This window comes from Anomaloglossus baeobatrachus, chromosome 9, assembly GCF_048569485.1.
Source record: "Anomaloglossus baeobatrachus isolate aAnoBae1 chromosome 9, aAnoBae1.hap1, whole genome shotgun sequence".
NCBI classification, from domain to species: domain Eukaryota; kingdom Metazoa; phylum Chordata; class Amphibia; order Anura; family Aromobatidae; genus Anomaloglossus; species Anomaloglossus baeobatrachus.
In genome coordinates, this window is record NC_134361.1 from 176,892,835 (window position 1) to 176,964,673 (window position 71,839).

Below are 71,839 nucleotides of genomic sequence, written 5' to 3' on the forward strand. Positions count from 1 at the left end.
CTCACCTCAGCTCCTGTGGAGATGGCAGTCTGATGCCTGGTCACACTTGGTGCAGAACGTGTATCAACTCAGAGCCTGCAAGAGGGGCTGAGGAAGTTTTCATCTGCTCTGGGCTCTGGAAAATCAGTGCCATGAGACCTGTCGTCCAGTGAGTAACATCCCAGGATCCAGCGTCGCAGGAGGGGTACAGGGAGGCAACACTCCGCGTTCCCGCCTGTTGATGGTTTTGGGAAATCGGTCCCCGAAGGAACAGTCGCCCTCTAAAAACAAAAATTTCTTGCTGCAGTAGTCTGCAGAGATGTGCCTCCTATAGACACTAAGCTAAAACTGAAGTAGCCTGGCTGGGCCAGGGGGTGTATACTGCAGAGGAGGAGCTAACATCTTTGCATCTACTTAGTGTCCTCCTATGGATAAGCAGCATAACACCCATGGTCCTGTGTCCCCCAATGAGGCGTCAGAGAAAAAGGGGCTAAAATACATAACAGGAAATTAATAAGGCCGTAGGATTTATTCAATATACTTTATTGTTTACATCCAAGTCAATAGCAATAAACTCTTAATATCTTCCTTGAGATAAAATGGATGTTACCAGCGACAATGCACATGATTCTGAACTTTAATAGCCGTACAAATATAATTCACTACTAGGAGATTCTGGGTGAGGTTGTTGGCACCTTCACATATAGATACTTGTATACTTCGGAGACCACCTGATGTCAGGAAAAAGAAGAAGATGCAGACGACATCTCACAAAGCCTTAGAGAGTAGACGTGGGAGGTCATGGGGGTTTTCTACTATTTAGCAAACATGTCAAGATTCTAAAGGCAAGCACAACAGCTTTATGGCCATTTATGAGAAGTGTGGGTTTATGGTCTGACCTATGTTCTTACGATTCTAGTTCACCAAAGTACAAGAAGTGTCCCGTACTATAACGGAGGGTGGGGTCACCGTACTTTTGCCCTGTTTGCACACAGTTAAATGGGAAAGAAGACATGAAATTAAAAAAGGGAATGAATATTGGGGGAAGTTAAAAAGTTAAAATGAACACTTTTGCACAGTGACAGCACTGGAGTCATTGGACAGAAGAGGGACCTGTCGGCTGCAGAGTTACTTTACTCGTTGCACGTGTACAAACACTGCAGGATGTTGGATACTGAGCGGTAAAATCTTTAAGGACTTGCATCAAACTTGGCGAAGATGAAAATAGATCATTTCTTTTATGTCGTGCAGCAAATACCCTACACTGGAGTGGATGCGGACGTCTGGGGACCTGGTCAATACACCCAGGTGACTGGGACCCACTGGGAGGAGGCACATGCTGCATCAAGAGCCCCCAGTAGATCTTGGACGGTTTGCTCCACGTCGTTGTTAACCAGAGTTAGGTCGAAGAATTGCGCGTAGCGAGCCCGGAGAGCCTCTGAATCGGCACGCAGCTTTTCCAGTGCATCAGACTGTAGAGAAAAGAACGTAAACAGAAAAGGGTCAATGCAAAAAGAAAAGTACAACACGTGCATTCAAAAGGTAAGCGAAAGTCAGAGAGCCTACACCCAAGTCCAGGTCCATATTCTGTGACCATCAGATGGGAACCAGAGCACCGCCTCTTACCTCCTGGCATCTCTAGCTCTTCTTTTTATTACGACGTCACATTGATGATAGGTTTCCAGGCTTGCTAATCAAAAGGGGAGCTAGGGATGCCATCCAATAACTGGCAGTTCACAGACCTCATTCCAATGGCCACAGATTAGTGACCTGGCCACTGGCCTGGATCCTGCAAATCGATTCCCACCCTCTCTACAGCTGAGCCATTGAACTCACTCTATACAATGTGCGGAGCGGTGTTCTGGCTTTGTACAATGCAATTGCCGAGTCATGTAAGACTGCCAGGCTATCCCAAGTATAGGTTATTAACCACCTTCAACCCCAGGCAATGTTTTGGTGATGATGTCACGGGGCCTCCGATGGTAGCGTGGAACAGCACGATCTCCACCGTAGGCATTTAAATTGCGCTGTCACATTTTGAAAGCACAATCTAAGTGGCAAGAAGGCGCAGGTGGATCGCGGATCCACCAGTGTCTAATAGCCCCACACGTCTGCTGATCAAATCAGACATAAGCGGGATCACCGCTACATGACCAATGACATACCAGTAAGTCAATAGTCGTGAAGGGGTTAATAGACATTGTCCAGGATTGGAAAAACATGGCTGCTTGAAAGAAGAAAGAAGAATGGGGTGGGGAAGAAAAAGGGGAAAAAGGGGAAGGGTAGCATAACTAATAAGTCATCAAAATGGCAAACATAATGGGCCAAGTAACTTTGCCTCTAAAATGATTTTGTTTCACGTCCCTACGGCACGGTCTGTTCTATGGTTGGGGTGTCTGAAACTCTGGTCTAAGTAACTCTCAAAACGTGCATCCAAACAAGTGAAAGATGGAGCAGCCATCACTGGGAAGTGCACGATGCATCTAATATGTTGGTTTTCTGATTGAGTTAATAGTAAAACAAAAACCTTTTTCTTAGAAATATGTCAAGATCAGAATGAGAGCTGTATAGGGCTGTGGTCAGGATGACCATCTTGGCATGTTCTCCTGGCTTCTTGTGCACTGGGCCTCTATTCTCAGTGTTCTCTATGCAGTGTGAATATTTCAATAGATAAATATTATGAACCATTAGTGTTACATTGGTTTATAAAAGAAAAAAGAAAAAAAAGAAGTCACCTTGTCAGTGTCAGTGGGAGATATGAAGACAATGAATGGTGCTAGTTCTGCCGTACGAACCATCTTTAGAGTCTAAAAAATAAGAATAACTGTGATTATTAGATCAGTTGAAAACCAGGATATTAATATAGATGATAGAAATTCAATTCAAAATTGGATTGTACAACCCAGCACTGTATATACGATCACACGATCAAGGCTCGGAGCTGAGGAACCATTTCATTTTTTTGCCATTTAATCAGAGAGCATAATGTAGGGACAGAGACCCCGATTCCATGGATTGGTCACTTAGCAGCTTGCTGTAGGTTCAATATAATCAGTGTTTTATCAGCAAGAGATCATCACAGCAGGACTAGGTGTCATATGCAAGACCGTCCCGCTAATTTGTGTAACCCCGCCTTAACCACTGATTGGCAGTTTTGCCTTTGCAGAGTGTGCACAGGAAGCAGCCAATCAGTGGCGTGGGCGGGGTTATACACAACTCAACATTATGAGCGCTGATACAGAGAAATCACGGATTCTATTAAAACTGCACTAAGCAGTCCAGTAAGTAGTGTAATCAGTTTACCCTGCCTTTCTGCAACTTCTCTATCACACTCTTTGCTCTGCTCAAAGGGGAGACCAGCGATAAGGAAAAAAAAAAAAAAAATTGGGTGATTTTTGACAATAGGTGCACCTTAATCTCCTGCCAAGTCCCTTGTAATATATACATGGGGACTTTGTAGATTTACGGCTTAGTGCTCACCTGTGGCTCTATGTCAAGTACGGATACTTTTCCATCATTATGAATATCCTTTATAGTCTGGATCTTTGTCCCAAACATGTATCCACTAAAGCTACCAAACTCCAAAAACTGATTTTCGGAGATTCCTTGGCTCATTTCTTCCACAGAGACAAAATGATATGAGGCTCCACTTTCTTCTCCACGTTTTGGAGGACGTGATGTATCTTGAAAATGAAGAAAAAAAAAAAAATAAAATACAAATTTAGCTCAGTCAGTCAGTCAGTCAGGTCATGTGAAGGCTTGTTTTTTTTTTTGTGTGAAACGGCAAACAAACAAAACAAAAAAAAAAAAAACAAACATCGCTCAGACCGGGAGAAATGTTCATCTCTTGTAACCTGCAGTACTCTGCTACTTGTTACACGACCTGAGTCATCTGAACTACAGGCGTTATCACATCATGTGACTTCCGGTAGCAGCCGGTGAGTAAAGTTTCACCACAACTTAAAATGTGAAAGCGCCATTTGACAGCTTCATTTAAGGGATTAACAGGCACGGGCAAATCGCAGATCCAGTCGTGCCTGCCAGGCACACGTCAGCTATACAAACCAGCTGACATGTGCGCGGATCGCTGCAGGCTGCCTGCAGCAGCTGGCGGGGATAAACAGTATTACTGTTAGGACGTAATATTACTGCCCGCAGTTGTTAAGGGGTTAAATTTGCAGCATTTTATTGTTTTGTTTACAGCTTGTTGACTTGGAGACCGACCACCACTGCTATACAGTATGGCCACCCATATCCTGTCCACCGCCATTAACTTGAGAACGGCGGCAGCTATAGTATAGACGTGGTGTCTAGGTATAGTAAATTAGCCATGTGCTATGTAATGAAACCACCTATAGCGCCACCTGGTGGAAAACAACGGAGTTAGCATTTTTATCTCGAAAACGGAACCAGATAGAGAAAAAAAGTGAATTACAAAGTTGTAGGGCATCATCAATTCAATATGAATCGACACCTTGCATACAGAAATGCTATGATTAGAACGTGTAAAACTCACAAGGCTGCAGACGTGAAGCGATACCTCATGGAGACCTTCCTACAAGTCATTGGGTATGGTGGTTGTGTGGAGTGGCCTCCACACTCACCTGACCTGACCCCATTGGACTTCTTTCTGTGAGGTCACATCAAACAGCAGGTGTATGCGACCCCTCCACCAACATTGCAGGACCTACGACGACGCATCACAGATGCTTGTGCAAACGGGTCACCTACCATATTGCACAACGTGCAGCAAGATACAGTATGCTGTCCAGAGTCCAGATGTGCATTGCAGCTGATGGCCACTTTGCGCATCAAAGTTACATGGAGCGCCGTATGCGTGACCAACATTCAATGTTTTGGGGGGGGGGGGGTCCTGGGTTTCATATCATAGCATTTCTGTATGCAAGGTGTTGATTTGTATTGAATTGATGATGCCCTACAACCTTGTAATTCACTTTTTTTCCTCTATCTGGTTCCATTTTCGAGATAAAAATGCTAACTCCGATGTTCTCCACCAGGTGGCGCTATAGGTGGTTTCATTGCGTACCACATGGCTACTTTACTATACCTAGACACCACTTCTATGCCTATAGCTGCCGCTGTTCTCAAGTTAATGGCTAGGATATGGGTGGACACACTGTATAGCAGAACAAGCACAGTGATTCCATGCTGCAAAGCGGTTTAGCCAGGATCACTGGATCGCAGCATTACTGGCCAGCTTCAGCGCAGTGCTTCAAGCTAAATCACAGCGATGGTCGGTTTCCTCGACAATGAGCTGTAAACAAAAATATTCATATCTTGACAGTGATTTGCAAAAGTGATTGTTTTTACACTTTCCAGCACTTGTTTTTGCTTCCATTTTTCATGAGCTGAACTCAAGGATCTAAGGCAGGGGTCTCAAACACGCGGCCCGCGGGCCGCATGCGGCCCTTCAGGTGGCTTCTTGCGGCCCGCTGACCCGTGGACCCGGTAAAGATGGCGACCGGTGCAAGAGGCCGCAGCCTCCAGCTATCTATTTCAGTTTACAGTTTTGCCTTTGCCGGGCACAGTAAAGTTCTCGCTGCAGAGCACAATAACAGCCGCCTGCCAATCAGAGGCAAGCACCTGCTCCATATGACCTCAGATGCTTACCTGTGATTGGCCAGTGGCTGTTGTGCAGTGAGAACTGCTCTGAGTGCTCTGCACGCGCCGGCAGAAAGTTCAGCAGTGACAGGCAGGAGCTGTGATCATTATCGGGTCCACATGCCTGCGTGCTGCTGAGCCAACGGAGGATAGGTGAGCAGAATGTTTTTGTGTGTTTCTGTGTGTTTCTGCCGCTGGCTGAGCCTGCACAGGGTGTGTGTGTGTGTGTGTCAGCTGAGGCTGCACAGGGGGTGTGTGTGTGTATGAGTGTGTGTGTTTCTGCTGCTGGCTGAGGCTGCACAGTGTGTGTGTGTGTGTGTGTGTGTGTGTGTGTGTGTGCGCGACGCCCTGGGCAAGCCAGGGGTCACAGGTCACAACACCACCACACGCCACATCCCAGGTAGGCACACCTAAGCTAAACTACAAATCCTTGTTGCCTTCCTCCAGAGGCTGATGATTCACACCAGGGGGTGGGCCAGGCGGTTGGCTCCGCCCACCAAGGAGATCACAGCTCTGGAGGCGGGAGGTACCAGGCAGAAGAGTCCAGTGAGGGACATGAAGGAGTTAGCTCAGGGAAGAGCTAGAGAGTAGCCCGGGGAGGGCAAGAGTAAACAAGTAGTGAAAGTGAGGAGAGAAAGAGGAGTAAAGGAGGAAAGCAAGTGAGGTGACAAGAAGGAAGGAAAGCCTGAAGGGTCCAGCTTTGTGTAGGGCCAGACCAGCAAGGTCAGCGACGGCGGTGACTGCCTGGAGGGGGACCGTTTGGAAGTTCCTGGAAGGACCCCGTTGGCTGTGTGCCCAGTGGTCTGGAGCAGTGTTCCGAAAGACAGTCAGCACCAGGGCAGGGGCCTCTCGGACCCCGGCAAGGCTAGGAGTCGCCAAATTTGCCGAATCCGTCAGTGAAGGGGACGTAGATCCCCCAGCAACCAAGTCCCGATTGAAGGCAACAGTCCAACCTGAAGCAGAAAGACACTGCCACCGCCAAGGCACCAGTTTTTCAGGGCCAGCGCCTGCGGGCAAAGAGTAGAGCTCCTCCGGCCCAGATTGTAGTCGGGGAGCGGGTAACCGGAGGGAATCCACCGCTACCACAAGTCAACCATAGGTGAAAGGAAGAGGGGCATCACCGTCACCTACCGGGAGTGCAGGTGCAGCCGTCTGTGGGACCGTCCTACCAGCCGTATGGTTTACCGTACAAACTGTGTCCGTGTCTCAGGCTGAGTGAGTACCACAGTGCCGCAAGGCACAGCGCTGCGCCCCCCGCGTCCCTGCGCCCACCAGGCCCCGCACCTCACAAACCATCACCGGGCCCCGGGATCACCAACCCCTGCCCACGGAGGGGCAACACAACACCTGGCTGCTCCGCACCACCATCCCCGGGATCCCTGCATTGAGCAGCGGTGGTGAAATCACCACAACCGTGGGTGGCGTCACGAACTATAACAATCCCCGCACCCAACAAACCCCTTTCACTCACGGGCGAGGAGTGTCGCTCGAGGAAACCCCCGGGATCCGGCCTACGGCTCGAGCCACCACTGAGCAGTCGGACCCGAGCAGAAGGGGTGAGCGCGGTGTGCTGACACCCTCCTCCCCGCCCGCGACATGTGTGTTTCTGCTGCTGGCTGAGGCTGCACAGGGTGTGTGTGTGTGTGTGTGTTAGCTGAGGCTGCACAGGGTGTGTGTGTGTGTGTGTGTTAGCTGAGGCTGCACAGGGTTTGTGTGTGTGTGTGTGTTAGCTGAGGCTGCACAGGGTTTGTGTGTGTGTGTGTGTGTGTGTGTGTGTGTTAGCTGAGGCTGCACAGGGTGTGTGTGTGTGTTAGCTGAGGCTGCACAGGGTGTGTGTGTGTGTGTGTGTTAGCTGAGGCTGCACGTGTGTGTGTGTGTGTTAGCTGAGGCTGCACAGGGTGTGTGTGTGTGTGTGTGTGTGTGTGTTAGCTGAGGCTGCACAGGGTTTGTGTGTGTGTGTGTGTGTGTGTGTTAGCTGAGGCTGCACAGGGTTTGTGTGTGTGTGTGTGTGTGTGTGTGTGTGTGTGTGTTAGCTGAGGCTGCACATGGTTTGTGTGTGTGTGTGTGTGTGTGTTAGCTGAGGCTGCACAGGATTTGTGTGTGTGTGTGTGTTAGCTGAGGCTGCACAGGATTTGTGTGTGTGTGTGTGTGTGTGTGTGTGTGTGTGTGTTAGCTGAGGCTGCACTGGGTTTGTGTGTGTGTGTGTGTGTGTGTGTGTTAGCTGAGGCTGCACAGGGTTTGTGTGTGTGTGTGTGTGTGTGTGTGTGTATTAGCTGAGGCTGCACAGGGTTTGTGTGTGTGTGTTAGCTGAGGCTGCACGGGTGTGTGTGTGTGTGTGTGTGTGTTAGCTGAGGCTGCACAGTGTGTGTGTGTGTGTGTGTGTTAGCTGAGGCTGCACAGTGTGTGTGTGTGTGTGTTAGCTGAGGCTGCACAGGGTTTGTGTGTGTGTGTGTTAGCTGAGGCTGCACAGGGTGTGTGTGTGTGTGTGTGTGTTAGCTGAGGCTGCACAGGGTTTGTGTGTGTGTGTGTGATTACTACAAGAAGACATGCATGGTGCACATTAATACAAGAAACGGACCTGCATGAAGCACATTACTATAGGAAGGGGACCTGCATGGGGGCACATTGCTACAAGGGGGCAAGGATGCGCACATTTTTACAGAATGGGGAACAGGATGGGGCACATTACTACAAGATGTTGGCCAAAATTACTATGCAGTGCTTATTGTAAATAAAACTGTATTACTTACAAAAAAAATGTATATATTATATATATATATATATATATATTATTATATATATATTATATATATATATATATATATTACCACTACCAATGTCACTTTGTCCTGAAAAGAATGCGGCCCCTCAAATTATTTTTTTTTCTGTGTGCGGCCCATACACCCAGCTGCGTTTGAGACCCCTGATCTGAGGGTTGCTTTAGGTCATCTATACTATAGCTGCAGAGACCTAACAAAGAGGGGACAAGTGGGATTTTTGGGTACGATGGAACTTTGGACCAATTTTCTGAGCTTCCAAACACACTCACTTTCTACAACCCACTGCATCCGCTGTTAGGCTGTGTGCACATGTTGCGTTTGTCGCTTTTTTTTCCCTGCGCAGTTTTGTCAGAGACCCTGAAGGGTTTCCTGATGTCAGATAAGTGATGGGAATCCTGAAGTCTAATGCACACGATGCTTACTTAAATCTGCAAAAATGGCAATCTTTTTTATGCAGATTTCACTAATGAGTGGGGGAAAATCTGCACCAAAAAAAAAAAAAAAAAAAAAAAAAAAAAAAAAAAAAAAAAAAAAAATGCAGAAAACACACCCGTCTTTCAAGCTACGGTTTTTCTACACGAGATGCAGAAATTCCTGCACCAAATACTTACTGTGTGCACATACCCTTAGGGAAACAAATACAGACTGGCCTACAGGATACAAGCCCAGATTCTCTATATTTGATGTATGTAGTGGTAACGGGCACTTACGTGGTAGAGGGTAGCTGAACCTCTCCGGATACTTAGTAAGCAACACATTTTTTATGTGACTTCGCCCCACTCCACTGACACCTGTGAGAGAAGCAGAAGATACAGGTATAATTAGATGCGTCCTTTAGTTAGAAAATTACAATACAAATACATCATATGTGCAACACAACTGGAAGCTATCCTACATTAAAGGGAATGTGTCAGCAGGATTACACACTTCAAACTATTTATATGTGTACGTAGCTCTTTCAAACACAAGTCCAGCAATACATTTACATGGCCAGTCCATTCCTCCATTACTGACAAATCAGCATGTTAATAAATATGTAAATGAGGTCGAAGACCTACTTGTAGATCTGAAACCACCGTCACTCCAGCTCTACTCATCATCCAGCTCCGCCTCCTCTTGCTGTGGGTGGTTGTGCCCACAGTGTGTTTTTTTCTAGCATTTTTCCTTGTTTTTATTTAAAAAAAATAAATAAATAAAAAAAATAATATATACATACCTGCTAGGCTCTGCTCCCAAAATTTAGAGTAAAAAGCACCATTCACTTAGTGGTCAGAAAATTAGTGAACCTATAATAAGTTATAGCTGCCGTCCTGCTACTGATTGTGCTGTACTAGAGCATAGTACTCTCTATGCTGTGTGACTTTAGGCAAACCCCCCTCCCCCCCCCCAAAAAAAAACAAAAAAAAAAACACAGGAATAGAGCTAAAGTGATGCAGGCTTCAAATCTACCATAGACTTTCAGCCTCATTTGCTTATCCATTCAAATGCTGATTTCCCAGCGGCGGCTCTTCCTGACTGACACAGATTATACACTGTGCAACTTCATGCAAAGGAGCCATCAGTCAAGTAGGGGAAGTGGCACTTGGGCGGCAATAGAGCTGGAGTGACAGGGGCTTCAGCCTCATTTGCATATCCATTCAAATGCGGATTTCTAAGTAATGGAGGAACACACTGACTATGTAAAGATATTACTGGACTTGTCTTTTAAAAGAGCTACATGTGCATATAAATAGTTTGGAGGTGTTAAGTCCTCCGGCTGATGGATTCCCTTTAATTCCCTCAATAAATCCTCAGTATTTCAAAGTGTTCGCCTTCTCAACTAAGTTGCAACAAAGTAATTTTATTTATGTGATTTATGGAACATGCAAGATAAGCCTTATTAAAAAGGTCATTATTATACAGGCAATCCCCCAAAAAATGTAAAATATAACGTTTCGCCCCTATATTTGGGTTTTCATCAGTATTGTGTCCCATGAAGACCCAAACATAGGGGCGAAACGTTACATTTTAAATTGCCTGTATAATAAAGTCCTTATAATCAATTTTGGTTTGGTTAGAGTCCTTCTTGATCACCCCACATTTCCAAGTGCCACAAACCTTATTTCCATAGTTATGGCACAATGTGATCAAGCTATAGTCATGGCACCAAAAGTGGAATCAATTATCACCACACTTCTATCAGGTTTTTATAGCCACCAGTATAAAGCTTAGATGTACATGTATCCTTTATTACCAATGAGCACAAGGGTTCTTCTCTTAAAAGCCGGAAGAGACACCACTTCTTCATAAGACACCACATCCAGTTGATCAAAAACTGTAAAGAGAATGTAGTTGAATAGGACAGATCCGGATTAAGTACGGCAGCACACGTGACCCCATCTAATACAATGTATACTCACTAGAAACTATGTTTTGCCAGGTATTTATCCTTGCATTTTTTCTTTTTGCTGAAGGGACTACACGTTTGAGGTATCTGGTTGCTTGTGTTGGTGCTTGCTACACGCCTGAAAGAATCCAGAGTGAAACCATTACTCGTATTTTGGTCCCCCGCCCCCCCCCCCAAAAAAAAAACCCCAAAAAAACAAACAAACCACAGCACATGGTGCCGGACCAGCCCTTAAAATGGGACTGAAAAGAGAAGCCTCACCACTCCTGCAGCTCAGGTGAGGGGACGAGCCCGGCCTTTTCTTCTCCTTGCTTCTTTCCCTGCCACCAGTTGGAGTCGTCCTTGTTTATGATCTGCAGAATGTTTCCAGTGTTGAAGCGCAGACCGGCCTCTCTACATGGAATGAGGGGGTCCGCAAGGGGGTCGTAGTCAAAGAGCGCCCGCACAAACATCTAGGGGAAAGAAGGGAATTTTGTTTACTTACCGTAAAATCCTTTTCTTCTAGCTCCTATTGGGAGACCCAGACAATTGGTGTATAGCTTCTGCCTCCGGAGGCCACACAAAGTATTACACTTTAAAAAGTGTAACCCCTCCCCTCTGCCTATACACCCTCCGTGCATCACGGGCTCCTCAGTTTTGGTGCAAAAGCAGGAAGGAGAAAACTTATAAATTGGTCTAGGGTAAATTCAATCCGAAGGATGTTCGGAGAACTGAAAACATGAACCAAAAGAACAATTCAACATGAACAACATGTGTACACCAAAGAACAACCAGCCGAAGGGCACAGGGGTGGGTACTGGGTCTCCCAATAGGAGCTAGAAGAAAAGGAATTCACGGTAAGTAAACAAAATTCCCTTCTTCTTTGTCGCTCCATTGGGAGACCCAGACAATTGGGACGTCCAAAAGCAGTCCCTGGGTGGGTAAAAGAATACCTCGATAAAAAGAGCCGAAACGGCCCCCTCTTACAGGTGGGCAACCGCCGCCTGAAGGACTCGCCTACCTAGACTGGCGTCTGCCGAAGTATAGGTATGCACTTGATAGTGTTTCGTGAAAGTGTGCAGACTAGACCAGGTAGCAGCCTGACACACCTGCTGAGCCGTAGCCCGGTGCCGCAATGCCCAGGACGCACCCACGACTCTGGTAGAATGGGCTTTCAGCCCTGAAGGAAGCTGAATCCCAGAAGAACAGTAGGCTTCGAGAATCGGTTCCTTGATCCACCGAGCCAAGGTTGACTTGAAGCCTGCGAACCCTTACGCTGGCCAGCGACAAGGACAAAGAGCGCATCTGAACGACGCAGGGGCGCCGTGCGAGACACGTAGAGTCGGAGTGCTCTCATCAGATCTAAGGAGTGCAAATCCTTTTCACATTGGTGAATTGGATTAGGGCAAAATTAAGGTAAGGAGATATCCTGATTGAGATGAAAAGGAGATACCACCTTAGGGAGAAATTCCGGGACAGGACGCAGAACCACCTTATCCTGGTGAAACACCAGGAAGGGGGCTTTGCATGACAGCGCTGCAAGCTCAGACACTCTCCGGAGTGATGTAACTGCCACTAGAAATGCCACCTTCTGCGAAAGACGTGATAAAGAGACATCCCGCAGCGGCTCGAAAGGTGGTTTCTGAAGAGCCGTTAGCACCCTGTTAAGGTCCCAGGGTTCCAGCGGACGCTTGTAAGGTGGGACTATGTGGCAAACTCCCTGCAGGAACGTGCGGACCTGCGGAAGCCTGGCTAGGCGCTTTTGAAAAAATACGGAGAGCGCCGATACTTGTCCCTTGAGAGAGCCGAGTGACAAACCCTTGTCCATTCCGGATTGAAGGAATGAAAGAAAGGTGGGTAAGGCAAATGGCCATGGAGTAAAATCATTATCAGAGCACCAGGATAAGAAGATTTGCCAAGACCTGTAATAGATCTTGGCGGACGTTGGTTTCCTGGCCTGTCTCATGGTGGCAATGATGCCGTGACGCCATGAGATCGACGTCCGGCGTTCCCCAGCGGCGACAGATCTCTCGAAACACGTCTGGGTGAAGAGACCATTCCCCCGCGTCTATGCCCTGACGACTGAGAAAATCTGCTTCCCAGTTTTCTACGCCCGGGATGTGAACTGCGGAGATGGTGGAGGCTGTGGCTTCCACCCACTGCAGAATCCACCGGACTTCCTGGAAGGCATGACGACTGCGCGTGCCGCCCTGGTGGTTGATGTATGCGACGGCAGTGGCGTTGTCCGACTGGATACGGATCTGTCTGCCCTCCAGCCACCGATGGAAAGCCAATAGGGCTAGATACACTGCCCTTATCTCCAGAACATTGATCTGAAGGGAAGACTCTACTGGAGTCCAGGTTCCCTGAGCCCTGTGGTGGAGAAAAACCGCTCCCCACCCTGACAGGCTCGCGTCCGTGGTGACCACAGCCCAGGTTGGGGGTAGGAAGGATTTTCCCTGCGATAGAGAATTGGGAAGGAGCCACCACTGAAGAGACGTCTTGGTTGCAAGGGAAAGAGAGACGTTCCTGTCGAGGGAAGTCGACCTCCTGTCCCATTTGCGGAGAATGTCCCATTGGAGTGGCCGCAGATGGAATTGCGCGAACGGCACTGCCTCCATCGCTGCCACCATCTTCCCCAGGAAGTGCATGAGGCGCCTCAAGGGGTGTGACTGGGCCCGAAGGAGAGAGTGCACCCCTGCCTGCAGAGAAAGCTGTTTGTCCAGCGGTAGCTTGACTACCGCTGACAGTGTATGAAACTCCATCCCGAGGTAAGTCAGTGATTGGGTCGGTGTCAACTTGGATTTCGGGAAGTTGATGATCCACCCGAACTGCTGGAGAATCGCCAGAGCGACGGTAAGGCTGTGTTGACACGCCTCCCGAGAAGGTGCCCTGACTAGGAGATCGTCTAAGTAGGGAATCACCGAGTGGCCCTGAGAGTGTAGGACCGCCACAACGGATGCCATGACTTTGGTGAAAACCCGTGGGGCTGTCGCCAGGCCGAAAGGCAATGCCACGAACTGAAGGTGTTCGTCCCCGATGGCGAAATGCAAGAAGCGTTGATGTTCGGGTGCGATCGGCACGTGGAGATAAGCATCCTTGATGTCGATCGATGCTAGGAAGTCTCCTTGTGACATCGAGGCGATGACCGAGCGGAGATTCCATCCGAAACCGTCTGGTGCTCACATGTCTGTTGAGTAGTTTGAAGTCCAGAACGGGACGGAATGATCCGTCCTTTTTTGGCACCACGAACAAGTTGGAGTAAAAGCCGCGACCACGTTCCTGAGGGGGAACGGGGATCACAACTCCTTCTGTCTTCAGAGCGTCCACTGCCTGAAAAAGTGCGTCGGCCCGAGCGGGGGGCGGAGAGGTTCTGAAGAAACGAGTCGGAGGACGAGAGCTGAACTCTATCCTGTAACCGTGAGACAGAATGTCTCTCACCCATCGGTCTTGAACATGTGGCCACCAGGCGTCGCAAAAGCGGGAGAGCCTGCCACCGACCGAGGATGCGGCTCGGGGATGCCGAGAGTCATGAGGAGGCCGCCTTGGAGGCAGTGCCTCCTGCGGCCTTTTGGGGGCGTGACTTGGACCCCCACGCATAGGAGTTCCTCTGGCCTTTCCCTGGCCTGCTGGACGAAGAGGATTGGGGCTTGGCGGAGGGACGAAAGGACCGAAACCTTGATTGTATTTTTCGTTGCTGAGGTCTCTTAGGTTTGGACTGGGGTAAGGAGGAGTCCTTTCCCTTGGATTCCTTAATAATCTCATCCAATCGTTCGCCAAACAAGCGGTCGCCAGAAAACGGCAAACCGATTAAGAACCTCTTGGAGGCAGAGTCTGCCTTCCATTCGCGCAGCCACATGGCCCTGCGGACTGCCACAGAGTTAGCGGATGCCACCGCTGTACGGCTAGCAGAGTCTAGGACTGCGTTCATGGCGTAGGAAGAAAAAGCTGACGCTTGAGAAGTCAAAGACGCAACCTGCGGAGCAGAATTACGTGTGACCGCATTAATCTCAGCCAGACAAGCTGAGATAGCTTGGAGTGCCCACACGGCTGCAAAGGCCGGGGCAAAAGACGCGCCCGTGGCTTCATAGATGGATTTCACCAGGAGCTCTATCTGCCTGTCAGTGGCATCCTTTAGCGATAAGCCATCTGCAACCGATACCACAGATCTAGCCGCCAGCCTAGAGACTGGAGGATCCACCTTGGGACATTGAGCCCAACCCTTAACTACTTCAGAGGGGAAGGGGTAACGTGTGTCAGTAAGGCGCTTAGTAAAGCGCTTGTCCGGAACCGCTCTGGGCTTCTGGACAGCATCTCTGAAGTTAGAGTGATCGAAAAACGCACTCCGTGTACGTTTGGGGAACCGAAACTGGTGTTTCTCATGCTGAGAAGCCGACTCCTCTACAGGTGGAGGCGGGGGAGAGAGATCTAACACCTGGTTGATGGACGAGATAAGATCATTTACTAAGGCGTCCCCTTCAGGTGTATCAAGGTTGAGGGCGACGTCAGGGTCAGAGCCCTGAGCTGCGACGTCCGCCTCGTCCTCCAGCGAGTCCTCAAGCTGGGAACCCGAGCAGCGTGAAGAAGTCGGGGAAGATTCCCAGCGAGCCCGCTTAGCCTGTCTAGGACTGTGGTCCGGGCAGGAGTCCTCCACGTGAGACCTAGGGCCCAACCTGGGAGCGCGCTGCGGTGCGGACCGAGAGGGGCCTGGAGGCGACGATCAAACAGGGGCCGGGGCCTGTGTAAGGACCGGTCTGGACTGCAAAGCTTCAAGCAGCTTGGCAGACCATTTGTCCATAGACTGAGCCATGGATTGTGAAAGTGACTCAGAGAGTCTCTCAGCAAAAGAGGCGAACTCTGTCCCTGCCGCCTGGACAGGGGGAGCAGGGGGGTCTACATGAGCCGAGGGGCCCACTAGTGACCGAGGCTCCGGCTGAGCAAGCGAAGCAGGGGTCGAGCATTGCTCACAGTGAGGGTAGGTGGAACCCGCAGGTAACATAGCCCCACAAGAGGTACAGGCCGCAAAAAAACCCTGTGCCTTAGCACCTTTGCTCCTTGTGGACGACATGCTGTTGTCTCCTAGGAGAGTGATCACTGAGGGTATATGGGAAAGGGTATACAGCCCGACCGAACAGAAATATATATATAAATACGTATCTATTCCGGCACCCTAGGGGGACCAGCACCGGGTGACCGGTGTGGCTTACCAACCGCTAAAAAGCGGAGTGTGTGTCCTCCAGATTCCCTGCCTTAGGTCTCCCAGAGCTGCAGAGCTCTTCCCTGAGAATCCTCCACCGGCAGAATGCCAAAAAATGGCTGCCGGAGCTCTCAGGGGAGGAGTGGAGCCGTGGGCGGCGCCAGGAAAGTGCGGGAATCTGGGGTCCCCACAGTGATCAGTGAGGGGGGAGGAAACATACAGGATGCTCCGGCCCTGACAGGCAGGCCCAGGGGCGGGATTTTTGCTACTAGGCCGCGATGAAGCCGGGGACTAAATTTAAGACCGTGCCCGACAAGCAGGCGCGATAGTCTGCCGGCCTTCTCAATTCAGCAGCTGCTGCAGCGTCCGGGAAGAAGGCGCTCCCTGCACAGTCCCCATGGGGACACAGAGTACCTTAGAGTTGCAGGGCCCGGTCCCTGAGGATGAATAGACTCCGGTCCGGCAGATTCCCACAGGGGCTGCGGAGGGAGCACGGTCCCAGTAATGGATGACCGGTCAGGATCCCACTTCTCCCAGAGCCGCTAAGGGATGGTGAAGGAGACGGCATGAGGCTCCGGCCTTTGTACCCGCAATGGGTACCTCAACCTTAACAACACCGCCGATGTAGTGGGGTGAGAAGGGAACATGCCGGGGGCCCCGTGGGGGCCCTCTTTTCTTCCAACCGATATAACTAATATGAGAATGCATGAGTGGATGTGTGCCTCCTTCCACACAAAGCATAAAACTGAGGAGCCCGTGATGCACGGGAGGGTGTATAGGCAGAGGGGAGGGGTTACACTTTTTAAAGTGTAATACTTTGTGTGGCCTCCGGAGGCAGAAGCTATACACCCAATTGTCTGGGTCTCCCAATGGAGCAACAAAGAAAACATCAATACATCTACAGATATAATTACACTGAATGAAAAAACATTTAGACTTTCCATAGACTTTCAGTAACAGATGACTTAGGACCACCAAGCTAAAAACCGGCCGTTCACAATAGATGCCTCCTATAGACAGAAGCACCCACTCGGTAGACAGCCATCCGTCCCATCACAGAAGCACCCACTCGGTAGACAGCCATCCTTCCCATCACAGAAGCACCCACTCGGTAGACAGCCATCCGTCCCATCACAGAAGCACCCACTCGGTAGACAGCCATCCGTCCCATCACAGAAGTGTCTGTTCAGCCAACAGCCATCTCAGCCGCCTCCCATAGACAGGAGCACCCACTCGGCTGACAGCCATCCCACCCATACACAGGAGCACCCATTCGGCCGGCAGCCATCTCAGCCATCTCCCATAGACAGGAGCACCCATTTGGCCGACAGCCTTCTCAGCTGTCTCCCATACACAGAAGCACCTGATCGGCCGACAGCCATCTGAGCAGTCTCCCACAGACATGCGTGCCCATTCGGGTGACAGCCATCTGAGCAGTCTCCCACAGACATGCGTGCCCATTCGGGTGACAGCCATCTGAGCAGTCTCCCACAGACATGCGTGCCCATTCGGGTGACAGCCATCTGAGCAGTCTCCCACAGACATGCGTGCCCATTCGAATGACAGCCATCCCTCCCATACACAGGAGTGCCCATTCGGGTAACAGCTATCTCAGGAGTCTCGCATACACAGGAGTGCCCATTCAGCCGAGTGCTCCCGTTTTCTTTATGAGAATGCAGAGGATCACCTCTGGGAGAACAAAGGAATTGACAATCTGAAATCAGACAGATTTTTAAATCAGATTTTAGAGCCTAAAAACCTTTCCAGTCACGTAACATCAAATAATGCTCACATTCCCCCGGCCCAGCACTGCCTCTCCTCTGGAGTTTTGGCAGCAGAGGCGACATCCCTTTGACAGCTCACATCACCACTGCAACCAATAAAGGAGGATAGCCGAAGTAGATGACATGAGTATCTGAGCTCAGTAATTAGCCGCGGCGCTGATGTCAGCTGTCAACATTATGTCACCACTGCAGCAGGTACCATCAGATGATTATTACATCACATGACTGGAGTGGATTACATCGAAAACCCCTTGAATGACTGGCATGTAATAATACATTTCTACTATAGCTGCACATCACCGGCTGTTTCTAAAGCTGGACCTGAAAGAGTATATTTACCTGCAGGGGGAGCTTGCGGTTGCTTTGTGTTGGCGACACCTTTAGAGTGACCGTTCCTTTGCTTTCTTTCTAAAGGAGGGAACAGAACATTTTACATTTCTTAAGCATGTGCCACCTAGTGTAGAAGGCGGAGTTCACAGCACGTTTTGGTCAAATGTTCCTGAGAAATGGGATTGAAAAAGAACCTAAAAAGAGATATTGAGTACAATGAGATGCTTCCCTGCCCCTGCTGAAGAAAAGTCTCCCCACAGTACGACGCTGCCACAACCATGTGTAACGATAGGGGCAGTGCTTTCAGGGTGACGTGCAGAATTAGTTTTCCGCCAGTTATACATTTAGCCCCAAAAAGTTCTACTTTGGCCTCCTCTAACCAGAGCACCTTCTTACACATGCCAGGTAGAGGACACAGCTATCACCGCCGCCTGATGACATCTTATTTCAAAATAAGAAGCTGCAGCGGGGGGGGGGGGGGGGGAGCAAACCTGCTGGCGCCTCAGTCCCTTCTCCCACAGCTTCTATCGGTGCTATGCTCATCACCAGCTCTCTGCAAATCTTGTGCGTCTTTCTTCACTAACATCATCACACATCTGAAGGTGGGTGTATGCTTCCTGGCTTTGGAGAAGCACTGTGAATGTCTGGAAGTGAAGAAGGCAGCAGTTTCACTTCCAAACATGCGGGACGCATACACCCGACTTCAGAGGTGCAATGATGTTAGTGAAAAAAAGCTGCGCATGCATGAGATTTGCAGAGAGATGGTGAGGACTATGGCTCTCTGCAAATCAGGTTATCATGTCCACAGGGGCGTGATAATATGCAGAGAGGGACGACTAGTCTGGGTGGGTAACGCCCTACCGACTAGTCAAAGGGCCAATTTACATGTGAAGTAAAAATTAAAAAAATAGGACTTTATTATAAAGTGTGATGGTGGAATATGGGGTGGGGTGGGGGGGTTGTGTATAATTTTGGGTAGGTTCGTATTTTAGGCATGGTGCTCTGTCCATTACTTGTGTGTACATTGTCCTGTTTCCAGGTTAATCACCCCCTACCGAGCTTTTCTCCCCAAGTCTGAGGGATGGGGCCTCGGATCCACCTAAACCCTCTGCTTACCTGGGGAATTATTCAGTCGGTCTGAGAACTTCAAAAGAAAAGCAGGAAGTTTCATCCTCTGTGGGAGAAGCTGCGGCTCCCCAGAGAGACCTGGACATTTATCACTTACTGGACTATATCAGTGTTTCTGGACTATTTTATGGACCGTCTGATTTTGCTTGGAATAAATGTTCTTTGGATTGTTCATCCATCTCTTGCTCTGTTGATGGTGTGATATGGGAGAAGGACCCTGTGACAAATACTATGTATTTAGGTGTCAGGCAGTATAAAGGGCTGGTTAGGCAAGGTGTTTAGTAATTTTAGGAGAGTATGGGAGACCTGTCAGGTTGCCTTTTACGTTAGGTCTCTTTTTACCCATTTCTTTTGGTACATGTTATTTTATACCTCATGGATCCTTTTCTACAATAGTTCCACAAAAAAAAAAAAAGCCACGTAAAAAGACATTGTTTATAAATAAAAAAAGTCAAAAACAGATACACCTTATTTTGACCCATGTTGTGGATCAGACTTGCCAATGTAAGTCAGTGGTGGCGCCTGTGTCCTACTAGTTAATCAATTTGAGAACCTACACTTTTTCTCTCCCACATGAGACATATGGATAAAAGAAGGAGCAGAGAAACGGATACATTGGCCAAAAATGGATCCAGCACACTGAAAACAAATCATAAATATATATATTTTAGAAAAAAAAAACAACTGTAAAACTAGCATTGAAGGAGCTTTATATGCCCTTTAAATATTCCATATATTTTTATTCCCACTTTATAAACTCCCAAACATTCCTTAATTCCTCACCAAGACGCTCTGCAAATGGTCCACACTTTGGTTCTGGACAAGTTTTCCATTGATTTCAAGAATTTCATCTCCGACATGCAGAGAACCTAAAGTCAAGGCCAAAAAACAGAAGTTTCATAAGACCTGTGTCCACAAAACAGTAGGATATTTTTATTAATCACTAGGGGGGAAATTTATCAATGAGTCAGAATCCTGGGGTCATTTGTGCCAGAAATGTGTCCGTCACGCAACTTCATCATATACTGCTGCTGCAATGAGCTATTGATCACCATTGAAAATATGCTTTAGAGTGTGGCATTTTTAACAGTGGTTAAGGGAAAGGAATACATAGACCAAGGGATTAATATAATATATATGTGTGTATTTATTGTTTTCTTTTCTATCCCTTAAAAAGGTAATCTGTCACGTTATTGTAATATTTATATAGATGTATGTCAAAAATTGTAAAAGTAGATTTTGGGTACTCACCGTAAAATCTCTTTCTTGGAGCCTTCATTGGGGGACACAGAGACCATGGGTTGTATGCTGCTGCCACTAGGAGGCGACACTAAGCAAATCAAGGAAAAACTCCTCCTATGCAGTACACACCCACCAACTGGCAATTGTTCCTCAGTTAGTGAGAAAGCAATAGGAGACAACAGTGAAGAACGAACAATCTTACAGAAGTGAACATTAACTCAACATTCAACAGTAACATTGAACAGTAACATATGTCCAACACAAGGGCGGGTGCTGTGTCCCCCAATGAAGGCTCCAAGAAAGATTTTACGGTGAGTACCCAAAATCTACTTTTCTTTATCGCCTCATTGGGGGACACAGACCATGGGACGTCCTAAAGCAGTCCCACGGGTGGGTCTAATGTTACTCTCAGGGCTGGCCTCGGTCCACTGCAGCCTGCAGAACTCATCTACCGAGGCTTGCATCGGAGGATGCAAAAGTATGGACCCTGTAGAACTTCGTGAAAGTGTGGAGCGAAGACCAGGTGGCCGCTTTGCAAAGCTGCGACGCTGGAGCGTGGTGACGGACCGCCCACGAGGCTCCCACCGCCCTGGTGGAGTGGGCCGTAGTCCTGAGTGGGCGCGTTCTCCCTCTTACCCGGTAGGCTTCCAGTACGGCAGAGCGAATCCATCGCGCAATGGAGGACTTGGAGGCAGGTAGTCCTCTGCGTGGGCCGGACGGGAGCACAAAGAGGGAATCCGACTGTCTGAATTGAGACGTCCTGGAAATGTACAGGCGGAGAGCTCTGACCAAGTCCAGCTTGTGGAGAAGAACCTCGCGAGGGTGCGAAGGTTTCGGACAGAAGGAAGGCAGAACAATGTCCTCGTTAAGATGGAAAGAGGAGACCACCTTGGGCAGAAAAGACGGTACCGGACGGAGGACTACCTTATCCTGGTGGAAGACAAGATATGGAGAACGGCAGGAAAGCGCCGCTAGTTCAGATACCCGCCTGATTGACGTGATGGCAACTAAGAAGGCGACCTTCCAAGAGAGGAACGGTAGAGACACCTCCTGCATAGGTTCGAAGGGGGAATGCTGTAGAACAGACAGAACCAGGTTGAGGTCCCAGGGCTCCACCGGAGGCTGAACGGGGGGTACCGAATGCGCAGCCCCCTGAATGATTGTGCGGACCTGAGAGCGAGAGGCAATCCTCCTCTGAAAGAGAATGGAAAGAGCAGACACCTGCCCTTTGAGAGAACTGAGTGCTAGCCTAGCGTCCAGACCAGACTGCAGGAAGGACAACAGAACTGGCAAGGAGAAGGTCATGGCTGTGACTTGGTTAGCTTCGCACCAGCGGAAATAGGCCTTCCACGTACGGTGGTAGATGCGGGAAGAGGAAGGCTTCCGTGCTTTGATCATTGTCTGGACGACCCCTTCTGAGAATCCCGAGGAAGTTAATACTGCGGCTTCAACAGCCATGCCGTTAAATTGAGCGACTGAATTCTGGTGAAGAAAAGGCCCCTGAGTGAGAAGGTCCTGGACGTCTGTAAGTCTCCACGGAACGTCGGTGAGAAGGTGCACGAGCTCTGCGTACCACGGGCGACGGGGCCAGTCTGGGGCCACGAGAATCACCGGAACTCCTTCCGCCTTGATCTTCTTGACTAGCTTGGGAATAAGCGGAAGCGGAGGAAAAAGGTACGGCAGAAAGAACTGCGACCAGGGGATCGCTAGGGCGTCCGTTGCTAGCGCCAGTGGGTCTCTTGCTCTGGAGACGAACTGGGGCACCTTGTGATTCCACCTGGAGGCCAGGAGATCCACGTCGGGGGTCCCCCACCTGGAACAGATCTGTTGGAAGATTCTGGGATTGAGGGACCACTCTCCCGCGTCGAGGCCTTCTCGGCTGAGGAAGTCGGCGGCCCAATTGTCCACACCCGGGATGTGGACCGCCGAAATTGCTGGGATGTTCTGTTCGGCCCAGTCGAGGATTTGAGATACCTCTCTCATCGCCGCTCGGCTGCGTGTTCCACCCTGATGGTTTATGTAGGCCACAGTGGTTGCATTGTTGGACTGCACCCGAACTGGGTGTTCGCGAAGCAGAGCCTTCCAGTGAAAGAGAGCTAGGCGAACTGACCTGAGTTCCAAGATGTTGATGGGAAGCTTGGTTTCCGGCTCGGTCCAGCGACCCTGAACTGTGAGGTCCTGGAATGTGGCTCCCCATCCTAGCAAACTGGCATCTGTCGTGATGACCTTCCATCGAAGGGGAAAAAATGATCTCCCTTGGAGGGTGAGGGGAGAGCGTTTCCACCATTCCAATGACTGTCTGATTCGAGGAGGGATCACAATTGGCCGATCCAGGGAGTGAAGAGACTTGTCCCATGCCGCTAGAAGGAGACCCTGAAGAGGGAGAGTATGGAATTGACTGTAGGGCACCGCTTCCATTGACGCCACCATCTTCCCGAGAATGCTCATGCAGTACCGAAGGGAGCAACGGGGTGCGCGTTGGAGCTTCCAAATCCCCTTGAGGATAGCTGAGAGCTTGTCCTTGGGCAGAATAACCCTCGCCTGCGTGGTGTCGAAGATCATGCCGAGGAATGAGATGCATTGAGACGGGATCAGAGATGACTTTGGTCTGTTGATCAACCAGCCGAGGCGGGTTAGAGTATCTAGAGTGATGTTGAGACTGTCGCGGCACTTCGACGCCGAGGGAGCCTTTATCAAAATGTCGTCCAGGTACGGGATGGCTAGAATTCCCCGGGTCCGAAGGATAGCCATGACAGTAGCCATCACCTTGGTGAAGACTCTGGGAGCTGTCGAGAGCCCGAATGGGAGAGCAGTGAACTGAAAGTGTTGCTCCTGAACCACGAAGCGTAAGAATCTCTGATGGGCTGGAAAGATCGGGATGTGGAGATGGGCGTCCTGGATGTCCACCGAGCAAAGGAACTCCCCGGGTTCCATGGACGCTATCACTGAGCGCAGAGACTCCATGCGGAATCGCCGGAGACGGACCCGCCTGTTGAGGCGCTTGAGATCCAGAATGGGGCGAACTGTGCCATTCTTTTTCGGTACCACGAAGAGGTTTGAATAAAAACCCCGGAATCTGTCTTGAGGGGGGACGGGGATGATGACCCCGGAGTCTCGCATGGCCTGGATGGCTGCGAAGAAGCCCTTGATGAGGGAGGGATCCTTGGGGGGTTTGGACCTGACGAAGCGTGAGCCTGGGAGCGAAGAAAACTATCTTGTATCTATGAGAGACGATGTCTCGAACCCAGGCGTCGTCTATCACGGAAAGCCACGTGCCTCTGAACATGCGGAGACGACCGCCGACCCTGGATGAGGATCCAGGAACGGAGGCCCAGTCATGCGGAGAATCTGTTGGATCTGGAGCTGGAGGACTTGGGCTGCTGGCCACGTGAACGCCAGGAACGCCAGTGAGGTGTTGCCTTAAAGGAGGGCTTCCGTCTCTCCTGTCGTGCTGGGGACCGCTCCCGATGTGTGTTGGTGTTGGTAGAGAATTGACGAAAAGGGCGAAAGGGCAAAGCCCGCCGCTTTGGAGGAGCACGGGAGATCCTCTGTTGGGGGAGGAAGGTACTCTTGCCCCCCGTAGCCTCAGAGATGATCTTGTCCAGCTTTTCTCCGAAGAGTCTGGTACCAAAAAAGGGAAGACTGCTGAGGGACTTTTTGGATGCTGAGTCTGCGTTCCATGCTTTTAGCCACAGGGCTCTGCGGATTGCAGTAATGTTGCCGGCTGCCAGGGCGGCGGAAGCAGCAGAGTCGAGGGACGCCGCGACTAGATATTTTCCGGCATGTACGATCTGATCTGCCAGCTCGGGTCTGGGAGCGTCCGCCAGGATACCACGCCGAAGGAGCTTTGCCCAGGCGGAGACAGCCTTGGAAACCCAGGTGGCTGCAAAGGCTGGGGTGATGGCAGAGCCGGAGGCCTCAAAGGCCGACCTGGCTAAGGATTCTATGGTCCGGTCCGAGGGATCCTTGAGGGAGGAGCCATCAGACAGCGGCAGGGTAGTGCTGGACGAGAGTCGGGAAATCGGAGGGTCCACTGAAGGGGCCACTGACCACTTCTGAAGAAGCTCCGGTGGAAAGGGATAAAGGACCTGTGCCCGCTTGCGCTTCTGGAAGCGCTTGTCGGGATGTTCCCACTGTCTGGAGAAAACATCCTCAAACTTCCTGTGGTTGCCAAAGGTTCTCGGCAGCTTCTTGGCCCTTTTGAAAAGGGACTGATTGACTGTTAGGAGCCGGATCAACATCATTCACCTCTAGGGTCTGATTGACAGCAATGACCAGACTGTCCATCATACTGGTCAGCTTGGAGATGTGTTCAGAGTCCAGATCGGAGTCAGAAGCAGAGTCCTGGTCCGAATCTGGGGCTGCCGCAGACGAGGCAGGAGACAGCGAGCGTGATGCTCTGGCGGCCATAGCAGGGCTAGGGGAGCTGGAGGATGACCCAGAGAGGGACCGCTTCCTAGACCTCCTGTGAGTTCTGCCCTGCCGGGCTGGAGGCGCTGCGGGCTCAGACTCGCTCTGGGTCACCGGGGGGACTCCAGAGGAGGAGGTGGACAGACGGTCTATGGCCGAGGCTAAGGTTTGAGACATGTTAGTCAGGTTGTCCACGGACTGAGAGAGAGCTGAGGCCCAACCAGGCATGGGGGCCGAGTCCTCGTTACGGGTGGTGGGGGGATCCGTAGTAGTCTTGGTAGGGGTGCTACAGGCTGGGCAGATGGGGGAGGACTGCCCTGAGGGAAAACGTTTTTTTAGGCAAGAGGTACAGGCGAAGTGAAGCACTATGGCTTGTGGCTGAGAGCGGGTCGCTCTTGTGCTGGACATGGGACAGAAGAGAGGGAATGAGAGAGGCAAGGGAAAACAGACAGGAGGATGCCAGGTGGATGAGGTACTGGGGAAGGAGCTGCCTCCCAGTGGCAGGGCTTACCCAGATTCTGGTGTCCTGTGTACTCTTGCCCCTGTGAGCTGTCTCTGAGTGCAGGCGCTGTGTCCTGTTCCAGTTTGCAGGCTGAGGGAGCAGAGGTGGGGGCTCCGAGGAGCTGCAGGGACGTGAGGCCGGTGGTTGCACGTGGAGCGTGTCTGCCGCACAGGAAGATTGCAGGGCAGGATTGCTGCTGAGTGCCCGGGCCGCAGGAGGAGCAGGAAGAGAGCGCGCGAAAAAACGGCGCGCAGGAGAGGGAAAAAACCTGCAGGGATTGGCCGGGAGAGAGGAGGCCCGTGGTTGGCCGGAAAAGGGCGCGCAGAGGCCTGCTGTGACTGGCTGCTGGAGCGGGCGGGCCTGCTGGGAGAGCTCACGCGATAGGCTGGCCGGGAGGGGGCGTGGCCGGACGGGAGCTAGGCCGGAGGGAAGTCGGGGGCTAAATTTTGAGGTGAGGCCAAAGGGGGGGGCCGTGGACAGCGCCGAAGGACGGGATCGGGACTGTGGGGAGAGCCGAGCGTACTGCCTGCCTGGAGGGGAGCTGACCCGGGGTAAGGAGCTAATTCTATGGATCATCATTTAAAGGCATATATTCTTTTTTTTTTTTTTTTTTATATAAAAACGGAGCCCCCATGACCCGGGACAAGGAATGGGTACCTGTCCCGGTGGCTGATAGTCCTCCTTGGATTGATCCTGGCCTCCTGGAAAAGACATGGGAAGACGGGTATCTTCCAATGATTTTTCGTCTCCCCTCCCTGATCAGGCCGGCTGTGGAGGGCGAGCGTGCAGGGGGAGGGGGGCAAGGACCATCCGCCTGTCCCTCTGTGCGGATGCCCCCCAAACAGTCTTGAGAGTGTTAGGGGGGGTAGGGTCCTGCCAGACAGGCACGGAAGACAACGGAAGTGGCGGACGGACCCCACTTCTGTGCGACCGGCCTCTAGGGGGGAGAGCAGGGTGAGCGATTACACCCTGTCGCCCGACGAGCTGTGTCTGAAACGAAAAAGCAAAAGATTAAAAAATACAAACCTGAGGGGCTGGGAGCAGCCCCGAGTGTGTCCACCTCCTATGGACACTAAGCTTAAACTGAGGAACAATTGCCAGTTGGTGGGTGTATACTGCATAGGAGGAGTTTTTCCTTGATTTGCTTAGTGTCGCCTCCTAGTGGCAGCAGCACACAACGCATGGTCTCTGTGTCCCCCAATGAGGCGATAAAGAAACATAAGTTGCTATATCATATATATTTTTATATATTATATATATGCAGAAAAAAAATATTTAGTCAGCCACCAAATGTGCAAGTTCTTCCACTTAAAAAGATGAGATTTGCCTGTAATTGACATCATAGGTGACCACAACTAAGAGATAAAATGATTAAACAAATCCAGAAAATCACCGCGTCTGATTTGGGAAGATTTTTTTTTGGGTGGAAAATAAGTATTTAGTTATCTAAAACCATGCAAGATTTCTGGCTCTCACAGACCTGTAACTTCTTCAGGCTCCTCTGTCCTCTACTTATTACCTGTAGTAATGGCACCTGTTTGAACTTGTTATCAGTATAAAAGACACCTGTCCACAGCCTCAAACAGTCACACTCCAAGCTCCACTATGGTGAAGACCAAAGAGCTGTAGAAGGACACCAGAAACAAAATTGTAGCCCTGCACCAGGCTGGGAAGACTGAATTTGCAATAGGCAAGCAGCTTTGTATGATGAAATCAACTGTAGAAGCAATAATAAGAAAATGAAAGACATACAAGACCACTGATTTTCTGTCTCGATCTGGGGCTCCACGCAAGATCTCACCCCATGGGGTCAAAGTGATCACAAGACCGGTAAGCAAAAATCCCAGAACCACACGGGGAGACCTAGTGAATGACCTGCATAGAGATGGGACCACTGTAAAAAAGGCTACCATCAGTAACACACTACACCGCCAGGGACTCAGATCCTGCAGTGCCAGACGTGTCCCCCTGCTTAAGCCAGTACATCTCCAGCCCCGTCTAAAGTTTGCTAGCGAGCTTTTGGAATATCCAGAACAGTATTGGGAGAATATCATATGGTCTGATGAAACTAAAACAGAACTGTTTGATAGAAACACAACTCGTTGTGTTTAGAGGAGACAGAATGCTGAGTTGCATCCAAGAACACCATACCTACTGTGAAGCATGGGGGTGGCAACATCATGCTTTGGGGCTGTTTATCTGCAAAAGGGACCAGGACGACTGGTCAGTGTACATGAAAGAATGAATGGGGCCATGTATCGTGAGATTGTGAGTGAAAACCTCCTTCCATCAGCAAGAGCATTGAAGATCAAACATGGCTGGGTCTTTCAGCATAATGATCCCAAGCACACCGCCAGGGCAACGAAGGAATGGCCTTGTAAAGAAGCATATGAAGGTCCTGGAGTGGCCTAGCCGAGTCTACAGATCTCAACCCCATACAAAACCTTTGGAGGGAGTTGAAAGTCCGTGTTGTCCAGCAACAGGCTGAAATAATCACTGCTCTAGAGGAGATCTGCATGGAGGAATGGTCCAACAACAGTGTGTGCCAACCTTGTGAAGACTTACAGAAAACATGTGACCTCTATCATTGCCAACAAAGGATATATAACAAAATATTGAGATGAACTTTTGTTACTGACCAAATACTTATTTTCCACCAAAATTTGCAAAAACAAATCTTGCCAAATCAGACGCGGTGATTTTCTGGATTTGTTTTCTCATTTTGTCTCTCATAGTTGTGGTCACCTATGAAGTCAATTACAGGCAAATCTCATCTTTATAAGAGGGAGAACTTGCACAACTGGTGGCTGACTAAATATACACAGGGGGTCCAAAAGTAGGTGGACAGTATGTGTAATAGGGTTATGATTTATCAAACATGGTGTAAAGTGAAACTGACTCAGTTGCCCTTAGCAACCAATCAGATTCCACTTTTCATTCTTCACAAACTCTTTGGAAAATGAAAGGTGGAATCTGGTTGGTTGTTAAGGAAAACTGAGTCATTCACTTTACACCATGTTTGATGAATCATAACCTTATTACGTATACCGTCCACCCACTTTTGGACCGCCCTGTGTGTGTGTGTGCGCGCGCGTATATATACACACACACACAAAATATAGAAGTTCATGTTTACAATTTTTGACATACATTTATATAAATATTATAGTAATGCAACAGATTACCTTGAAGGGATAGAAAAAAACCCAGAACAAAACTAGAAAGCAAAAATTACCTTGCCGGTGGATTAGGCCGCCATGTAATATGCGAGCAACAACGCACTTCTGCTGTGAGTTCAGCTTCAGGGTTATTCCCTGCAACAAGGAACAATGAAGCATTAAAGAGCGACACAATCAGTTAACACCAACTCGCCGCCATGAAATACTTCCAAGATGGGTTATGTCATAGTGACAGATATAAACACTTAAAGGAGTTGTCCAGTGAATACAAGTTATCTATTTGCAGGATAGGTGAGAGCTCATCGGCAGGGGTCCGACTGCCGGGACTCTAACCTATCAGCAGATCAGAGCATTGTTATAACCAACTGGGACCATTGACCTGAAACGCCATTTTGTTAGAGACAAGTCTCCCGACTATTCCTCCATTTATCCTGGAACAGGCTGCCGGAAAAAGCCGCGTGCAGCACTCAGCCTCAGAGGGAGTAAACCTCCCCCGTTCTATCAGGGTACTTTCACACATCCGGATTTTTGCTCTGCAGCACAATACGGCGTTCTGCAGAAAAACCGCAACCGGCTTTTGTAACGCCGATTGCGGTTTTTTTTTGCATTGACTTAGGCTACTTTCACACATCCGGTTTGAGCCCTGCGGCTCAATCCGGCTGTGAAAACTATGCAACGGATGCGGTGAAAACACCGCATCCTTTGCATAAGTTTTTACATGCGGCCGGTCCGGTTTTTTCTGGTTGCGGCATGCTACTGAGCATGCGCAGTGGAAAATACCGCATGCGGCGACCGGATGCGTTTTTTTCCGTATCGCGCCGCATCCGGCCTCCATAGGGATGCATTGAAAAATGCGCCGCAGCGGCCGGATGCGGCGCGATGCGGTGTTTTTTGCCGGAGCAAAAAACGTTGCAGGGTACGTTCGATCCGGCCGCCGCATCGGCTACATCTGCCGCATGCGGCAAAAACCGGACCGAACGCAAGCCCCTGCGGCACAATGCGGCACTAATGTAAGTCAATGCAAAAAAAACCGCAATCGGCGTTACAAAAGCCGGTTGCGGTTTTTCTGCAAAACGCCGTATTGTGCCGCAGAGCAAAAATCCGGATGTGTGAAAGTACCCTTACATTAGTGCCGCATTGTGCCGCAGGGGCTTGCGTTCGGTCCGGTTTTTGCCGCATGCGGCAGATGTAGCCGATGCGGCGGCCGGATCGAACGTACCCTGCAACGTTTTTTGCTCCGGCAAAAAACACCGCATCGCGCCGCTGCGGCGCATTTTTCAATGCATCCCTATGGAGGCCGGATGCGGCGCGATGCGGAAAAAACCGCATCCGGTCGCCGCATGCGGTATTTTCCACTGCGCATGCTCAGTAGCATGCCGCAACCGGAAAAAACCGGACCGGCCGCATGTAAAAACTTATGCAAAGGATGCGGTGTTTTCACCGCATCCGTTGCATAGTTTTCACAGCCGGATTGAGCCGCAGGGCTCAAACCGGATGTGTGAAAGTAGCTTCAGTCAGACCCCCACTGATATACAAGTTACCTCTCCCATGCATAGCTTATGTCCTGTGAAAACAAGTAAACCCCTTTAAAGGGAATCTGTCCGCAAGTTTTTGATATGTAAGGCTTCCTTCTTACACCCGTGATTTCCGTTTTCACACGTACTGAAGAAACGGACACACATAGACCCATTAAAATTAATGGGCTTGCACACATATCCGTGCTTTAACAGAGACCACATGTCCATGTGGTCCACACAACGACATGTCCGTTTCCTGCCGGTAGCAAGGACCTCATACTGATGTGATCTGTGTGACATGTGCTGGAAGAAACACGTCACTTGAGGAAAAAAAAAAAAAAAAAATTTTATACTTACCTGTCTCCAAGGCTACTGTTGCTTCCGGTTCCTGCTCATTATGCTCATGAATATTCACTGCACTGACCGTGGACCTTAAAACAGCAGCGCCGGAGACAGGTAAGTATACAAGTTCATGCGGTCTGTGTGCTATCCAGAGCACACCGATGCCATATACAGTGACAAATGGAACGTCACAACGGACTGTTTGTTTTTTTTGCATGGATGTGTGAAGGGGGCCTAATCTGAAGCCAGCATGCTGCAAGGGTTAAAACATAGAATTCAAGGCTGCCTGTATTGTCAAGGTCCGAATTGTTGTTTGTTTGTACTGCGGCTAATAGAGACAAAGACCAACAGATACCGGTGCTACGACTCCATTGTTCTGCATGAATACGTCAGATTTTTATCCTAATTCTTGCCCCATAGGGAAATAGTTGGAGCCTACAAGCTTTTAACTTGCAAGAGAAGATTAGGTCATTTCATAAAATTAAAAGTCAGCACTTTCTGCCCACGACTTCCCTTTTTCCTTCCACGTTCCCCATTTCTCAGCCCTCCCGCTTACCATGGGCTCCTCCGTCTCTCTCTCAAATTGCACCAGTCGCACCCTCTTCTTTTCCTCGGGACACCCGGGGGCTGCAGATCCATTGGTGTAAAACTCTTCTGAGAAGACGTTAGATGGGGACGAAAATCCCTATGAAAAGAAAAGGATTGTTACGAAATGATGAGGGGTTGAAACGTCGCCCACCCGCAGAGGTCAATGGGCGCGTGGTTAGGTCTCGGAGCCACTGTCCTCTGTGGGGGGGGGGGTGACAGCCGTGTCCGCCCCGTGACGTCTCGCCCTCACGGTGCCGATGATCTGCCCCAATCAGCGATACAATGCTGATCTGCGCTTTGTTCACAAAGATCATGAGATCAATGGTTCCTTCCCGAACAGATTCACTAGTGCACGCCAGCAACGATTAATGGATAAGAGCGAAGGTTTGGATGGTCGCCCACTTAGTCAATCATTTGTCATGTAATTAGCTGTAACCACTAGTAATAGACTATCAGGGGTCGGGTTTCAGGCAACTTTAGGCCAAAACCTGGAGGAATGAATTATCAAAAACCTGACTGTGCAGCCTGACACTTATTTTTAAAGGGGTTGTCCACTATTAGCCAAGTCCTTAAATTCTTAAGTGCTTCATATAACAAAAAACATTTAAACCCCATGATTTCCAGTGGTCATGTGACTATTGCAAGAATAGAGCGAAAGGTTCCGTAAAAGAAGTGGGTGTCAATTAATGGACGACCCCTTTAAAAGTAATTGTCCACTCGGCTTCAGATGGTTTTTAAAAACCAACAGACTGCGCTGTATTTACATTACCCTCCCCAGGTCCAGTATCAGGTCCTGACTACACTGCCGCGAATGACGCCCCCGGGCACTGCTTGGGGAGGGGGGGGGGGGGTGAGAGAAGAGATCACTCGCACACCGGCAGGGGGAGATTGCTTAGACCCCGGCCACCGCTCGGGATGAGATCGCTCAGACCCCGGCCACCGCTCGGGATGAGATCGCTCGGACGCCGGCCACCGCTCGGGATGAGATCGCTCGGGCGCCGGCCACCGCTCGGGATGAGATCGCTCGGACGCCGGCCACCGCTCGGGATGAGATCGCTCGGACGCCGGCCACCGCTCGGGATGAGATCGCTCGGACGCCGGCCACCGCTCGGGATGAGATCGCTCGGACGCCGGCCACCGCTCGGGATGAGATCGCTCGGACGCCGGCCACCGCTCGGGATGAGATCGCTCGGACGCCGGCCACCGCTCGGGATGAGATCGCTCGGACGCCGGCCACCGCTCGGGATGAGATCGCTCGCACGCCGGCCACCGCTCGGGATGAGATCGCTCGCACGCCGGCCACCGCTCGGGATGAGATCGCTCGCACGCCGGCCACCGCTCGGGATGAGATCGCTCGCACGCCGGCCACCGCTCGGGATGAGATCGCTCGGACGCCGGCCACCGCTCGGGATGAGATCGCTCGGACGCCGGGCACCGCTCGGGATGAGATCGCTCGCACGCCGGGCACCGCTCGGGATGAGATCGCTCGCACGCCGGGCACCGCTCGGGATGAGATCGCTCGCACGCCGGGCACCGCTCGGGATGAGATCGCTCGCACGCCGGGCACCGCTCGGGATGAGATCGCTCGGACGCCGGGCACCGCTCGGGATGAGATCGCTCGCACGCCGGGCACCGCTCGGGATGAGATCGCTCGCACGCCGGGCACCGCTCGGGATGAGATCGCTCGCACGCCGGGCACCGCTCGGGATGAGATCGCTCGCACGCCGGCCACCGCTCGGGATGAGATCGCTCGCACGCCGGGCACCGCTCGGGATGAGATCGCTCGCACGCCGGGCACCGCTCGGGATGAGATCGCTCGCACGCCGGCCACCGCTCGGGATGAGATCGCTCGCACGCCGGCTTAGATCACATTGTTCAGACACTGGTGGTAGGGATCACTCAGACGTGGGCAGAGATCACTGAAACATCGGCAGAGATCGCTCAGACATCGCCCGGATATCGGCCGCACACCCACCTGGCTGGCCGCCCGGCTCTGCAGCAGGCTCTCCAGGTACAGGTCGGACAGGGCGGACCTCATGCCGTCGCTGATGTCCGGCCGCTCGATCTTCAGGCTCATGCCGTCTGCTCCGGGGACTTTGCCTCTCCTGTGCCGCTCCTCCGCCTGCTGCTGCTGCTGCACTCTCACCTATTTATCTCCGCAGAACAGGCTGACTCAGGAAAGAAGGGGCAATAGCGATAATAAATCTGCAAGACACGCACAATGCGCCTGGCAGGGAGTCCCCGGGCCGCGCCGCCGCTCGCCCCCGCCTCACATGGCGAGATTCCGTGCACACGTCTCTGGGTCGCGATATCCCGCGCTGCAGGATGACCCCGCCCCCTGCAGAGCCGCTGGCACGGGGGACACCGGCGCTCACACCGTCAGCCCGCCGCTCTCATACCTCCGGGGTGCAAAATGGTACGGCCCAGGTCACATGACCGGCACTGGAAACGGTCATGTGATGACAGAGCCCTTAGTTGAAACGCTGAGACGAGCGCTCATGTGGTCATGTGATGGAGGGGGAGGGGTTACACCAATGACGTCAGCAGCCGGCTGCGATAAACAAGCAGATAAACACGTCTGTATGGCGGCCTGGTGGTCACGGCGCAGGACGGGGCCGCCATGTAACCTACTTAAAGGGGGTTTCCATGATATATTTTTTTTATTTTTTTATTTAATACACAGACTTATTCTAAATGAAAAAGAAGCCGTGGTAATCTGCTGTCGTGTTTGTTAACTGGGCTGCAGCAGTGACTTCCAGCTCCAAATCCAGCTATTCTACTGCCTGAGACAAAAACTGAAATGGCATCTCTCTCCCAAAAAATGATTAGTAAGAAAAGCACAGAAAATAGAAAACTAAAATTGGCCAATGTTAACTTAAAGGGAGAGTCCAGCTGAAACCAGGGGAATGGTATGTAAAAGTCAGAAGCAAAAATGTGCCACCCCGCGTCAGCAGCCGGGCTGCTCGGATCCGCGGTGGCTCAAAGGGCGTCCGGACCTGGGGGTCTTGCGGCCACTCCAATTAAGGGGATATTTACAGGGGATGGTCTATTTACAGTTCGTGACACCACCCGTGGTGTGTGGTAAGGTGGAGTACCACCGCTGCAGTTGGGAGTACCCGGTGGCGATGGAGTGGGCAGCCAGGTGTTAAACCCCTCCACGGGTAGGGGGAGATGCCCCAGGACTCGGTGATGGTGACTGGGGTGTGCCGTTGGGACGGTAATAATAATAATAATAATAATTTTATTCATTTATATAGCGCTATTAATTCCATAGCACTTTACATACATTGGCAAGTAAGGGTCACTTGCGTACTCAGTCCAATAACGCTGACACCGACAACTTAGTAAACCAAAGTTCTGAGCACCGCTGCCGCTGAGAGGGAGCACGTTTGGGTCCCGTTTCTGTTGGTGTTGCCTGATGATCTGTGACCTTTCCCTTGGCACCTTGTTCTCTTCTTAGTTGTCCCCTAGAGCTTGAAACTAGTCGGGTCCCGCTCCCCAGTGTGGCTAACTGAGGGAGCTTGCTCTCAGGGTTCATGCTTCTGTTTTCCTTGACCGTTTTAGTGGAAAGTCCTATCCCCCTCGTTGCACTAGTACCCCAATTTTGGAGCGGTTGGAGGGCGGATCTTGAAGGCTCCGTTCTCGTCAGGTGAATTGTCAGGTTGCCTGAAGCTACTCCATGACCTAGGGTCCACGTATCCCGTCTGCCCTGGTTCCAGCCCGGTGATGTACAAGGCTGCTGGCTGTCCTCCACGACAATGCCGTGCCCCTTGTCACGATCCCCTGTGACCTAGTACTTCCAAGGAGCCCAGCTCCTGACCTCCTCTCTCCTTCACTTCCAACACTACACTGGCCTACTCCTGACCTCCCCTTAACCAAACCTCCAAGTGGGCGACCCTATTCCACTCAGGCCGTCCACTTGTGTGTCTGGTGGGTGTGGTGCAGAGTGTTCCTAGGATTTTAATTAGCTGGTTTTGGCAACACCAATGGTTAGGGACCCGTAACCAAGGAGGAGGTGGATATTGCACAGAAGGGCAGATTGTACAATACCCTGTGACGACCTGATAGGCCAGGGCGTCACAAAAACACACTTGCCTAGCACAGCCCGCTCTGTGGTCTGTACAGAAACAGGAAGCCATGATGTCACTGCTAGACTGCTGCAGCCTGCGATTGACTGCAGGGGTCACATGACTTGAGCAGCTCATCATTATAAAACATCCAATGAAACTACAAGGCAAACACCAAGGCCAATGCAGCATCTATATCAACAGGACAGACTGTGAATATATAATTATCTATCTATAAGGATGAGCGGTAAAGTCATGAGTTCAACTCAGTTCACTGGCCACATAAGTTCTCACACAAAGTAGTGCGAGAACCCATCTCTGTGACTTGCGATGACATCATGAGTTCATAGCAGTTCATTGATGACGACTGTCATGATATTTTGTGCGAGAACCGCGGCAGTGAACTGAGATGACCTCATGACATCACCGCTCGGCCCTGCCTGCGGTGGCTCACACAATACTGTTTTCCCCCTGCTGCTGTGATATCATGAGGTCATCTCAGTTCACTGCAGTGGTTTTCACTCAAGACTGAGGCTGAATTGGCTGCTGTCCCAACCTTTAGGGAATAATCTATTCTTCATAGGCTGCAACAGTTGAGTGTAGGAACTTCATGGGATCTCCTTATGGATTACAGTGGATTTGGACTAGGGATTTGCCAGAGAAATAAATTGGTGAATGAAGGCGTCTCTTGTCTTTATTTCTTTAATAATTTTCTCTTTTTTCAGATTCGCTTTTGGGGAACGTTGAGACACATCGTTATGAATTACGGCAGACCTTTATGTTAATACATTTTTGTAAATAAATTGGTGAACAAGGGATGTAGTTTGGAGGTGTTTGTTCAAATTTTTTCATATCTGTGTTTCAGTGCATTACCAGTCCTCTGCTGTTGCTACTACAACCATCCACGCCGGCCGGTTACCACAATACCTGCTGCCACAAGTATCCTCATCAGCCGTTGCTACCGCATCCATCCATACCAGCCGAATCCACGACACCAACTGCTACTGTTGTTACTGTAGCGCCCCACGGGGCAGGTGGTTAACCTACTCATCGCCTGGCCGTTTCGGGTCGGGACAGGAGATGTCACGGGGTGGCTTTGACCGATTCCGTTGCCCCGAGGCGTACAGTAAATGGTGGGGGAAGCGGGGTATTTGGAAAAGTTTGGCGTGACGCCACCTGTGGTATGCAGCCAGGGAATAGCCGCCACTACCGGTTTCCTCGCCAGGGCAGGTGTTATGGCAGCCGTGATTGTGTCGCTCCCCACAGGTGGAACGGGACCCGGGTGGATGATGAGGGTTTTAATTGCCATTGGCGCCTAAGCGCTGGGCGGCGGTGCCGGTAAGGACGAGCCAACACAGTCCCAATACCGTTATGGCCACCCCCCTGCCTACCCTGAGCCAACCCACCCTGTGTGAAGGCTCCTAAGCTGTATATAGTGTGTGTGTGTAACACCGGTGATTAACCCCCTCCTTACCTGAGATAGATACCACACCTTAATTGAGGTGCAGTACCCTGTGGCGACCAGAGCCTCAGGGGCACCACACTACAATCAGAGACTGTATTGTATCCGTTGTGCCAGCTGCCAGGATATCGCTGATCCCCTGGGGCTGCCCTCTGCCGGCTGTTTACCTGCGCGTGTATGTGGCGCCCTGGACTAGCCAGGTAGCCACAGACAACACTCACACCCCCACCCCCAGACAGTTACATTAGTCAGACACAAAATCCTTGTTGCCTCCCTCCAGGGTCTGATGTCCACACCAGGTGGGGCGGAGCCAGGCGGTTGGCTCTGCCCACCGAGGAGTTCACAGGCCTGGAGGCGGGAAAAGGAGCAGATGAGTTCAGCAGGTGAAAGTGAGAGGAGTAAAGGTCTGCGTGTGCCTGGGAAGGAGCCCAGGCACTGACAGCAAGGTTGGCAGACGGTGGTGGCCATAGTGCAGGGGTGGTGGATCAACGTGGAACCGTAGGACCGGATTCGGGCGGTGGCCCGCCGGTACTAAACCGGGGAGCGAAGTGAAGCTAGCACACACAGGCAAGGGCCATCGGACCCCGACTAGGCTTGGAGCCGCCGTTAACAGTCAAATCCGAGTGTGACAGGAACCCCAGGGGTTAACTACCCAAGTCCCGTCAGAAGGCAACCGTCCGCACCGTGAGGGTATACAGCCACCGCCACAGGCTAGAGACCCAAGGGCCAGCGCCTGCGGGCAAAACGGGCTCCTCCGGCATCCATACACCGGGGAGCGGACTACCGTTGGGAACCCATCGTAGTCAAGATAGTACACAAAGGTGCAGGGAAAGACAGCCGCCATCACCTGTCCGGGATGAGACACTGCAGCCGGCTGCGGGACCCGTCCATCCAGCCGTTTGGTTTACCGGAGACTTTGTGACTTTCTATCTTTAGTGAGTACAACAGTGCCATCCGGCACCGCATCGCGCTGTCCCTGCAACCCTGCACCCCACCAACACTGTCTCCCCATCACACCACTGGGCCCCGGGACCACCAGCCCCCACCCACGGAGGGGTAAAACAACATCCCAGCTGCTCCCTACCATCGCTCCCGGGAGCCCCGTCACCAGCAACGGTGGTGCCCATCTTCACCACGACCCGTGGGTGGCGTCACGGACTAAATCCCCAAACAAACCACCCCCTTTTCACTCACGGGCGAGGAGCGCCGCTCGAGTCCCCGGATCCGCCCCACCGCTCGAGCCACCGAGCAGCAGCAGCGCCGGACCCGAGCATTAGTGAGCGCAGCGTCCCGCCGCCCGTGACATGTACCTATTGCCAGCTCCTGTGGCAGTAGTGAAGACTTGGTGGCCGGTCCTGTTTGTTCCTTCAGGGAAGTGGTCGGTACCTCGGTCCAGTGGACCCACTAACCCCGTGGATGCCTCTCGCAAGCATAACACATTTCTACAGATATGTAAGATTTTAGTATCACAATTTTAATAAACATTTGTTCCACCTATTTCCAAAAGCATTTTATGGCCTCACATTTTCACCAATTATGGAATACGTAGGTGTATAACTTCTCCAGCAAGGGTTATTATCGGAAAGATTAGAATGGTGTAGAAGGTCTGGGGTTCTTTGCCTCCTCCATAATTCTTTGAAAGAGTTTTCTTGAGTCTTTATACATTGTTCTCTCTCACACATTATTTTCTTGCCCTTTCAGTGAGATACCAAGGTCTCTTTCCCAGGAGATAAGGAAGGGGGGAGTTAGAGACCTGCGTCAGAGAGATGAGCTTGTAACAGAACTTACAAGTTATTTGGGGTTAGGTCTAGGCTTTATCTGCTCAGGCTTCTCTTATAATTAAATAATACACGAGAGAAACAAATTACAATGTTTAGTAAAGTGGCTTATATAGCTATTATTTAATGTCTTTTTAGCAAGAGATGAGATTCATGTTTCATGTGTAGGAGCTTTACTATTGGAAAAAAGTTCATAGATGTAAATATTTTTTTCCATAACAAAATAGGACCTGGAAGTTACAATGAAGGTGATAGGGAATAGGACGGTGATGAACTAGCAACAGTTCTCAGGTCCCATTGTGCTGCTGCTGTCATTGTGCTTTGTTCTGCTGCTGACTCGAATCTGTGTTTCAGTGCTCTACCAGTTTGCTGACCTGCTGCTGCAAGTGTCCACGCTAACCGCCTACCACGATACTCACTGCCGCAAGTATCCTCATCGGCCACTGCTACCACATCCATCTATCCATCCATTCATCTGTTCATCCATCCATAGCAGCCGTGTAATTAACTGCTGCTGTTGCTATTATCAGAGACTGTATAGTATCAGTGATGCCAGCTGCCAAGGTACCGCAAATCCCCTGGGGCTGCCCTCTGCCGGCTGCTTACCAGCGCATGTACCTGCTGCCACCTCCAGTGGCAGTAGTAATGTCTTGGTGTTCGGTCCAGTTCACTTCTCCAGGCAAGTGAACGGTACTTTCGGTCCAGTGGACCTACTAATACCATGCTCACCTCACGAACATAACAATATGCTCAGTAAAGCCCGCTTTACACGCTTCAATATATCTCACAATCCGTCGTCGGGGTCAAGTTGTAAGTGACGCACATCCTGCATCGTTCGTGACGTATTTGCGTGTGACACCTACGTGCGATCAAGATTGAACGCAAATACGGTGATCGCATACACGTCGTTTATTCCTCATACATTGGACATTTTGTTGCACGAACCTAGTCCATTGAAGCGTGTAACATCCCTCATACGATTTTGATGTCTGTGGCTATGTGCGCAGGTGTGCGCTCTGCACCGCAGCTTAAAAAAGGTCCGCTTCAGAGCGCAGCTGAAAAGCTGCGTTCTGAAGCGCCTCACAATGTCTGTCATTCACTAATCTTTGTCAGTCGGTCACTATCTCTGTCCCTCTCTCTCTGTCCATGTCAGTCTATCCCTCTTACCCCCTCTCTCATATTCACCGATCCCTGATCACCGGCGCTGCACGGCATTCACACTGCTCCGGCAGCTTTTACTATTTTGAAAAATCCGGCCACTCATTAAACAATCTCGTATTCCCTGCTTTCCTCGCCCACCGGCGCCTATGATTGGTTACAGTGAGACACGCCCCCACGCTGAGTGACAGGTGTCTCACTGCACCCAATCACAGCAGCCGGTGGGCGTGTCTATACTGTGCAGTGAAATAAATAATTAAAAAAAAAACGGTGTGCGGTCCCCCCCCATTTTAAAACCAGCCAGATAAAGCCATACGGCTGAAGGCTGGTATTCTCAGGATGGGGAGCTCCACGTTAGGGGGAGCCCCCCAGCCTAACAATATCAGCCAGCAGCCGCCCAGAATTGCCGCATGCATTAGATGCGACAGTTCTGGGACTGTACCCGGCTCTTCCCGATTTGCCCTGGTGCGTTGGCAAACGGGGTAATAAGGAGTTATTGGCAGCACATAGCTGAGCTGCCAATAAATCCTAGATTAATCATGTCAGGTGTCTCCCCGAGATACCTTCTATGATTAATCTGTAAGTGATAGTAAATAAACACACAAACCTCATTCTCTCCTGATGAAGCTCACTTGATGAGCGACACGCGTTGGGTATGGGGGGTTCACCAGACTTCTGATTGCTACCTTGCTCACTTAGGCTCTTAACAGTGATGTACTTCTGTTATGGTGGGTTATTTCATTTGTGCAATTATCCAGCTGTGCCATTATATGTGTATGTTTTTGCATCTTTTGAATGGACTCATTGATATGTCCTATGGCTATTTTGTCTTTTGCTGGTTAAAACTTTGCATCATTGTATAGCACCACAGGTAATCATTGTTTTTTTTTTTTGTCTGGTGTTTTTTGCCTTTTAAATGTTTTTATTGGGGTATGTTTTCAATAAAAGATTTCTGGTTATTTATATATTGATTGTCATGCATTCTATATTGAGCTGAGTGCCAATGCCTGCTTCTTTTCCTCTCTAGTACCAATTGTTTACAGCAGACTGTGCACCCTCATTTTCTTATATTGGTTGGCTGTGCATTCCCTTTTTCTTGCTTCAGTAAATAAACACACACACCCGAAAAAATCCTTTATTAGAAATAAAAAACACAAACATATACCCTGGTTCACCATTTAATAAGCCCGTAAAACCCCTCCATGCCCGGCGTAATCCATTATGGTCCAGCGTCGCTTCCAGCTCTGCTGCATGCAGTTGACCGGAGCTGCAGAATACACCGCCGCTCCTGTCAGCTTCACGCAGCTAATGAAGACTGCCGCGCGATCAGCTGAGCTGTCACTGAGGTTACCCGCTGTCACTGGACGGTGGCCGTGGGTATCCTCAAAGACAGCTCAGCTGATCGTGCTACTCACCTCAGTTGCTGCGTGGAGCTGACAGGAGCGGAAGTTTATTCTGCTGCTCCTGTCACCTTCATGCAGCAGAGCTGGATGCGACGCTGGAGGTCCGTGGATTACGCCAGAAATGGAGGGGTTTTTCGGGCTTATTAAAGTGGTGAACCAGGGTATATGTTTGTGTTTTTTATTTCTAATAAAGGATTTTTTCGTGTGTGTGTGTTTATTTACTGTCACTTACAGATTAATCATGGAAGGTATCTCGGGGAGACGCCTGACATGATTAATCTAGGATTTAGTGGCAGCTATGGGTTGCCAATAACTCCTTACTACCCCGATTTGCCAACGCACCAGGGCAAATTGGGAAGAGCCGGGTACAGTCCCAGAACTGTCGCATCTAATATATGCGGCAATTCTGGGCGGCTGCTGGCTGATATTGTTAGGCTGGGGGGCTCCCCCTAACATGGAGCTCCCCATCCTGAGAATACCAGCCTTCAGCCGTATGGCTTTATCTGGCTGGTTTTAAAATTGGGGGGGACCGCACGTCGTTTTTTTTAATAATTTAATTATTTATTTCACTGCACAGTATAGACACGCTCACCGGCTGCTGTGATTGGGTGCAGTGAGACACCTGTCACTCAGCGTGGGGGCGTGTCTCACTGCAACCAATCATAGGTGCCGGTGGGCGGGGAAAGCAGGGAATCCGAGATTGTTTAATGAGCGGCCAGCTTTTTCAAAATAGTAAAAGCCGCCGGAGCAGTGTGAATGCCGTGCAGCGCCGCGCCGGTGATCGGGGATCGGTGAGTATATGAGAGAGGGCTGCTCAATTCAGTTACTCAGGAGTTTAGCGGTCACCGGTGAGTCCTTCACTGGTGACCGCTAATCAGGACGCGACACAGACAGAACCGCAGCATGACAATGAAGTCGGGTGAAGTTAACCCGAGTTCATTCTGATCGTGCGGCTCTGTCTGTGTCTGCTGTCATCTGCCATTCAGCTCTGCTACATGGCTGTCTGTGTCTGCTGTCAACGGCCATGTAGCAGAGCTGAATGGCAGATGACATAGTAAAAACGCCTCCCTACACATTACACACGCTTGGCAAGTCAATAAATAATAAAAAAAAAAAAAGGGTGCCCAATGCATACGTCACAGAACACATGATCTAAAGGATCGCACACAAAATTGATCAATTTAACATAGATTACTAACGCACGTGTGACAGCAAATGAACGACCTACGTGCGATCTCATTAAATCGCATATGCGACCTGGGTGTGTCACATCGCATACGAGATCGCACACCTAATTGTAAGGTGTAAAGCTGGCTTAAGAGTTCCCTTGTCACTGTGTGATGTTATATTCAATGCACAGTGACAGTGCACTCCCTCGCAGGCTCTAAAGAGAAGTGATAAGCCGGAAAGAGAGTGCACTGTTAGGGTGGCGTCACACGGTACGATCTATCATGCGATCGCACGAGCGATCGCACCCGCCCCCGTCGTTTGTGCATCACGGGCAATTAGTTGCCCGTGGCGCACAAAGTCGTTGACCCCCTGTCACACGTTCGGCGTCACAGCGACGTCACACAGCGGCCGCCCAATAGAAGCGGAGGGGCGGAGATGAGCGGGACGTAACATCCCGCCCATCTCCTTCCTTCCGCATTGCCGGCGGGACGCAGGTAAGCTGTGTTCGTCGTTCCCGGGGTGTCACACAGAGCGATGTGTGCTGCCTCAGGAATGATGAACAACCGGAGCACAGAAGGAGGACCGACATTTTGAAAATGAACGACGTGTCAACGAGCAACGATAAGGTGAGTATTTTTGCTCGTTCACAGTCGTTCGTAGCTGTCACACGCTGCGATATGTCTAACGATGCCGGATGTGCGTCACGGAATCTGTGACCCTGACGACATATCACCCGATATATCGTAGCGTGTGACGCCGCCCTTAGTGTGTATTGTAAGGAAAGAAGGTGGCAAGCAGGGATCAGCCCTACTAACCAATAGTGGTATCTGGTTTAAAATGTCTTAAAGGGCCCCATTGAAATTAAACTAATGTCGGCTCAGTCTGCCTATATCTATGGGTTCGATTGCCTGTCTGATATATATGATGGCACCGGCCAACTAAGACTATAAATTGCTTTGTTCTTCCTGAGAAAAGCCGCTGGTCACTGGTGAGGTCTTCTGAGTATGGGAGTGTTGAATAAGTTTGCTGCCCGCCAAACAATCAACTGAAGTATCCTACAACCCACAGACATCTAATATGTATGGCCAGCCTAAGAAGTGTTAGAAAAGCTTCATAACTTTAATCTATCTATTTATCTATCTATTTATCTATCTACCTCGGTGTCCCCCAAGGTTCAGTTCTTGGACCCCTGCTCTTCTCCATCTACACCTTCGGTCTTGGACAGCTCATAGTGTGACGCCCTGGCAAAACCAGGTAGTCACAGATGACTGTACCCCCAGCAAAGGTACAGGAATCGCCTCCTCCTTGGGAATTAACACCACATCCCACACACAGGAACACCAGCCACAAAGCCTAGTCGCCCCCCCTCCATGACAGCCAGGACACACCAGTGGACGGGACCAGGCGGATGGGAACGCCCATCTAGGGGTCTTGAGATGACAAGGGGTGGGAACCAGGGAGTTTTCAGTTTTCAGTTGGAGTGGAGAGTTCAGTTTGTGCCGCCCGGTACTCGGAGGCAGCCGAGCCGCTCGGGGGTCCCACGGTCACTCCGATCTAAAAGGGGTTGGCGGTTTGCGGACGTAGGTGTACGGCCGGAGCCATGTTTAAGTTCGTGATGCCACCCACGGGATGTGGTGAAGGTGGACACCACCGCTGCAGTTATGGGGCACCCGGGGGAGATGTTGCGCAGCAAGTTGTTAACCCCTCTGTGGGTAGGGATGCTGGCCCCGGGACCCGTTGGGGTAAGGATGGTGCAGGCAGATGGGCGGCCAGAGGGCACTGATGTACTCACTATTACACACACGAGTCTCTGGTAAACCAAAGTGATGGTGGTCGGTGCCCACAGCCGGCTGCAGTCTGGTCCCCCACCCGGTTGGTGGTCTCTGCCTTTCTCCTGCACCCATTTTGTGATGGTGGACTACCTGCGCTTGCAACTACAGTAGTCCGCTCCCCGGCTTGTGGTCGCCTAAGGAGCCCTTTGCCCGCAGACGCTGGCCCATGGGATCTCTCTGCCGTTGCGGTGGCTTTCTATCCCCCTCGTTGGGCTGTTGTCTTCAGTCGGGAATTTGGGTGGGACAGAACCTATAGTCCTGGCCGCAATCAGTTAATTAGCTAGCCCCCAGTAGCTTCTGGACCTAGCTTCAGGGTCTGAGTACCCCCCTTTGTGCTCCGGTTTCCGAGTCGGTTCCCCGGGTCGGTACCGGCGGACCACTACCCTGTCCCGGTCCACCGCGGTTCCACCGAGCCGTCTTCCCGACTCCTGCTGGCAGAGGCCTCCGTCTGCCTCCTAGCCAAAGGTGCCCGGGCTCTTACCCTGGCACCTGTCAGTTAGTTGCAGACCTGACACACAGGCCTGCCTCCTCTTAACTTCACCTCCACTCACGGACTCCCAGACTAACAGACTGACTACTATTCCCGCATCAGGCCATCCGAACTCCTCAGTGGGCATGTCCAACCACCTGGCTCTGCCCCCTGGTGTGTCCATCAAGCACTGAGGAGGGTGACTAGGGTTTAATGTTTGGCTGCTGTCACATTGTTAGGGGACTGGTGTAATGCAGGGCCCTATCTGTGACTACCTGGCCCAGCCAGGGCGTCACAAGTTCATTGAGGAGCTGAAGTGTAGCGTGGTCAGGGTTGGAGCCCTTGGACCACGGGAGAACAGACTAGGTGGTAGATGGCAGGGTCGGGCCACAGGCGACGGAGAGCCGGTCACGGGAGACCTGAAGTAGACCGGGGCAGGGTTGTAGCCCGCCGGTACCGACAACGGGAATCCGGTCCGGAGGCCGTGCACAGGCGGGGTACCTGGACCCTAGGATGAGTCAAGCTTTAGACCCCTTGTTAATTGACCAGCGGGACACGGTACCAGGCCTTGTTTCCGAAGAGAGCAGCCCAGAGAGAGCAAACCAGCAGCCCAACGTGGGGGATAGGGTGTCCGCCAAGAACCCATTAAAATCCCACGGGTCAGAGTTTGCGGGTAACGGCTCCCTCTGCGTACAAAGCTGTAGGGGAGCGGATTTCTCCCGTTCCAAGCGGGTTTAATCAACACACAGCAAGACACAAGTGCAGGCGGAAGGGTCCCTACCTTGCTAACCCGTGTGCAGGACCAGCACACCTCTCCAACGGCAACCGGCATCCGGCCTTGGTTTACAGTACAGACTCTGTGTGGATTATTACTAATCATGAGTACACCGGTGTCATCCGATCCAACCTGCCGACAGCGCCTCCACATTGCTCCCCACCGACACCTGGGCCCCGGGACTACACCTCCCCTACCCGTGGAGTGGACATCATCTTGCTGCCCAATGCCATCCGCCCCGGGCTCCCACATACCAGGCAACGGCGGTGCTACCATCTCATCACCGCAACCCACAGGTGGCGTCACAGATAACAACTATCTCCCCTGTAAATACCCCTTTCACTGTTGCGAGGACGGGCGGTTGCACGAGCCCCGGGTCCAGCTGCCACTCGAGCCCCAGACACGATCCCAGACCCGAGCGCCCCGAGCAGCCCCTCTGCCATGGAGCGGCACCCGTCCGCGACAACAAAGTCCCATGGCTTTCAGTATCATCTCTACACTGATGATACGCAGATCTACCTCTCTGGACCTGACTTCAACTCCCTACTAACCAGAATCCCACAATGTCTGTCTGCTATTTCATCCTTTTTCTCTGCTCGATTTCTAAAACTTAACATGGACAAGACAGAATTCATTATCTTTCCTCCTCCTCACTCAACCCCCCAAGAAACCTATCCATCAAGGTAAACGGCTGCTCAATTTCCCCAGTCCCACATGCTCGCTGTCTGAGGGTATCTCTTGACTCTGCTCTCTCCTTGAAGCCACACATTCAAGCCCTCTTCACCTCCTATTGACTCCAACTCAAAAATATTTCCCAGATTTGTGCATTCCTTAATCAAGAATCCGCAAAAACACTAGTGCATGTGTGGGGCCCCGAGGCTCGGTGTCGGTGCAGCGGTGCATTACCTTCAGGGACTCCACGCGGCTGGATCTTGTCACAGGTAGGAAATCTTCTATCTAGGATTGTCGTGACGCCACTCTCAGAATTGCGGTCAGTGGGGACCACCACTGCAGATTAAGGGACGCCTGGGGCTGATGGTGGGTGCAGTCAGTTGTAATAGCCTCCTGAGAGTGAGGCAAGCCCCAGGGCCCTGTGTAAGTGTGTGGAACTACAAGTCGCAGAATGACTCACACGCACAAGCAGGATGTCTTTCAGGGGTTTTACTCACTGATGGTGGCAGGGTGAGTAACCCGGGCGTAGCTGGGATGAACCAGGCTGGAACCAGGTGTCCTTTAGGCTGACTGATGAGGGTGGCTACCGACTCGCCTTCCTTAGCCCTTTCCGTTTTGGGGTAACCCCTGCTTGAAGCCCTGCTGGGGTCGCCCAGGGAAGTTGCTGGTGCCTCTCTCCCCTTCTTTTTGGCCCGTTTGCTTGTAGCCTGGACCAGATCACTCCAGCTGCTTGCCTCCTGTGAACTATGGGCCCTAACTGTGGCTACGTGGCTGCGGACTCTGTAGTGTTGTCTTGGGGGTGTAAAGTGCCCCCTCATGCAGGTTTGGCAAGGGAAAGGTGGATCTATCCCTGCACTGGGACCTGCTACCCGTTGGGCCTGGTATCTCCCTGACAGTCTCCTTACTTTCCACTCCGTTGCTCTATCTTTAGCTGTGTGTGGATTTCGGGCAGCACTCCCAGGTGACCGTTCTCCCCCGTCGGTAGTCACTGCGCGGACGCTGTTAGACTGCCACAGCTCCAGGGTCTGCTCCTCACGTCTGCTTTCCCTGAGCTGCACACTAAACCGGCTCACTCGTGGGACCTGCACTGCTGCTCCTGTCTGAGCTCCACTTCCATGCTCCTCACTCCTCCACACTCTGCTTCAGACTGCCCCTCTCCTCCTCCTTCCTCTTTTCCCTTTTGTGCCTGCCTACGCCACCTAGCAACCAGGCTCTCTACCACACCCCTTGAGTGGAGATGGAGGCTTCGCTCAGGCTTCGCCCCCTCCTGGGATCCCCAGGGGTCCTCTCAAAGGTACATGTGTGAGACCTGATCACTATGCGCCTGTGTAGTCACACCTCGGTCAGCCTTCTGGATTACCTGTGTTGTACTGTCCCCAGCATGGGTGCAGTACTCAGTGGTGCCTGACCAGGTCAGGGGCGCCACATTCCCCCTTAGTTATCACCAGCACGTCCTCGGGCTGCAAGACAACATTTTAAAATGCGTAAAACATTAAAACATGGTAAAACGTTTTAAAACCACCAGGTACCATACATCACCACCCTCCACCCACAAGTCCGTTAACCCACCCTAAACCCTCTCTCGTTGGCCGCGCCTTCAGCCACTTCTGGCAGGATGTAGAGGCGGCTTTCATGGTCTGGTGGTTTCAGGGTATACCTGGCCTGGTGGAGCCGCGCCTTCAGCCTCTTCTGGCAGGATGTAGAGGCGGCCTCCACAGTTGGTGCTGACCAGGTACCCTGTTTGTGGTGGAGAGCCAGGCCCCATAAACAGGCATGCTCCCTGGTTGCAGGCGAGCCAGGCCCCTAAACAGGCTGGCTCTGGTGGTGGTACCTCTGGGGTAACTATTTACACTGCGAGAGTTTGTGGCTATAGCCAGTTCATAGCCTTAAGGTTCATGGGTTTCTCACATTAGTTCATGTGGGCACATTTCTTGAACATTAACGTTGCAAAACTTCAAACTTTAACTTCTGTACTTTACTTTACATGCTTTACACAGATTCCTCCTCACCAGGGCTTGGGCCTGTAGGGCTGCGGCACCTGTTGCTTTCTCCATCTCTGTCATCATCTGTAGTGGTCTCATCAATGGGTTCTTTGTCTTTTCTTTCCTCTTCTTCTGTGTCTGTTTCTTTTTCTGTGTCTGTTTCTTTTGCAGGATTACTGTAGGGACTTCTGGGACATGGTGTAACATCTAGTGCGTACCATCCGCGTTCTCCTTGGTGTTTCGTGAATTCCACTGAGTCTCCTATCTGCAGGTTTCTTCCTGGATGTCCTCTGGGTAAATGTGCTCTAACATCCCTTCTGTTCACAAAGATGCCTTCTTTCATTCCAGGTACAACTATAAAGCCATATCCTGATTTTAAACTAAAGTCTTCCACTACTCCACGACAAAGTGGGCCCCCTACCTGGGATTTAGCTCTTCTTAATGACTGCTTCTCCTCCAAGTCTCTGGCTGTTACTTCGTCTTTTCTATCTGGAGATTGCTGTGCAGGTGGATCCCTTGTCCTGCTGCGGCGCCGTGTCTTGCGGGCTGGATTCTGCTGGGCTGCTACTTCACTGCTTGCAGGCTCCCAGGTGTGGTATCTGGGCAAATCTTCCTCAGCGGAGGATGTCGGGCCCTCTTCATCCCAGCGGGAGTACGGCAGCATCTCTGGCTCTTGGACTGGTGCTGCATCCACTGCTGATGGCTCTGGGGTCAACTTCTCAGCTTCCTGGCCTCCCCTCCCCCTTAGTTCTTCTGGGCACTCCTCTTGTGGCAGCGCTAGGGATGGATTTTCATCAGCAGGCCAGGGCGGGGGACCCTCTGGCATGAATGTTGCAGGAGTCTTCCTGTGGGTATGCGGAGGGAGCAGATACCGGTCCACCATCTCCTTTGGGAAGTGGGCCTCTAGATCAGCCTTCAGCTTCCAGTATTCGGGGTCCTCCCCCAGCAGGGACTTCCTAGCAGGGACTTCCTTGGGCTGGGGAGCGGTGTCTGCTCTGGCCTTGCAGGCCGGGGTAAATAGTTGTACGGTCTTGTCTTGGCGGGCCGAGCCTGGCGTGGCAGCGGCCTGATCTTGGCGGGCCGAGCCTGGCGTGGCAGCAGCCTGGTCTTGGCGGGCCGAGCCTGGCGTGGCAGCGGCCTGATCTTGGCGGGCCGAGCCTGGCGTGGCAGCGGCCTGGTCTTGGCGGGCCGAGCAGGGCATCGCTGCGGCGGCCTGGATTGGCGTCGCAGCTGCGATGGGATCTGTGCGGGCCGAGCTGGGCATCGTTGCGGCGGCCTGGGCTTGGCGGGCCGCACCTGGCGTGGCTGCGGCCTGGTTCAGCGTCGCAGCGCCGGGCGCCTCTTCAGGGACCGCGGGCATGGCAGCAGGGGTCGGGGCACTCGCGCTGACAGGGGCAACACAGGACTCACCCATCGGTACCATCATCGGGGTCTGAGTCGTCGCTGCTCGGTCTGGCACTCGTCGTGCGGTTCCCCTCTCATAGGCCTGAACTGCTTCAGCGATTTCCTGCAGCTCCACACGTCCCTCTCGGATCTGCTGCACGATCCTCGCTTCCAGTCGGTCACTGAACTGGGCAAGCTCCCAGGACCACCAGGCAGCGGAACCCGGCTCTGGGCTCCTATCTTCAGACGCCATCTTCACCACGTCGTCGCCGCTCTGCAGATCTTTTCTCAGCAGCAGACCTCCGACTCTTCCTTGCAGTCTCAGTGCCAGTTCCTTCACTGCCTTGAACTCTTCTCCCAACAGCAGGCTTATCAGTTTCTGCTCTGCCTTTTCCAGCAGCAAGCTTCTGGCTCCCTTTCTGTCCCGACGTCTCTGAACGCCTCCGCTCTCATCACTTGCGAGGACAGGACTCTTCAGGGGATCTCTGGGTAGCCACACCTCTTCGTGGGCGGTAACTTCTCCCAGCGCGGGCTGCTGTTGTTTTTCAGCGCGCTTTTCATGGTGGCAATATGGCGGCGCTTCCAATTTTCCAAGCGGACCGCCCAGGCACATGGTCACCTGTCTGAACAGGTCTAGTCCTTATCCTGTTCGTGACGCCAGATGTGTGGGGCCCCGAGGCTCGGTGTCGGTGCAGCGGTGCATTACCTTCAGGGACTCCACGCGGCTGGATCTTGTCACAGGTAGGAAATCTTCTATCTAGGATTGTCGTGACGCCACTCTCAGAATTGCGGTCAGTGGGGACCACCACTGCAGATTAAGGGACGCCTGGGGCTGATGGTGGGTGCAGTCAGTTGTAATAGCCTCCTGAGAGTGAGGCAAGCCCCAGGGCCCTGTGTAAGTGTGTGGAACTACAAGTCGCAGAATGACTCACACGCACAAGCAGGATGTCTTTCAGGGGTTTTACTCACTGATGGTGGCAGGGTGAGTAACCCGGGCGTAGCTGGGATGAACCAGGCTGGAACCAGGTGTCCTTTAGGCTGACTGATGAGGGTGGCTACCGACTCGCCTTCCTTAGCCCTTTCCGTTTTGGGGTAACCCCTGCTTGAAGCCCTGCTGGGGTCGCCCAGGGAAGTTGCTGGTGCCTCTCTCCCCTTCTTTTTGGCCCGTTTGCTTGTAGCCTGGACCAGATCACTCCAGCTGCTTGCCTCCTGTGAACTATGGGCCCTAACTGTGGCTACGTGGCTGCGGACTCTGTAGTGTTGTCTTGGGGGTGTAAAGTGCCCCCTCATGCAGGTTTGGCAAGGGAAAGGTGGATCTATCCCTGCACTGGGACCTGCTACCCGTTGGGCCTGGTATCTCCCTGACAGTCTCCTTACTTTCCACTCCGTTGCTCTATCTTTAGCTGTGTGTGGATTTCGGGCAGCACTCCCAGGTGACCGTTCTCCCCCGTCGGTAGTCACTGCGCGGACGCTGTTAGACTGCCACAGCTCCAGGGTCTGCTCCTCACGTCTGCTTTCCCTGAGCTGCACACTAAACCGGCTCACTCGTGGGACCTGCACTGCTGCTCCTGTCTGAGCTCCACTTCCATGCTCCTCACTCCTCCACACTCTGCTTCAGACTGCCCCTCTCCTCCTCCTTCCTCTTTTCCCTTTTGTGCCTGCCTACGCCACCTAGCAACCAGGCTCTCTACCACACCCCTTGAGTGGAGATGGAGGCTTCGCTCAGGCTTCGCCCCCTCCTGGGATCCCCAGGGGTCCTCTCAAAGGTACATGTGTGAGACCTGATCACTATGCGCCTGTGTAGTCACACCTTGGTCAGCCTTCTGGATTACCTGTGTTGTACTGTCCCCAGCATGGGTGCAGTACTCAGTGGTGCCTGACCAGGTCAGGGGCGCCACACATGCCCTCATCATCTCCCGCCTTGACTACTGCAACCTGTAACACTCTTGCACCCTTGCAATCTATCCTACACTCTGCTGCCCAACTAATCCACCTGTCCCACCGCTACTCCCCAACCTCTTCTCTCTTTAAATCCCTTCACTGGTTTCCCTTTGCCCAACGACTCCAGTTCAAAACCCTAACCATGACATACAAAACCATCCACAACCTATCTCATCCGTACATGTGTGGACAAGTCTGATCCTCACAAATTGGCAAAGTTACAATATACGTTGGAGTATTTTTTCACCGTATACTGTAATGACACCATAGTCAACTATTCACCAAATAGAGACTGAAAATGTGTCCTTTTGGCCTCCATCTAATCATTATATAACTGCATACTAATTGTTTACCTATATAGGAAAGTGCAGCAGTGTCAAGGCTGTCTCTCTGTATTATGAGACTAGAGACATACAGGGCTAGACAGTCATTTACATGCTAGACTCTCAATATTAAATATGTTTCCTTTGTGTTGTCTGTCGTAGAGTTAATGTCAGTTTTCCTTGCCAGCAGCCTTTTCCTTACCTTTTGAGGGGCTTCTGGTTTGGGACTACTCCCAGTCCCTATATATACCCTCTACTCCCTGTAGAGGGTGCCAGTTATTCTGAATCCATTGTGAAGCTTGGCATGATGGTGGAAGGTGTTGCTGTGCCCTTGTTGCAAAGTAGTGGTGTAGGCGGCAGTCTTGGTGTCTGACTGCCGCCATGAAGCTGGGCGTACCCTTTTGTTGATTCCCCTGTTTGCCTTCCTTCGCTGGTGTGTTGTTTTAGTGCAGCAGTGGGACTAATGATCCTTACCCGCCCACTCACTAGCCAAGACTTACTGCAGGGTCCCTCAGAGCTTCAGGTTCCTGCTCGGCAACATGTAAGGAACCTGTATAGGGACTGGCTAGGAGTGCAGGGTACAGTTGCAGGTAAGTGGAGGAGGTGTCCATCTTTCACCTCACTAGCACTAGGGATCACCCAGGGGTGGCATTCAGCCGATTATGTCCTGTTCAGGCGAAACGGTTGTTAAAATAGCAGCCGGTTTCTCGAACCGGAAAGAAACGGCTCCAGCGATCCGATTCTCTGTATTCACATGTGTGAGTGTCATTAAGACACTAAAACAAATTAATCCCTGTACCTCCATACGAGCCACACTTCCGGGTTCAGTGGAGCCTGTCTGCTCACTGACCTGGAGTGCAGCGACGTGCTAATGATGCAGAGGTCACGGCAGTGTGGTGAGGTTGCTCAACCTGCTGCTGCCTGCCAGAGTCAGTGTGCCTGCAGAGTGTCGCGGAGGAGAATGGAAGACAGAGGAGAAGCCGCCGGTGCTTGGAGCAGTGAAGCGCTCAGTGAGACGAAGATGCAGGGAGACAAGAATCTGCAGGGGAGAGGAGCCGCATAAGATGGGAACTATATAGGAAAAGGAGCCACATGGGACAGGATCTGCTGGGGAAAAGGATTACATGGGATGAGATCTGTTGGGGAAAGAGGCCATGATGGGATCTGCAGGGGACAGAGGCCATAATGGGATGGGATCTGCTGGGGAAAGAGGCCATGATGGCATCTTCAGGGGAAAGAAGCCATGATGGGATCTGCAGGGGAAAGAGGCCATAATGGGATGGATCTGCTGGGGAAAGAGGCCATGATGGGATCTTCAGGGGAAAGAAGCCGTGATGGGATCTGCAGGGGAAAGAGGCCATAATGGGATGGGATCTACAGAAGAAAGAGGCCATAATAGGATGGGATCTGCAGGGGAAAGAGGCCATAATTGGATAGGATCTTCAGGAGAAAGAGGCCATAATGGGATGGGATCTGCTGGGGAAAGAGGCCATAATGGGATGGAATCTACAGGAGAAAGAGGCCATAATGGGATGGGATCTGCAGGGGAAAGGGACCATAATGGGATGGGATCTGCTGGGGAAAGAGGCCATGATGGGATCTGCAGGGGAAAGAAACCATGATGGGATCTGCAGAGGAAAGAGGCCATAATGGGATAGGATCTACAGGAGAAAGAGGCCATAATAGGATAGGATCTGCAGGGGAAAGAGGCCATAATGGGATGGGATTTGCAGGGGAAAGAGGCCATAATGGGATGGGATCTACAAGAGAAAGAAGCCATAATGGGATGGGATCTGCAGGGGAAAGAGGCCAAATGGGATCTACAGGAGAAAGAGGCCATAATGGGATGGGATCTGCATTAGAAAAGCAGCCACATGGGATGGGATCTGTATGGGGAAGGTCGTCCGTTCCAATTTTAGCAGGGCTCCATTAGTAATAATTTTTAAAAATTGTAGAAAAACCGTTTAATACAATATGACTGACAGTGACTGGAACAACTGGTGCTGGACAGGAGAGTGACGGTAGAGGAAGGGAAGAAGAGGAAAGAGATTATACTTTAAATTACTTGGATTTTTTGGTTGAGGAAAGTGCGTGAAAATGGGTGTGGCTAACAAAATGGGTGTGGTTACAGAATGGGTGTGGTTTTCAAATGGGCGGGGTTTACAGAGAACCTGTTGTTAAAAATTTTAATCCCACCCCTGGGCCCACTGTTGTGTCCCTGGTGTACCCCTTGTTTGTTGCGGTGAACCCCGTTTGTTGTGTGTTTTGGGTCACTCCGGATCTTCCCAAGTCCGTGCGTGACAAGCAGACTGTGCTTCCTTATACCTATACAGAGGGCCAAACGTATACGATGCGGTATGCATCTCTTTACAGTGGGTCCCTGGACGGACACGTCATCATCCATCCTAACTTTCCACATCAGATGCATACCTCCTTGTCAGTGGGCACAGTGCCAAAGTTTTTTTTATTCTATTACTCAAGAGATGTTCACATCTTTTTTTTTTCCAAAAAGGAAAACAAACGTTTGCTACATTTGTTACCATGTGCATAAACTTTGTTTAGCAAAAAGATAAGATTCATCTAAATTGACATTCTTGAGATCTTGGAGTTTGTTCTTTGGAGAAGAGATGTGTCGGAGGAGGCCAGGGCTCCACTAGTAATGCCTGTAGGGCGGCTATCTGATGGAGTAATGTGGACATTTCCTGTGGGTTCTGTTTCCTCGCATTGTTTTCCTGTGTGTTTAGAGGGAACAATGGGAGGAAGATTCTTTTGGAAGAAGAACTGAAGTTTTGGAGATGATGCAGAACCTGGAATCATTGTCATTGTGTCACTTAAATGCCATTTGGCTTTTTCTTAAGGATTGAATTAATTTGTTAATCAAAAAACATGAGAAAAAGAAAGTAGATCCTAATTTTCCCATGAGGATTTATGGGCTTTAGATAACATATTGCTAGTGGTCAATAGTTGAGATAGGAGGATTAGACTTTGGAATAATATGAATAGTCTTTGCCAAATGGATTTTGTAACTCCCACATATCAGTTAGCGAGGTATCGCTTAAGTTTTCTGACTGTTCCAAAAAGATAAAGTAGATTTCTCTTTAGAAGAAACAAGAAGGGGGCACAGTATTGAATTTAAAAAGAACCTGTCATGTCCACAAACACTATTAACCTGCACATATGGGAGTAATCTGCAGGTTAATAGTGTTACAAAGCAATCCAGCCACCTTACTGAAAGTGCAGCTAACAGGAGAAAATTAACTTTATTCCTCCTGGGAGCCACCAGCTTTAAAGGAAACCTGTCACCGGATTTGGGGCCTATAAGCTGCGGCCACCACCAGTGGGCTCTTATATACAGCATGTTAGAATGCTGTTTATAATACTCACCTAAATGATCGGTGCGTTGCAGGCTGGTCAGATGGGTCTCTCCGTTTTCTAGTTCCAGCGCCTCCTCTTTCGGCCATCTTTGTCCTCCTTCTGAAGCCTGGGTGCATGACGCGTCCTACATCATGCACACAGGTCGGCATTCAGGTCCTGCGACCTCAATGCCGGCTAGTGTGGATGGCCTAGGACGCGTCAAGAACATAGGCTTCAGAAGAAAGAGGACAAAGATGTGCGAAAGGAGAGGTGCCGGACCCGGAGAACGTAGATGCCCACCTGACCAGTCTACACCGCACCGACCGTTTAGGTGAGTATTCTAAAGTCATTTTTACGTTCTACACAGCGGCCTGGGGCTCTTATATACAATATGTTAGAATGCTGTATATAAGAGATCACTGGTGGTGGGCGCAGCTTATAGGCCCCAAATCTGGTGACAGGTTCCTTTTAAGTCATAGAAAGGAGTCGGCGTGGCTACAGGCACAGTCAACAAGGCAGTGGCAGTAAGTACGCCCTGGCACTTTGACACTAGCCAGCGTGGCTAAAGGCATAGCCAACTACGGCAATGGCAGTAAAAATGCCCTGGCACTTTTACACTAGCCAGTTTGGCTCCAGGCACAGCAAAGTACGGTAGTGGCAGTAAGTACGCCATGGCACTTTCACACTAGCCCGCATACCTACAGGCATAGCCAACTACTGCAGTGGCAGTAAATACGCCCTGGCACTTTGACACGAGCCCGCATGGCTACAGTTACAGCCAACTACAGCAGTGGCCGTAAGCACGCCCTGGCACTTTGACAAGCTTTCAAAGTGTCAAGGTGTGCTCACTGTATACTAAGTGGTAACTGTAGTCACTCTGGGGCATGGCACTATTTCTAAATGTCAGCAGCTTCTGAGAAGAATAAAGTTCATTTTCTCCCAGTTTCCACACTATGAGTGCAGTACCAAGCAGCATTTCCAGATTATACAGCCGTGGCCAAAAGTGTTAGCCCTCTTGAAATTATTAAAAAAAAATGAAGTATTTCTTCCAGATAATTATTACAATTACACGTCTTGCTATAAACATGTTTATCTCTCTTGTGTGTATTGGAACAATGCAAAAAATATAGAAAAAAGTCAAATTGGACATAATTTCACAAAAAACGCTAAAAATTATTGGTACCTTTTTCAAAATTGTGGTTAAACATTTTTGTTTCAAGCATGTGATGCTCGTTCAAACTCACCTGTGGTAAGTAACAGGTGTGGGCAATATGAAAATCACACCTGAAACCAGATAAAAAGGGGAGAAGTTGACTCAAATCTTTGCATTGTGCGTCTGTGTGTGCCAGACTAATCATGGAGAACAGAAAGAGAAGAGAACTGTCTGAGGACTTGAGAGCCAAAATTGATGAAAAATATCAATAAGCTCAATTTTACAAATCCATCTCTAGAGATCTCGATGTTCCATTGTCCATGATGTGCAACATAATCAAGAAGTGTACAACCTGTGGCACTATAGCTAATCTCCCTGGACATGGATGACAGAGAATAATTGATGAAAGGCTGCAATACAGGATAATCCAGATGGCTGATAAGTAGCCCCAATCAAGTTCCAAAGATATTCAAGCTTTCCTGCAGGCTCAGGGTGCATAAGGGTACCTTCACACTTTAGCGATGCAGCAGCGATCCGACCAGCGATCTGACCTGGTCAGGATCGCTGCTGCATCGCTACATGGTCGCTGGTGAGCTGTCAAACAAGCAGATCTCACCAGCGACCAGTGAACAGCCCCCAGCCAGCAGCGACGTGCAAGCGACGCTGCGCTTGCACGGAGCCGGCGTCTGGAAGCTGCGGACACTGGTAACTAAGGTAAACATCGGGTATGGTTACCCGATGTTTACATTAGTTACCAGCGCACACCGCTTAGCTTTGCTCTCCTAGCTACAGTACACATCGGGTTAATTAACCCGATGTGTAATGCAGCTACATGTGCAGAGAGCAGGAAGCCGCGCACACTGCTTAGCGCTGGCTCCTTGCTCTCCTAGCTACAGTACACATCGGGTTAATTAACCCGATGTGTACTGCAGCTATGTGCAGAGAGCCGGAGCCGGCAGCACAGGCAGCGTGAGAGCTGCGGAGGCTGGTAACTAAGGCAAATATCGGGTAACCACCTTGGTTACCCGATGTTTATCTTGGTTACAGCTTACCACAGCTGCCAGATGCCGGCTCCTGCTCCCTGCTCGCTTCATTTCGTCGCTCTCTCGCTGTCACACACAGCAATCTGTGTGTCACAGTGGGAGAGCGCCTTTGAAGAAAATGAACCAGGGCTGTGTGTAACGAGCAGCGATCTCGCAGCAGGGGCCAGATCGCTGCTCAGTGTCACACTCAGCGAGATCGCTAATGAGGTCACTGCTGCGTCACAAAAAACGTGACTCAGCAGCGATCTCGGCAGCGAGCTCGCTGTGTGTGAAGCACCCCTAAGTGTCAGTGCAAACTATCCTTTGATATTTGAATTAAGTGAAATACTATGGCAGGAGACCCAGGAAGACCCCACTGCTGAGACAAAGAAAAAAAAAAGACTTCAGTTTACCAAAATGTACATGAGTAAGCCAAAATCCTGCACAGATGAGCCCAAGATAGAGCTTTTTGTTAAAGTACATCATTCTACTGTTTACTGAAAATGGAATGAGGCCTACAAAGAAAAGAACACAGCACCTACAGTCAAATATGGTGGAGGCTCAAAGATATTTTGGGGTTGTTTTGATGCCTCTCGCACTGGGTGTCTGGACTTTGTGCAAGACATTATGCAATCTGAAGATTACCAAAGGATTTTGGGTGGCAATGTACTGTCAGAAAGCTGGGTTTGCTTCCTAGGTCATGGGTCTTACAGCAGGACAATGACCCCAAACATACTTCAAGAAGCCCCCAGCAATGAATGGAAACAAAGTGCTGGAGAGTTCTGAGGTGACAGCAATGAGTCCGAATCTAAATCCTGTTGAACAACTGTTTAGAGATCTTAAAATTGCTGTTGGGAGAAGGCGCCTTCACATACAGTATGAGAGATCTGGAACAGTTTACAAAAAGAGTCAAAAATTCCAGGTGAGAGGTGTAAAAAGCTAGTTGATTGTTATAGTAAGCGATTGATGCAGTCATGTATTCCAAAGGGTGTGCAGCCAAATATTAAGTTGAGGGTGCCAACAATTTTCTCCCTACCATTTTTGGAGTTTTGTGTGAAATTATGTCCAAATTACCTTTTTTTTCCTCAGTTTTTTTGGTATTGCTGTAACACACACAAAGGAAATAAACAAGTGTATAACAAAACGTGTATAAGTGCAATAATTTTCTGGAAGAAATAATTCATTTTCTGGAACAATTTCAATGGTGCCAACACTTTCAAGTTTCAACCATGACTATATCTATATCTGTTGGTTAATAACGATTGGAAATGAGACAGGTTCTCCTGGATAAGCTGCAAGTCTGCAGTCACTGCAAGAGACTGCAGACTTGTGATCTTCACACTGCGCACACTGAGGATTCTCCCCAGTGCTGGAAGCAGCAGGCTTGTGACCACAACTATGCGATTTGCATAAATGCGGTCATATGTCGACTAGACTGTATCCAACCTGGCTTTATTCAAATAGATTGAGCGAGGCTGGATACAGTCTAGTTGAAATGTGGCCGGAGGTATGAAAATCGCATATTTGCAATCCCATGACCGCTCGCAACTGACACCGGAAAATCCTCAAAGCGCGTGGTGTGAAGATTCTCAAATCTGCAGTCACAGAGAGGGACTACAGACTTGTAGCTTAACACTGGACAACCCCTTTAAGCATCATTAAGGTTGACGCTAACAAAACTGTTTGAGTTTGATCAGAGGCATAAAGTTGCAAATTGCTACTGGAATGTTAACCAATGCCCAAAAACCTTCAGTGTCTGTCTCTCTAATGGATATGCCCTTATGTATGGCATTGCTAACTCCTTTAGTTAAGGGAGAATTGCCTTACCATTTAGAGTATCTTGAGTTGGATGGATTGGGTAGTTGACAACATCAAGTTGGGTTTCTCGGAACAATATCTTATCCTTTATAGGTTATCCTTCCAATAGGTTATCCTTCCTTAAAGCACCACTCCAGCATTGTTTTACAGTGCTGGAGTGGTGCTTTAAATCTAAGCCCCCTGCCCTCTGGGATATACTCATCTTCCAGCATCTTCACCATTTACTGACACTGCTTTTATCCCACGGTGCCATCTTGTGACAGGAACTTCTGACTGGCCGGAAGTAAGAAGTTACATCAAAAGCTCTCAATGCGAGTCTATGAGAGCCAGAAGAAGGCTCTCATAGAGATCTATTGATTTGTGACCTCCATGAAACATTGGAGTACGTAGGCAGGTCACAAATCACCGGAGCCTGACAGATCGGCGACAATAGCGGGTGAATCCACCGGAAGGTGAGTATCAGACAGGGGGCAGAGGGTTTGCATATAAAACACCACTCCAGAGGTGCAATAAAAAAATGCAATAACAACATGGCTTGGCTGTGTTTCTTAGGAGAATTTAGGCCATTATCATTAAAGAATACAATTTGTAGATCTATATATTTATATTTATATATTTATATTGTTTATGCCTTTGTGAGAAGGGAAGGCATAAACCAATATATGCAAACTGGGAAAAATCACGTAGTGATAACACGATTAGTATAAGCATTATCGGATTAACATAGCAATAAAGTAGAATCAATAATGCAAGGTCACTGGTCAATCTGGGTAGTCCAAGGGGCTGTGGTCATCCACTGTGTGGCAACAGTGAAGGGATGAACAATGGATCAAAGCTAACATTTCAAAGGTTGCAAAAACAATAGATATTGAGAGATCTGAAAATATAAAGCCTCATTCTTTGAAAAAAATAAGTCACAATTTTGTGGGTTTAGATTGAAGAACGGTCCAATTGGACCATGGTGGTAGTCAGTGGAGAAATGACTCAGTCACCTATTGTGTCTGGGGTGGATTTAATGGTTTACTCTTTGGTTTTGGCATTTAAACTTCCCCACTGTGTACCACTCCTCAGGATTGGGAATGGGAGTCAGGGTGGTGTCATCAGGTGGCATCTAGGAAGGAAAATCAATCAGGGTCATCTGTCAATCTGTGTCCTCTATATGACATGTGGAATAAGGTGCTCTGGTCAGATGGGACCAAAGTAGAACTTTTTGAGGTAAATGCAAAATGTTATATGTGGCGGAAAACTAACACTGTACGTCCCCCTGAAAACACCATCCCCACAGTCACACATGGTGGTGTACTTCTCCCTGCATGAATTGCTATCTGATAACACCAACTTAGACTTGATAATAGTTAACTCATTAGGCGCCAACTACTTTCATTGCCAATATCTCTACAATGGAGAAGCAAAATTAAAAACAAACAAAAACGGAAAAGGAGTGCCATATTATAGCGCAGATTTTGCTGGAAAAGTTTCAAGGTGCCATGTTACTTCGGCAGATCCCTTATGGTACCAGAACAGCAGAAACGCCCAAAGTGACCCCATTTAGCAAACTGTACCCCTCAATTAATTAATTTACGGGTGTATTGATATTGTTGATATCACAGGCATTTCACAGTATTTTATACTATTAGGTCTTAAAAAATAAATAAATTATATTTTGAAAACTAAACTGTTGTTTTCAGCTCATATTTTTCATTTTCACCAGGGGTCATTGGTGAAAATAGAGCCTACGATTGGCTACACTATAAATTGTTAAAAGGGTTATCCACAACTTGGATAACCCCTTCTCATCCCGAAAGTGCACCCCGTTAAAATAAATAATCCCACAGTGAATTTGGAAAGTATTCAGACCCCTTTAAATTTTTCACTCTTTGTTTCATTGCAGCCATTTGATAAATTCAAAAAAGTTCATTTTTTTCTCATTAATGTACACTCTGCACCCCATCTTGACAGAAAAAAAACAGAACTGTAGACATTTTTGCAACTTTATTAAACAGGAAAAACTGAAATATCACATGGTCATAAGTATTCAGACCCTTTGCTCAGCATTGAGTAGAAGCACCCTCCTTTTGAGCTAGTACGGCCATGAGTCTTTTTGGGAATGATGCAACAAGTTTTTCACACCTGGATATGGGGATCCTCTGCCATTCTTCCTTGCAGATCCTCTCCAGTTCCGTCAGGCTGGACGGTGAACGTTGGTGGACAGCCATTTTCAGGTCTCTCCAGAGATGCTCAATTGGGTTCAGCGCAGGGCTCTGGCTGGGCCAGTCAAGAATGGTTACAGAGTTGTTCTGAAGCCACTCTTGTGTTATTTTAGCTGTGTGCTTAGGGTCATTGCCTTGTTGGAAGGTGAATCTTTGCCGAAGTGTGAGGTCTATAGCGCTCTAGAAGAGGTTTTCTTCCAGGATATCTCTGTACTTGGCCGCATTCATCTTTCCTTAAATTGCAACCAGTCGTCCTGTTCCTGCAGTTGAAAAACACCCCCATGATGCTGCCACCATGTTCCACTGTTGGGATTGTATTGGGCAGGTGATGAGCAGTGACTGGTTTTCTCCACACATACCACTTAGAATTATCACAAAAAGGTCTATCTTTGTCTCATCAGACTAGAAAATCTTATTTCTCATAGTCTGGGAGTCCTTCATGTGTTTTTTTGCAAACTCTTTGCAGGCTTTCATATGTCTTGCACAGAGGAGAGGCTTCCGTCGGGCCACTCTGCTATAAAGGCCCGACTGGTGGAGGGCTGCAGTGATAGTTGACTTCGCGCAACTTTCTCCCATCTCCCTACTGCATCTTTGGAGCTCAGTCACAGTGTTCTTGGGGCTCTCTTTACCTCTTTCAACAAGGCTCTTCTCCCATAATTGCTAAGGTTGGCTAGGTCTAAGAAGATTTCTGGTGGTCCCAAACGTCTTCCATTTAAGGATTATGGAGTCCACTGTGCTCTTAGGAACCTTGAGTACTGCAGAAATTCTTTTGTAACCTTGGCCAGATCTGTGCCTTGCCACAATTCTGTCTCTGAGGTCCTTGGGCAGTTCCGTTGACCTCATGATTTTCATTTGGTCTGACATGCACTGTGAGCTGTGAGGTCTTGTATAGACAGGTGTGCGACTTTCCAAATCAAGTCCTACCAGTTTAATTAAACACAGCTGGACCAATGAAGGAATAGAACCATCTCAGGCCTCTGACACACATCCGTGAAAAACACGCACGTGTGTTACGTTCCGTTTTTCGGGTCCGTTTTACGTTTTTAAGTCCGTTTTTATGGTACATGTGGCATCCATGTGAATTGCGTATGCTAGCCGTGTGTGCATGTTGAATGTCCATGTGTGCGTGAGATACGTAAGTGACATGTCCGTGTGTTGCCCGTGTGAAATGTTCCGTGTGTGATGCACAATGACGTTGATACATGTCGGCTAACAGCAGGCAGCGACGCGCGATGAGAATGAACTCGGGTGAACTTCACCCGACTTCATTGTCATACCGTGGCTCTGGCGGTCACCCGTGAATGACTCACCGGTGACCGCTAATCCCCTGAGTGACTGAAGTGAGCAGCGCGATTAGCGCTGCCGTCACTCAGGTTACCCCCGGCTATCTGGATCCTCCACCTGTGACCACAACTCACCTGTGACTTCATCGCTGTCACTCGGGCGACTTGCTGTTACAGTTGGAGGATCTAGCGGTGGCCGCGAGTAACCTGAGTGACATCATCGCTGATCGCGCTTCTCACTTCAGTTGCTGTGTGGAGCTGACAGGAGTGGCGGTTTTCTTCTGCAGCTCTTGTCACCTTCATGTTGCAGAGCTGGAAGCGACGCGGGACCTCCGTGGATTACGCCGGACATGGATGGCTTTTTTGGGCTTAATAAAGTGGTGAACGAGGGTATTTGTTAGTGTTTATTATTACAAATAAAGGATTTCTTCGGGTGTATGTGTTTATTTACTGTAACTTACAGATTAATCATGGAAGGCATCTCGGGGAGACGCCTGCAATGATTAATCTTGGACTTAGTGGCAGCTATGGGCTGCTGCCATTAACTCCTGATTACCCCAATTGCCAACGCACCAGGGCAAATCGGGAAGAGCCGGGTAGAGTCCCAGAACTGTCGCATCTAATGGATGCGGCTATTCTGGGTGGCTGCTGGCTGTTATTGTTAGGCTGGGGGGCTCCCCACAATGTGGGGCTCCCCATCCTGAGAATACCAGCCTTCAGCCGTTTCACTTTACACTGGCTGGTATCAAAATGAGGGGGCTGCATGTCATTTTTTTAAAAATGAATTATTTATTTTACTGCTCAATATTGACACGCCCACCGGCGGCTGTGATTGGTTGCAGTGAGACAGCTGTCACTCAGCGTGGGGGCGTGTCTCACTGCAACCAATCATAGGCGCCGGTGGGCGGGGAAAGCAGGGAATATGAGATTGATTAATGAGCAGCCGGGTTTTTCAAAATAGTAAAAGCCGCGGAGTTTTTTTAACAGCTGTGCAGTGCCGCGGCAGTGGTCGGGGAACGGTGAGTATGAGAGAGAGGGGAGACTGACCGACAGACTGAGAGCGGGACAGACAAGAAGAGAGACCGACCGACGGACTGAGGGAGATTGACCGACATACACAGAAAAAGAAAGAATGACCGACATCGCTAGAAAAAATGCACAAAACGTACACGGAGCATATGGAGATGCATCCGTGTCACGTACGTGTGCTCACGGACCCATAGACTTCCATTGGGTCCGTGTGTGCGTGTTCCGTGCAGAAAACGGAAATGCTTCCGTGCAAAACGGATTCACATATGTATCACGGACACGGACACACGGTCCATATGGAATAACGCACGTGTGACCTCAAACATAGCATAACATTGCTGCACGTTTGTTCGTGTCTCCGGTATATACGGAAACGGACAAACACGCACGTGTTTCACGGATGTGTGTTTGAGGCCTCAAGGAGGATCACAAGGAAATGGACAGCATGTGACTTAAATATGAGTGGCTGAGCAAAGGGTCTGAATACTTCTGACCATGTGATATTTCATTTTTTCTTGTTTAAAAAGTTTGCAAAAATTTCTACATTTCAGTATTTTTTTCTGTTAAGATTAATGAGAAAAGAAATGAAATTTTTGAATTTACCAAATGTCTGCAATTAAACAAAGAGGGAAAAATTTAAAGGGGTCTGAATACTTTCCGTACCCACTGTAAGTATCAAAATTCTTTATTTTTATGTGACCTGCGTTTTCTCCGGTACGTGTCACACTGATCACATCAGTGTGTGATGTGACACCCTGGACTAGTCAGGTCATCCCAGGTAGTCCCATGTACACACTCCCCCTCCCTAAAAAGGTGACAGCAGCCAAACTTCAAAACCCTTGTCACCACCCTCCAGTTTTGATGTCCACACCAGGGGGGTGGAGCCAGGCGGTTGGCTCTTCCCACCGAGGAGTTCACAGGCCTGGAAGCGGGAAAACAGTAGTTCTATAAAGGAGTTCAAAGAGAGAAGTCGAGTTCAAGGGCAGACCTGTGCTCAGGCCTGCCAATAGTCTACTCAGGTGGCTGGGTTGGAGCCCAGTCACCTCTGGCAAGGAGGCAGACGGTGGTTGCCGCCTGCAGGAGCTGGGATTACAGCCGGTGGAACCGTAGGGACCGGGGTCGGGCGGTGGCCTGCCGGTACCGAACCGGGGAACCGATTTAGAAACCGGAGCACCAAGAGGAGTACTCAGACCCAGTACGAAGCCCAGAAACCACTAGGCTAAGTCGAATCAACTGATTGAGGACTGGACTTTAGGACCTTTCCCACACAAGACCCGACTGAAGACAACAGCCCAACCATACAGAGTAAAGCCACCGCCCAGGCATAGAGACCCGAGGGGCCAGTGTCTGCGGGCAAACAGGGCTCTCCCGACACTCAGCAAGCCGGGGAGCGGACTACCGTTGCTTAGGCATAGGAGTCATAACATTCACATTAAGGAGGTGCAGGAGAAAGGCAGAAACCACCAACCTGTTCAGGGAGAAGCTGCAGCCGACTGCGGGCCCAGTTCATCATCCCGTTTGGTTTACCAGAGACTCCAGTGTGTTGTGTTATAGTGCGTACACCAGTGCCTTAGGGGCACGCACCGCGCTGCACCGCACCAGCATCCAGCACGCATCCAATCCCCCGCCTCGTCACCTCCCTCGAGCCCCCGAGACCATCACTCCCCTACCCACAGAAGGGTCAACACCAAGCTGCGCAACACCGTCCCTGGGAGGCCTAGTCAATGGCAGCAGTGGTGTCCATGCATTCACCACAACCCGTGGGTGGCGTCACGAACTGAAATCCCCTACAAACCACCGCAGCTTTGGCCGTGGGACTCCCCACCGAAATCCCCGCGTATAGCGCCAACCCCCCCTCCTTACGGAGCGGCGTGACCCCCGGGTCCGTGAAGAGCTCGAGCCACCCACCGTACGAGCACGGATCCGAGCAGCTCGGCAGCCGGCCAAGCCCGCGGGTTGGTACAGTGACACCCATTCTGCTGGCAGAAAATGAACATGTTGCCGTTTGGACACATGGTCCATGTGAAAACTATGATGAGTGCACAGACCGATTAATTTTAATGGGTCTAAAGGGCCATTTACACGCTGCGACATTGCTAACGATATATCGTCGGGGTCACGGTGTTTGTGACGCACATCCGGCGCTGTTAGCGACATCGCAGCGTGTGCCACCAAGGAGCGACCGTAAACGATCGCAAAAGAGGTAAAAATCGTTGGTCTGTGACACATCGTTCATTTACCAAAAATCGTTGTCTCGTCAGTAGCGACGTTGTTTATTGTTCCTGCGGCATCACACATCGCTATGTGTGACACCGCAGGAGCGACGAACATCTCCTTACTTGCGGCCACCAGCAATGAGGAAGGAAGGAGGTGGGTGGCATGTTCCGCCCGCTCATTTCCGCCCCTCCTCTGCTATTGGGCGGCCGATTAGTGACGCCGTAGTGACGTCGCTATGACGCCGAACGCACCTCCACCTTGAAGGAGGGATTGTTCGGCGGTCACAGCGACGTCGCTGAAAAGGTATGTGCGTGTGACACTGCCGTAGCGATATTGTTCGCTACGGCAGCGATCTCCAAATGTCGCACGAACGACGGGGGCGGGTACTATCACTCGCAACATTGCTAGCTATCGCTAGTGATGTTGCAGCGTGTAAAGCACCCTTAAGTGTGTCTGTGTCTCCATACGTGTGAAAATTGATGTTACATGTACTGCAGACATGCAGGGCTGTATTTTGCCTTCATGCTGCCCTAGGCACTTTAAGTGGTCGCGCCCCTTAGTGACAACGTAAAACTGAGTTTTCGCACACGACATCTGTTTAAGGCAGATCTACTCTGTAGCACACTTTAAAAAGTATCAATAAGAAACGACCCCCCCCCAATGGGAATCACCACAGGCACATCAAAACATAGCATGAGTATAAAATATCCCCACCGTCCCCACTTATATACTGTGACTGTGACACTGCCCCTAATAAACACCACACTGCCCTCCCTTATAAACTACTGTATATGCACCACACCTTCCTCGATTATGAAATATGATCTGTACATTGTGAGGAGGGAGCAGCATGATGTGAGGACAATGTCCCATGCATGCTGCCCCCTCCTCACAATGTCCCATGCATGCTGCCCCCTCCTCACATTGTCCCATGCATGCTGCTCCCTCCTCACAATGTCCCATGCATGCTGCTCCCTCCTCACAATGTCCCATGCATGCTGCCCCCTCCTCACAATGTCCCATGCATGCTGCCCCCTCCTCACAATGTCCCATGCATGCTGCCCCCTCCTCACAATGTCCCATGCATGCTTCTCTCTCCTCACAATGTCCCATGCATGCTGCCCCCTCTTCACAATGTCCCATGCATGCTGCCCCCTCCTCACAATGTCCCATGCATGCTGCCCCTCCTCACAATGTCCCATGCATGCTGCTCCCTCCTCACAATGTCCCATGAATGCTGCTCCCTCCTCACAATGTCTCATGCTTGCTGCCCCCTCCTCACAATGTCCCATGCATGCTGCTCCCTCCTCACAATGTCCCATGCATGCTGCTCCCTCCGCACAATGTCTCATGCTTGATGCTCCCTCCTCACAATGTCCCATGCATGCTGCTCCTTCCTCACAATGTCCCATGCATGCTGCTCCCTCCTCACAATGTCTCATGCATGCTGCCCCCTCCTCAGTGTCCCATGCATGCTGCCCCCTTCTCACAATGTCCCATGCATGCTGCCCCCTCCTCACAATGTCTCATGCATGCTGCCCCCTCCTCAGTGTCCCATGCATGCTGCCCCCTTCTCACAATGTCCCATGCATGCTGTCCCTCTCCATGAGCTCCTAATGCTGCCTTCCTCTTTTCCATAATGAGACCTTCATGTTGCCCCACTCATGCTAAGACCACCACACTAACGCTTATGCTGAGACCCCCCCCCACACACACTACCTCACTCTTGATATTGACTCCCCTACATTGCTCCACTCCATACTGATCCCACACATGCTGCCCCTTCTTCACAATGAGCTCCCAATGCTGCCCCCTCTTATTCTGAGTCCTTACACTCCCCCCACCCAATCAATTTTGTCATTGCACTATCCCTCATCCCTTGTCCTCTGTCTCTAGCATTAGCCCCTCTCTCCCACTCCCCCAACATCAGCCTCTCTCCCCCAGCATCAGCCTCTATCTTCCCTCAGCATCAGCCTCTCTTCCCCAGTCTCAGCCTTTGCCTCCCCCCAGCCTCAGCCTGCCCCAGTCTCCGCCTCAGCCTCCCTCCAGCCTCCCTCCAGTCTCAGCCTCAGCCTCCCTCCGGTCTCAGCCTCAGCCTCCCTTAAGTCTCAGCCTCAGCCTCCCTCCAGTCTCAGCCTCAGCCTCCCTCCAGCCTCCCCCCAGTCTCTGCCTCTGCCTCCCTCCAGCCTCCCCCCAGTCTCTGCCTCTGCCTCCCTCCAGCCTCCCCCCAGTCTCAGCCTCAGCCTCCCTCCAGCCTCCCCCAGTCTCAGCCTCTGCCTCCCTCCAGCCTCCCCACAGTCTCAGCCTCTGCCTCCCTCCAGTCTCAACCTCTGCCTCCCTCCAACCTCCCCCCAGTCTCAGCCTCTGCCTCCCTCCAGCCTCCCCCCAGTCTCTGCCTCTGCCTCCCTCCAGCCTCCCCCCAGTCTCTGCCTCTGCCTCCCTCCAGCCTCCCCCCAGTCTCTGCCTCTGCCTCCCTCCAGCCTCCCCCCAGTCTCTGCCTCTGCCTCCCTCCAGCCTCCTCACAGTCTCAGCCTCTGCCTCCCTCCAGTCTCCCCCCAGTCTCAGCCTCTGCCTCCCCCCAGTCTCAGCCTCTGCCTCCCTCCAGTCTCAGCCTCTGCCTCCCTCCAGTCTCTGCTTCTGCCTCCCTCCAGCCTCCCCCCAGTCTCTGCCTCTGCCTCCCTCCAGCCTCCCCCCAGTCTCAGCCTCTGCCTCCCTCCAGCCTCCCCCCAGTCTCTGCCTCTGCCTCCCTCCAGCCTCCCCCCAGTCTCTGCCTCCCTCCAGCCTCCCCCCAGTCTCTGCCTCTGCCTCCCTCCAGCCTCCCCCCAGTCTCTGCCTCTGCCTCCCTTCAGCCTCCCCACAATCTCTGCCTCTGCCTCCCTCCAGCCTCCCCACAGTCTCTGCCTCTGCCTCCCTCCAGTCTCCCCCCAGTCTCAGCCTCTGCCTCCCTCCAGCCTCCCCCCAGTCTCTGCCTCTGCCTCCCTCCAGCCTCCCCCCAGTCTCAGCCTCTGCCTCTCTCCAGCCTCCCCCCAGTCTCAGCCTCTGCCTCCCTCCAGCCTCCCCCAGTCTCTGCCTCCCTCCAGCCTCCCCCCAGTCTCTGCCTCTGCCTCCCTCCAGCCTCCCCACAGTCTCAGCCTCTGCCTCCCTCCAGTCTCAGCCTCTGCCTCCCTCCAGCCTCCCCCCAGTCTCAGCCACTGCCTCCCTCCAATCTCAGCCTCTGCCTCCCTCCAGCCTCCCCCCAGTCTCAGCCTCTGCCTCCCTCCAGCCTCCCCCCAGTCTCAGCCTCTGCCTCCCTCCAGCCTCCCCCCAGTCTCAGCCTCTGCCTCCCTCCAGTATCTGCCTTTGCCGCCTCCCCCCCCCGCATGCGCAGATCTCCGGTCTGCATTAGAGACACTCCCACGCTCCTTATGAATCCACTTACCTGCTCCAGTGCCCGCCGCCATCTATCTGGCTCACGTGAGTATCCTCTTCTGACACCGGCTTCCATCACGTCCTCCGCGGCGTCCTGCTGTGAGCTCTGCATGTGACGTCCACACAGCAGTGGACGCAGCACAGAGGAAGAAGCTGATTGGCGCGCGCCTGTGACCCCGGAAGTGCAGGCGCCGGCAGTTCCGGGGTCAATCAGCTCCCTGTGCTCGGCGGCCACAAAAAAAAAAAAAAAATGTAAAAAAAAAAAAAAAAAAAAATTTTTTTTTTTTTTTTTTTTTTTTGCTGCCAGAAGGTGCCGCCCCTCACAATCTGCCGCCCTAGGCACCGGACCATGGGTGCCTAATGGTAAATACGGCCCTGCAGACATGGATGTGTGAAGGAGAACAAGGTTCACAGCAGAGACTTGAGATGTTATTCAATGATGCAGTGTCCATTTTTGAGTTTTTCCTCAGATTTAATCAGGCTGAGGAAACAAATTGCAGCATGCCGCGTATATCGCAAGAGACTCACAAATGCAAGTCTTTGGGGCCCTTTGCACACTACGACATCGCAAGCCGATGCTGTGATGCCGAGCGCGATAGTCCCCGCCCCCGTCGCAGCTGCGATATCATGGTGATAGCTGCCGTAGCGAACATTATTGCTACGGACGCTTCATATGCACTCACCTGCCCTGCGACTTCGCTCTGGCCGGCGACCCGCCTCCTTCCTAAGGGGGCGGGTTGTGCGGCGTCATAGCGACGTCACACGGCAGCCGGCCAATGGAAGCGGAGGGGCGGAAATGAGCGGGACGTAAACATCACGCCCACCTCCTTCCTTCCGCATAGCCGGCTGGGACGCAGGTAGTAGATGTTCCTCGTTCCTGCGGCTTCACACACAGCGATGTGTGCTGCCGCAGGAACCAGGAACAACATTGTAACATCGGTCTTTCCCAAATCATGGGAATGTCCGACGCTACTCCGATGATACGATTACGACGCTTTTGTGCTCGTTAATCGTATCAAAAATGCTTTACACACTACGATGTCGACAGCGACGCCGGATGTGCGTCACTTTCGATTTTACCCCACTGTGAACGTTGCTTACCGCAACCCGGGGGTTTTACTCGCTTGCAGCGGTGCAGGGTAGCTTAGGCATACACAGGCAACACAGTCTCTCTCAAAAATGCAGCAGTTTATTAGTAACCAACATAAACTGCCCTTCCAAAACACAATGAAGCCTCTCCTGGCTTAAAGGAAAATATAACATCCACATACCGTGGGCTTCCAGTCCAATTAAGTGTCCATAGTGGATTCTCCACACTCTGGCTCCAGCCAGCGAACACAAGTCACTGTGGTTGCTTCCTGCAGCCTCCAGCCCTCTCCTTATTACCCCGATTTGCCAACGGCACCAGGGCAAATCGGGAAGAGCCGGGTACAGCCCCAGAACTGTCGCATATAATGTATGCGGCAATTCTGGGCGGCTGCTGACTGATATTGTTAGGGTGGGGGGCCCCCCATAACGTGGAGCTCCCCATCCTGAGAATACCAGCCTTCAGCCGTATGGCTTTATCTGGCTGGCTTTTAAATTGGGGGGAACCGCACGCCGTTTTTTTTTAATTATTTATTTATTTATTTTACTGCACAGTATAGACACGCCCACCGGCTGCTGTGATTGGGTGCAGTGTGACACCTGTCACTCAGCGTGGGGGCGTGTCTCACTGTAACCAATCATAGGCGCCGGTGGGCGGGGAAAGCAGGGAATAGGAGATTGTTTAATGAGCGGCCGGCTTTTTCAAAATAGTAAAAGCCGCCGCAGCCGTGTGAATGCCGTGCAGAGCCGGGGATCGGTGAGTATGAGAGAGGGGGGGACACTCCAGTCAATCGGGGGATTAGCGGTCACCGGTGAATCCTTCACAGGTGACCGCTAATCAGTACTCGACACAGACAGAGCCGCGGTATGAGGATGAAGTCGGGTGAAGTTCACCCGAGTTCATTCTCATCGCGCAACTCTGTCTGCTGTCAGCCGACATTTATAAACGACATTGTGCATCACACACACGGACATTACACACGGACATTACACGTACACATACACGTTAATTCCACACGCACACACGGACGTTCTGCACACAAACACGGCTAGCATACGCAATTCACACAGGTGCCACACGGACCATAAAAACGGACACAAAAACGGGACACGGACCCGAAAAACGGCCCGTAACACACGTGCGTGTTTTTCACGGACGTGTGAAGGGGGCCTAAAGGGAACCTAACCCTTAATTACAACCCAGGTTCTGTGGAACTACAAGTCCCACCGTCACACCTTCATTTCAATATCACAGGGGGATCCTTCTCCACTGCGACCATCCACAACATTGGTGGTCGCTACCTCACATATCCCCCCCCTCTGTTCAAACTTGTAGGGTTGAACATTTGATAACCCACAGGGGCCCTGAGACAGGGCATTAGTGTTACCTTTCCCTACAAGTTGAGAGGGCCCTCTCTGATAAATTTGAGCTTTAGCTCCTGACAGAAAGTCGGTCATTGTCACTAGACTCGTCTCAGTCAACCTCCTTGTCAGGTACGCCCCCCGGTCAGACCTATCTCTCCATGACTGTCTCCAACGGCTAGTGTAGTAGCGAAAGTCTCTTCCAGTCGAAACTACTGTCTGGTCTGACTCTGAGCTATCTAATCCACTAGAAGGGCTACTTTCTGGGCACCTCAGCACTGAGCGGATAGACGATCTGCTATATCTAGACCGTCTGCATTCTCTTTTTGCAGATATACTATGGCTTGTTCTGCCATGGCGTCTTCGGTTGTCATCGCTCTGTTGGTGTGTTCTTTCAAGACCATCCTTCGCTGTAGATACATCACTCCCTTCATCCATTCCTTTGGAGTTTAGAGTAGAGGACTTGGACCATTCAGAGTCTATGCTATAGCCCAAAGTGTAGTTAGGTCTTCCATGA

General features: G+C 50.9%; 1 protein-coding gene across 1 annotated transcript; it reads right to left on the minus strand.

The window, feature by feature from the left end:
- Window positions 1-506: 506 nt before the first annotated feature.
- Window positions 507-33,416, minus strand: MPP1 (MAGUK p55 scaffold protein 1). Its single transcript, XM_075324080.1, has 12 exons — window positions 32,941-33,416; window positions 30,934-31,062; window positions 28,575-28,653; window positions 19,969-20,054; window positions 18,067-18,135; window positions 11,029-11,219; window positions 10,785-10,885; window positions 10,615-10,698; window positions 9,092-9,172; window positions 3,460-3,662; window positions 2,715-2,786; window positions 507-1,451 (listed from the first exon to the last, which is right to left on the minus strand). The coding sequence occupies exons 1-12, from the start codon at window positions 33,040-33,042 to the stop codon at window positions 1,275-1,277; spliced, it is 1,374 nt and encodes a 457-aa protein (XP_075180195.1). The 5' UTR covers window positions 33,043-33,416; the 3' UTR covers window positions 507-1,274.
- Between the last annotated feature and the right edge of the window lie 38,423 nt (window positions 33,417-71,839).

Bases quoted from the DNA above. Each gene is read 5' to 3' on its own strand.
- MPP1 (XM_075324080.1), bottom strand. From the start codon at position 33,042: ATGAGCCTGAAGATCGAGCGGCCGGACATCAGCGACGGCATGAGGTCC. The intron at 31,063-32,940 runs GTGGGTGTGCGG...TTCTTTTCATAG, and splicing joins AGAGCCGGGCGGCCAGCCAG to GGATTTTCGTCCCCATCTAA. The intron at 2,787-3,459 runs GTGAGCACTAAG...CTTATTTTTTAG, and splicing joins TACTTGACATAGAGCCACAG to ACTCTAAAGATGGTTCGTAC.